The sequence below is a fragment of the Choloepus didactylus genome, chromosome 19 (genome assembly GCF_015220235.1).
Source record: "Choloepus didactylus isolate mChoDid1 chromosome 19, mChoDid1.pri, whole genome shotgun sequence".
NCBI classification, from domain to species: Eukaryota; Metazoa; Chordata; class Mammalia; order Pilosa; family Megalonychidae; genus Choloepus; species Choloepus didactylus.
In genome coordinates this window covers 34384452-34442947 of record NC_051325.1, presented here as the reverse complement: position 1 = coordinate 34442947, position 58496 = coordinate 34384452, and the positions used below count along the sequence as shown (strand labels likewise).

The following is a 58496-nucleotide window of genomic DNA, read 5'->3' as shown; positions in this document are numbered from 1 at the left end:
TCCATTAGGACACTGCTGTTGATGTACAATTCCTAATCGTTGCAGCCATTGCAGTGTTGATGAATAAATGAATGAATGAGTGCTAGAAGTAGTTTGAGGTGTATCCAGTGAAGGATGCCCTCCCCAGGATCCTTGACAGGTCATCTTCTAGCTCTGAGCTTGAATACCTCCAGAAGCGGGGAGCTCACTCTCCCTGGAGATGGCCCGTGAATCACTCCTTGCCATAATCATCAGTCAGACGATTCCTAGCACTGGAGCACCCACTCTGGACCAATAGCCGTGAGGGCTGGGAGGTATTAGAGACAGGGTTCCTTCTCCTGGGAGGTTTCCTAGAGCAGCAGCATGAGTTTCTCCTGGGTGATCCTGCTGGGCAGCCAAGTTGGAGAACTTTAGGATTTGGAGAAATCTGGTTTCTGCAAGTGACCTGACTTCTTACAGACTCAAAGCTCTTCTCTGGGCCTGTTCGACCCCAACACAGTGTAAAATAGGTGTAACTCTTACCTGTCTGTGGCGAGGTGGAAGAGGGCCTTATCAGAGGCCAAAATCCAAGCCACCACCACAGTTGGGAAAGACATGTAGCCCTCATCTCCTCCTCTTCCCCCTTACCTGGCTTTATAATTCTTCACAGCACTTGGTGCCACCTTACAGTTCATTATAGATCTGTTTGTGTGAGTTCCATGAGGCCAGGGACTATGTTTTGTTCACTACTGTATCTCCAGCTCCCAGAACAGTGCCTGACATAAACAGAGATGCTCAATAAATGTTTGTTGAATGACTGAATGAATGCAGTTGCTGTGCAGATCCTATATGCCTAGAGCGAAGCCAGGATACCTTATTAGGGATGGTTAATGTTTAATAAGCATGCCTGATTCTAAAGGCTTTATGTACTTTATCACATTTGACTGTGAGATAGCCTGACTCCAAGATGATCCTCGAAGATCCTTGCCACCCAGCATTTGTGCCCTTGTTTAATCCTCTCCCACCCTGAGTGGGGAGGACCCAGATAACTAATAGGACAGAGTATAACTTCTAAAGCTGGATCATAAAACAGATTACGGCTTCTGTCTTGCTCTCCTAAATCATCTGCCCTTCAAGTAGCACCCAAGCAGCCCTATGGAGAGGTCTATGTGGCAAGCCAACTTAGATGTTCTGGAATAGCCAGCACCAGCCAGGCACGTGAGTGAGTGTTCTCGAAAGTGGCGCCTCCAGACCAGTCAAGCCTTCAGATGACTGCAGTCCCAGCCTGCATCTTTACTGCAACTCCATGAGATACCCTCCACAACCACCTAGGAAGCCACTCCAAAATTCCTGACTGTAGAAACTGTGAGATATTTAATATTGTTTGTTGTTTTAAGCTCTAAGTTTGGGGGTAATTTGTTACACATTGATATGTGATACAGCTACTCACAGCATCACTGTGAAGGAGGGGCCAGCCTGGTCACCACTGTACAGAGGAGGAAACTGAGGCCCAGAGAGGAGGAGTCTCTTGTCTAGCATCATACAGATAGTGAACCATGGGAATGAGATTGGTAACCAGGTTCGAATGACTTCGGAGTCTCCCACTGGGGGAAGGGTGTCCAAATCAAATCCCAGCTCTGCCCTTGAAGGACCAAGACCAGAAAACCTGAAAGGATAGAATTGCCCCCAATACAAATTTGTGCAGGTGACCTCAGGGCTGAAGGGAACATGGCCATCATAAACCAGCAGGGTTAGCAGGAGAAAACAAGGCAAAAGGAGTGAAAACCAGCAGAAACCAACTCATGCAGCATTCAAATATTAGTATTATCAGACACGGGTTTTAAAAAACACAATATTTACTGTGCTTAAATAAATAGCAAGCTAGAAGCTATTGCCAAAGAATAGGAAACTATATCAAGTGATATAACAGATTTGAAACAGAGCCTAACAGAACTTCTAAAATTAAAAATACAATAGCCAAAATTAAAATGGGCTTTGGGGTTTCCTCTTTCTCCGCCGGCTCAACTATGGCAGCCGTGAAGACCCCAAATCCTATGACTGAGGTGGCCTGAGCCCAAGCAGCGCTGTGGATCAACATTAGCGTGGCGCGAGAGCTGCAGGATGTGCTGAGGAGCAACCTGGGGCCACAGGGCAGCATGAAGATGCTTGTTTCTGGTCCTGGAGACATCAAGCTTCCTAAAGATGGCCATGTGCTGCCTCCTGAAATGAAATTCAACACCCAACAGCCTCCTTACTAGCAAAAGTAGCAACATCCCGGGATGATGTAACTGGTGATGGTACTGCCTCCAAAGTCCTAATCACTGGAAAGCTGCTGAAACAAGCAGATCTCTATGTTCCCGAAGCTCTTCAATCCCAGAATAATAACAGAAGGATTGGAAGCTGCAAAGGAAAAGATGCTTCAGTTTTTGGAACAAATCAAAGTAAGCAAAGAGATGGACAGAGAAACCCTCATGGATGTGGCCAGAACATCTCTACGTACTAAAGTTCATGCTGAGCTTGCTGATGTCTTAACAGAGGCTGTAGTAGACCATTTGGGCCATTAAAAAACAAGATGAACCTATTGACCTTCTTGCGGTTGAGAACATGGAGAGGAAAGATAAATCTGCAACTGATACAAGCTTAATTAGAGGGCTTGTTTTGACTATGGGGCAAGGCATCCTGATATTAAAAAAAGAGTAGAAGATGCGTACATCCTCACGTGAAATGTGTCATTAGAATATGAAAAAAACAAATGAACTCTGTGGCTTTTTTTTTCACAAGAGTGCAGATGAGAGAGAGAAACTAGTAAAAGCCGATAGAAAATTAATTGATGATAGTTAAAAAAAATAATAGAACTGAAAAATAAAGTCTGTGGTGATTTGTTGTCATTAATCAAAAGGGAATTGACCCTTTTTCCTTAGATGTTCTTGCAAAAGAAGGCATAATAGCTCTGTGCAGAGCTAAAAGGAGAAATATGGAGAGGCTGACTCTTGCTTATGACAGGGCACCTCTAAATTCTTTGGATGACCTAAATCTTGACTGTTTGGGGCATGCAGGCCTTGTCTATGAGTACATATTGGGAGAAGAGAAGTTCACCTTTATTGAGAAATGTAACAATCTTCATTCTGTCACTTTATTGGTGAAAGGACCAAAGAAGCTCACACTAACTCAAATCGAAGATGCGATAAGAGATGGCCTGGGGGCTGTCAAAAAATGCTATTGATGATGGCTGTGTGGTTCCAGGTGCTGATGCAGTGCAATTGGCAATGGCAGAAGCTCTGGTTAAAGAAAAGCCCAGTGTAAAGGGCAGGGCCCAAGTTGGATCCAAGCATTTGCTGATGCCTTGCTCACTATTCCCAAGGTTCTTGCTCAGAACTCTGGTTTTGACCTTCAGGAAACACTAGTAAAAGCACAAGCAGGACATTCAGAATCAGGTCGACTTGTGGGCATAGAATAGTAGCAGCAGAAGTAGGCATATGGGATAACTACTGTGTATAGAAACAGCTTCTGCACTCCTGCACTTTGATTGCCACCAATATTCTCCTGTTTGATGAGATTACGTGAGCTGGAATGTCTTCTCTAAAAGGTTGAATTGAAGCTTCCCTTGTATCATCTGAGTTGACAGAGTGATCCTAAGAATATAGACATGGAACTTTTGCCCAAGCTTCAAATGACTTTCAAAGGAATTTTTCCTCATATTCAAACAGGAGGACATTGGCACCTTTTCAAATTATGAAGTTCTGAAATTATAATTACAGTTGTTTTTTTTTTTTTAATTATGCTGAAGTGTACACTCAAACCAGGTCTTTTTTAACCCAGTGAACAGGATGTTTTACTTTAACTGCAGTGGCATAAAGTTACATGTTAGATAAGTTTATGTTATCTACCTTGTTATTAAATATCCTTCACATGCACAAAAATGAAAGTGATGTGTTAAGCAGCAGATTAGACCTGTGTAAAGAGAGAATTAATAAGATAGAAATCATACGTCAACCACAGATTTGAGAGACCCAGTAAATCTCCACACATAGACACATCATAGTGAAAATGCAAAAAACAAAGGAAAACAATCTTAAAAGCAGAAGGAAAAAACACCCAGAGATATTACCTTTAAAATAATAATAGTACCACATGGATGAACCTCAAAAACATTATGCCAAGTGAAGGAAGCCAGTCACAAAGGACCACCTATTGTAATATCTAATTTATATAAAACATACAGAATAGGAAAATATGTAGACAGAAAATTGATAAGTGTTTGCCTAGGGCTGGGGGTTCAGGAGTGCAGGAAGAGGGTACAGGGTTTCTTTTGAAGGTGATAAAAATGTTCTAAAACTAGATTACGGTGATGGTTGCACAACTCTGTAATATATTAAAATCCACTCAATTGTACACTTTAAATGGGTGGATTTTATGGTATGTAAATTATATCTCAAAGTGTTTTCCTAAAAAAAGAAGTAGCAATTAAACTGACAGGTGATGTCTCAACAGCAACCATGGAAATTAGAAGACAATGAAATGCTATCTTCAAGGTGCTGAAGTGCCAGTTGGAATTTTATACCCAGTGAAATGTCTATCAAGAATGAGGTCTAGTTACCAAGGGCTGGGGGAAAGGGGGATGGGGAGTTATTGCTTAATGGATACAGAGTTTCTGTTTGGGTTGTTGAAAAAGGTTTGGTAACAGATGGTGGTGACAGTAGCACAATACTGGAAATATAATTAATATCACTGAATTGTATACATGAAAGTGGTTAAAAAGGGAAATTCTGTGTCATATGTATGTTACCATAATAAAATTTTTAAATGAAGTTTAAATGAAGTCCTTTTCAAACAAAAACTGAGAAAGTTTGTCACCAGAAGACTGTCCCTATGGGGAATTCTAAAACAACGGTTTTCAAACTTGGCTTCTCATTGGAAACACAAGAGCTTAAAAAAATCCTGAGGCCTGGGCCACATCCTTAGAGATTCTGAATCCATTGATTTGGATGTTGCCTGGGCATCAGGGTTTTTAAAAGTCCCCTGGGTTATTCAAATGTACAGCCAAAGTTGAGAATCATGTCAGGCAGAAGGAAAGTGATTCCAGATGGAAAGTCTGAAATCCATTCACTCATTCATCCATTTATTTGTTCATCTAACAAATAATCCTTGAACACCTATTATGTGTTAGGAACTTTTCTAGACACCAGGGGCAGAGCAGTGAACAAAACAGACAACAGGCCCTGACTTCACAAGAGCTAGCTTCTAGAAGATGAAGACAGATGAAAACAAACACAAACAAACAAACAAAAAAACAAGATAAATAAGTAAAATATGCTTTGTTAGTAATATACACTAAGGAGAAAAAAAAAATGAATTCTTGAAGGAGATGGTAATGCTGGATATATGTGGGTGTGTGAAATTTCAGAAAGGGTGGGCAGAGAAGACGTTTGAGTAAAGGCTAAAATGAAGGGAGTGACCCTACAGATACTTGGAGAATGGTGAGTGCAAAGGCCCTGCGGTAGGACTGTGCTGTCTGGGTCCAGGAAGTGAGCGGGGCTTGAGTGGAGTGAACGGAGGGCGGAGAGGTGGGGTAGGGGGTGGTTTGCAGGCTGTGGGGAGGAATTTGACTTTCATTTTGAGTGAGATGGGAGCTATGGGAGCATTTTGAGTGGGAAAGTGAAATGCTTTGATTTACAACGTAACAGGACCCTCTGGCAGCTGAGTGGAAAATGCACTGTAGGGGGACAAAAGAAGCAGCAAGGAGCTCAGTGAGGAGAAATAATGGAGGCCCAGAGCAGGATGGGTCACGGCGGATGTGAGAGGTGACAGATTCTGGATCTACTTTGCAGGTAGAGGCAGGAGAATCTGCTGATCTTTGGGATGAGGAGTGGAAGAAAAAAAGGGTGGGGGTCCTGGAGGATGCAAAGGGCTTCCAGCCTGTGCCAGGCGCACGCAAACTGCATGAGTGGCTCATAAAACACGCCTGTGTGAACGCCCAGAGGCCGTGTCCGGCCTGGCACAGGGGGTTCCCGAGTCCGTCAGGCCTGGATTCAAAGTCCGGCCTTGTGACCTTGGGCAGGTCACAGGCAAACAGAGCCTCCGTTTCCTCACCTGCACCCGGGGCTAAGCACTCGGCCTGGCCTCGCAGTGTTGGGGGCTCGGGTGAACCTGAGCCCGCGGAGCCCGCGCTCGGCGTCGCCCTCATCCGGTCACCCGGGGGCCGGCGCGGCCCCGCCTCCCGCGGCCAGACCGCCTCTGCCCGGCTGCTCCTCCCGCCCCTCGCTCCTTCCGCGGCGCTGCCGGCGCTGCCGGGCGGGTGAGTGGGGGTCCGGGAGTCGGGGAGCGGGAGTCAGCCTCGGGGGACGAGATGGGGGCGCCCGGGGCCGGGGGGTCGAGCGCGCGGGTCCGCCGGGACCCCGCGGCGGGGCAGGGGGCGTCCGGGACTGCCCGCGCCTCCGCCGCTGCCGGGGGGCCGGGTCGGGGGTCCCGGAGCAGGGAGCACTTCTCGCCCCCCCCCCCGCCGTCCCGCCTCACTTCCGGGGCCGCCGCTTTCACTTTCTCTTGCGCGGAAGCTGCTTCTCTCGCCTCCCCAAAACGGGGGCTGCCGGCGCGGGGAGGGAGTTGGTCTGAAATCCCGGGCGCCGGGGCGGTCCCCGCAGGGAGAAGGGGGGTCCTCCCGGGGCCTCGGAGCACCCCACTGCGCGGCACCCGGCGCCGGGCCCACCCCCGACCCGGGCCTGCCCTGTCTCCTCTGTCGCCCCGAGCGGGCTTGGCTCGGTGCCGCCGGCGCGTCCCCCCTTCCTCGCGGAGTCCCGGCCGCTCCCGGCCCGGGCCCCCGACCCCACTCCACTGCCTGCGGCCGGAGGCGCCGAGGCCGACAGAGCTGCTCCGAGTCGCTCGCTTTCCCCTCAGGGGACCTGGAGACAGCGTTTCCCCCGAGCCGGAGCCCCCGCCTGGGGGGAATGGGCGCAGCCACGCCAGATGGACGAGAAGACCAAGAAAGGTGGGCGCGGGCCGGAGGCGGCTGGGGGACGTCGGGTGGGAGATGGGCCCCGGCGGGCCCCGGCCTGGCCTGCCCGCAAGGGCCGGGGGGGAGGGGACTTTAACCTCTTGCCCTACCTCTGCCCACCTGTCCCTCCATCTCCTCCCTTGGGACTCAGCAGTCCAGAGACCAATGTCATTCATTTACTTGATGTCCCTGAGGCCTCCTTGGGCCAGCTCTGGGCTGGGATGAGGGGTGGGGGGTGGGGCTCCCCGAGGAATTAAAGGGTTGAACTGGGAGACCTCCCCGACTGCTGGGGGAGATCCGCCTCAGCTGACCCGAGTAGCAGGAGTGGGTCTCCTTGCCCTCCCCCCTTGGCCTCTCCAGCCAGCCGTGTATAGGTCATGTCACTGCCCTGCCTAAAACCCTCCCATGTTCTCTGTGCTCTCAGAACAAAACCCAGAGCTCTCTAGCAGCCTACAAGGTGCGGCTGGCTTTGCCAGCCTCAACGTCCTTGCCCCTTGGCTCCACTGGTTTCTTTCTGATCATATCCAACCACTTCTGGCCTTGGGGTCTTTGCCCTTGCTGTTTTCTGTACAGAACCATTCTTCCCCAACTGGTCTTGACATATCCAGCTCCTTCTCCTTCAGGTCTCAGCTTCTGCGTCACCTCCTCCCAGAGCCTTCCCTGACCTCCTTACGCTGTTTTATTTCCTTCTGAGCTTGGATCACTCTCTGAATTTTGTTCTTCTGTTAAACTGGTTAACTGTTTCCGCACTGGGCTGGGAGGACTGTGAGGAGAAACTCTGTTTAACTTATTCACTGCTGGATCCCAGTTCCTGGGACAGTGGTGGCACACAGTTTGAGCTCAATAAATGCTTGCCAGATAAATGAATGGAAGGATGGGGATTTTGGGAGGATGAAGGAAAAAAAAAATGAACCTCACTGAGCCTGGGATGGGGAGGAGTGGGGAAAATGTTAGAGAAGGTCTTCCAGAGGCAGGGATTTTTAAGCTGGGTGCTGAAGGACACGTAGGAGTTCATGAGGAAGATAGAGAGGAACAGCGTGTGTACACTATTGCCTTCTCCCCCATGCCTTCACTCTAAGTTTCTCAAAGGTAAAACTGTGGTGCTAACCTGCTCCCACTGTGCTGGCTTTCAGCAGAGGAGATGGCCCTGAGCCTTGCCCGGGCAGTGGTTGGCGGGGATGAGCAGGTGGCCATGGAGTGTGCCATCTGGCTGGCAGAGCGACGGGTGCCCCTGATTGTGCAGCTGAAGCCTGAGGTCTCCCCAACGCAGGACATCAGGTGAGGGGTGCATGGCTAGTGGGTGACTTAAGAAGGCTTTCTAGACACAGTGAGTTGTCTTATATTCTTGCTCTCAAGAATAAATACTCTTAATGACAGGGTCTGGTGTCAGAAGACCTGGGTTAAAATCCCAGCTCTGTCACTAACTAGCTGAGACATCTAGGGCAGGTCACTTCACCTCTCAGAGCCTATTTTCTCATTTGAAAAATGGGCCAGTAATAGTAGATGTCTTATAGGATTATTAGAAGGTATATCAGGATGAGTTTAGAGGTCATATAACAGAAAAAGCCTTAGTAATAGTGACGTAAAGTTTGATTGCAGGCAGCCCAGATGTGGAGGCTCTGCTTCTGTAGTCCTCAGAGGTTTATTCTTCTATTATTCTGCCATTCATGGCCTTCATTCTCAGGTTTACCTCATGGTCCAAAATGGCTGTTCCAGCTCCAGCCATCACATGGGCATTCTTGTCAGCAGGAAAGAGGAAGGGAAGAAGGGCACCCCTCTCTCTCTTCTTAAAGGCACACTCCAGAAGTTGGCACACACTACTTCTGCTTAATTCCTGCAGACTAGAACTTATTCTCACAGCTACACCCAGTTTGAAGGGAGCCTGGGATATATAGCCATGTACCTGGCTAGAATTCAGGGGTTCTCCTAGCAAAGGAAGCAGGGGTGAATGGATACTGTTAGTCTCCTTTAGGAGACTTAAACTGGATGCTGCAACAAACTGGGCACAGTGCCCAAAACATGTTAATCACCCAATTAATATTGGTGATTTTTGGTAGTAATGTTCTCTTTTGGCTTCTAAGACACCATACTCCCTTTTTCCAAACTCAGGGACCACTATTTCTCAGTAGCTCTCCCTGAGATTTCTCAAGTCCTTCCTCTTCTTGCCAGCTCTTCCTTCCCCCACCTAGGCCAGGCCACCATCGGGCCTTACCTGCCACACAGAAAGGGCCTCCTGATGGTTCTCCCTGCTTCCTCTCTTGTACCTTCCTGTCTTTCAAAAATCTTTTACAATAACTTTTTAAAAATGTAAATCTGAGCGGTCGGTCAGCATCCTGCTTGAGACCCCTGTGACTCCCCATGGCTGTTGGGGTACAGAGGAGGCTGCCTCTGAGGCCGACAAGGTCCAGTGAGGCGGGCACCTGCTGTAGCTCCACTCCCGGCCCCTCCTTCCCCTGCTCCCCACTTGCCGCTCTCAGGCTTGCTTGAGCTTCCTTAACAGGTGGGGGCTGTTTCCCCACAGGACAGAGCCAGTCCCTCGGCCTGGGGTCTTCCAGGTCCCAGGCGAATGTTCTGAGGCTTCCCTGACCTCAGAACCCAGATTAGGTTTATCTCAGTCTCTTGTGTCACAGCTGGTTCTTTTCCTTCCAGCACTTACGGGCAGTTTATATTTATGCACACGTATGTTAAACCTACTTGTGGTAAAGAGAAAACCAAACTATACAAAAGGATCTGAAGTAACATAAAAGGTCCTCCACTTTCACCTTCAAGTTCCACTCCCAGAAGTAACCCCTTTTTTTCTTTTAATTACAATTACTTTCCACAGCTGTAATTTATTTATAAGTTTCACAAACTAAAAATTCTAAAAGGGTTTATGAAGAAAGGCATTCCCCACCCTGTCCTCCAGCTGCCCAGTTCCTCACCCCACAGGCACTTCCTCCTGGAAGGAGTTTTCATGCATACAAAAATATACAAACACACACATACATACATACATGTGTACATGTAAATGTGCACATGTGTGTGAATACATATGGATGATGCATGCATAGATACATTTTCTTCTCCCTTTTTTACCCATAGCTCTGTTCTGTCCCCTGCTTTTGGAGATCTTTTTACATCTAAACATAAAGAGCTTCCTTATTCTTTGGTACTGCTGTGTAGTAAGGCAATAGTTTTACATTTTCTGATTTTTGATTCTCCTGATGGATCCCATTTGACATTTTTAAACACCTACCATGCAGTTCCCCTATTTAAAGTGTTTAATTCGATGGATTTTAGTATATTCATGGAGTTGTGCAGCCATCACCACAATCAACCTCAGAACATTTTCATCACACCAAAAGAAAGTCACGTTGGTGGTCACTCTCTACCATCTCCCTTACCTTCCCCTACCATGCCCCAGCTCTAGGCAGTCTAATTACTTTCTGTCTCTGAATTTGCCTACTCTAGATATTTCGTATAAGTGAATTATACAGTATTTGTCCTTTTATGTCTGGCTTATTTCACTTAGCATGTTCTCAAGGTTCATCCATGGTGTAGCATGTCTTTTTATTGCCGAATAATATTCCGTGATATCGATATGCCACATTTTATTTAGCCCTTAATCAGATGGTGGACATTTGGGTTGTTTTCACTTTTTGGCTGTTATGAATAATGCAGCTATGAACATTGGTGTACAAGTTTCTGCGTGGACATAGGTTTTCAGTTCTCTTGGGTATGTACCTAGGAGTGGAGTTTCTGGATCTTATGTTAACTCCTTTTAACCTTCTGAGGAACTGCCAAGCTGTTTCCAAAGTGGCTGCACCATTTTACATTCCCACCAGCAGTGTATTGAGGGTTCCAGTTTCTCCATATCTTCACCAACACTTATTATTATCTGTCTTTTCCATTATAGTCATTCTAATGTTATGAAGTGGTATCTCATTGTGGTTTTGATTTGCATTTCCCTGATGGCTAATGATGTTGAGCATATTTTTGTACGCTTATTGGCCATCTGTATATCTTCTTTGGAGAAATGTCTGTTCAGATCTTTTGTCACATGTTTTTCATTATTGATTTGTAATATTTCTTTGCATATTATAGATACAAATCCCTTATCAGATAAATGATTTGCAAAAATTTTCTCCCATTCTGTGAGCTGTCTGTTCACTTTCTTTTTGGTGTCCTTTGAAGCACAAAAGTTTTTTAATTTTGATGAAATCCAGTTTATCTATGTTTTCTTTTGTTGCTGGTGCATTTAGTGTCATATTTAAGAGACCACTGCTTAATCTGAGGTTAAAGAAGATTTATGCTTCTTTTCTTCTAAGAATTTCATAGTTTCAGTTTGATTCACTTTGAATTAATATTTGTGTCTGATGTGAAGCAGGCCCACTTTCATTCCTTTGCACGTGGACATCCAGTTGTTCCAGCCCCATTTGTTGAAAAGGCTTTTTTTCCCATCTTCACACATTTGTCTTGGTACAGTTGTTGAAAACCAATTGACTGTAAATGTGAGGGCTCATTCCTGGACTCTCATTTACATTTCATTGATCTATTTATTTATCAGTCCTGATGCCAGTACCGCATTGTCTTGACTACTGTAGCCTTGTAGTAAATCAGGAGGTATGAGTCCTCCAACTTTGTTCTTTTTCAAGATGGTTTTGGCAGTTCTGGGACTCTGAATTTCCACTTGAATTTTAGGATCAGCTTGTCAATTTCTGCAAAGAAATCATCTGGAATTTGGGGGATTTTGATAAGGAATGCATTGAATCTGTAGATCATTTGTCCATTTGATTTTAAATAAAAAACTTGTGTATCTGTTTCCCAGCATGTCAACTTGAGATAGTACCTGGGAACTCCTTGCTATAAAGATGAAGAATTTAACATTCTCATCTCCCACTTTTGCTTTTCGTGATTTTTGATAAAGTATTATAGTAGCAGCTCTCCCAGTTGATCTCCACTAGATCCTCCAAATTAACTGGCACTGTGATTTCCTCTGTAAAACATACTGATGCTCGTAGCTTGGTGGACAGTTTCTGCCAGCCACCTTGCTACTCTAAGTGTGGTCTGTGCACCAGCAGCATCCGCAGAATCTCGGGCCCCACCTCAGACCTGCTGGTCTGCACCTGCATTTTGATGTGCCCTCTCTTGCAGACCTGCTTTCCTCCACGCTTACGAGTGGAGCTGACGCTCACCAGCAGTCCATTGAGTTTGCTTCCTACGCAGTCTATACCAGCTGTACTTATTGCAATAGCATAATTTAACTAGCTATTATATTAGTCAACAAAATGTGAGTGCTAAAAGGGAATTGTTTCTATGAAAACTGCGTTGATGGTTTTATATATAGGCAAGTCACCAAAAAGAATTGTTGTCACTTTATAGTGAGATAATTGTAAAATAAATATAGTAAAAGTCCAGCTTTCAGATGCTTTCAGAGGGTCTGCCTTCTTGCTGCACATTAAAGAAGCTGAAACTAGAAATCAGGGACCACGTATTATGGATGTGGTTCAAACAAAAAAAAATCATTGGAAACTCTAGTTGGCAGATTCATTCTCAAAGAAAAGCTGTTGGCTGTACACTTAGAAACTGACCAGTGAATGCACGTTTATAGCTTGTAAGTTAAAATTAAGGGTGAAAGTTTTGTCCAAAATTGTTTTTGCAGTTCTTTGCTTTAACCAATTTTTTCATAAACTGTCCACCCACTTATCCTGATGACACTGGATAAGAGGGCTGACTCCAACTGTAGTTTTTTGTTTGGTTGGTTGGTTAGTGTTAAGGGTATAGGTTTTAGATTTTGTTTTCTGACTACAATTAGGGTTCTATACTTTGCCTCTAATTCTAAAAATGTAAACCTACTAAAATAGCATATATAGTATTTTGATTATGGAAATATTATTCACTGTAGAATGAGAGCAATTAAAACTACATACACTTATATGTTTCAAAACCCCCATTACTTGAAGAAAACCATTTTGAGGGTTACAATTCAGTCGTTCTTTTCATTTCTTTTTAGTTTCTTCTATTCTCCTGCATCAGACTCAACTGTTCTTGTTTCTTGTATTTCAGAAACTTTTCATGTGGAATAAAAAAATTACCAAAAACCTTTTCATGTGGAAAAAGTGGATGGTAAACTTTTGGAGTCTTTGCATATCTAAAAATTTCCATATTTTGCTCTCTCACTTCATTAATAGTTTGCTGGGTATTCAAAATCATTTTCCTGAAGAACTCTGAGGGTACTTCTGGAATATTTTAAAGCAGATTCTAGATATTATTTCACCCGTACTTTGACATGTATCTCTAAAAGATAAGGACTTAAAAAATAACCTTAATGTCTTTATCAAGCCTACAAAATTAACAGTAATTCCTTAAAATCCTCAAATACCCAGTTTGCATTCAGATTTCCCTGATTATCTTATTAATGCTTTTTGCAGTTGGTTTGTTCAAATCAGGAGCCAAACAAGATCCACACATAGCATTTGGTTAATTTGTCTCCTAAGTCTCTTCTAGTCTCCTCCTCCATTTTTTATGCCATTCATTTTTTTTAAGAAGCTTTGTCCTTTGGCCTCTGGAATTTTCCCACATTCTGAATTTAGTTGATTGCTTCCTTATGGTGTCATTTAATAGGTTCTTCTATGTCTCATATTTGCTCTGAACTGGTAGTTAGATTCAAAGGTTTGCTTAGTTGGCAATCACTTGTTTAATTGCCAGGAACTCTTCCTCATTTTCCGATTGCTCCTTCTTGCCTGTTCTTGCTTTAGGGATGCAGTTTTTTCCCCAGTCTCTCTGAAAGAACTAAGGTGGCTTTCCTCCTAGTATTATTCTGTTCCCCAAATTGTCTGTTTTCTTTGGGGTCAGTTCTCTTTTTTTCATCTTAGCCCTTCTGTTCTAGTTTGCTAATGCTGCCAGAAAGCAAAACACCAGAGATGGATCGGCTTTTATAAAAGGGGTTTTATTTTGGTTACACAGTTACAGTCTTAAGGCCATAAAGTGTCCAAGGTAACACATCAGCAATCAGGTACCTTCACTGGAGGATGGCCAATGGTGTCCGGAAAACCTCTGTTAGCTGGGAAGGCACATGGCTGGCGTCTGCTCCAAAGTTCTGGTTTCAAACTGGCTTTCTCCCAGGACATTCCTCTCTAGGCTGCAGTTCCTCAAAAATGTCCCTCTTAGTTGCACTTGGGGTATTTGTCCTCTCTTAGCTTCTCCAGAGGAAGAGTCTGCTTTCAATGGCCGTCTTCAAACTGTCTCTCATCTGCAGCTCCTGTGCTTTCTTCAAAGAGTCCCTCTTGGCTGTAGCTCCTCTTCAGAAGTTCATTTGCAGCTGCACTGCATTCCTTCTGTTATGTCAGCTCATTTATGTGGCTCCACTGATCAACTTAGACCCACCCCGAATGGGCGGAGCAACACCTCCATGGGAATTATCCAATCAGAGTCATCATCCACAGCTGGGTGGGGCACATTCCAAAGAAACACTCAAAGAATTACAATCTAATCAGCACTGATAACATCTGCCCACACAAGATTACATCAAAGATAATGGCATTTGGGGGACACAATATATTCAAACTGGCGCACCTTCCTTTTCAGGTTTTCAGTCTTCTGGTCTTTGGTTTGAGTATTCTTGACAAAGTTGGTACTTATGGTCACTTTCTCTGAAGTGAAGACTGTTTGGGTTTAAATCATGCCTTCCTCAGTTATTAACTCCTTACTTTAGCAGAGTCACTCAGACCTCTCTGTGCTTCATTTTTGTGTATCTGTAAAACAGGGATAACAAACCGTACCTGCCTCATGTATGTGTTGAGAGGATTAAATAAGGCTATCCATTCTAAGCCCTTCGAATAGTCTTGGCACATAGTAAATAATAACCATTGGCGGTTTGGCTGGGGAACAGGGGAGAGGACCATAGGAGAAGCAGTTGGGGGCGGGGTGGCCACGGTGAGGAGTTTGGATTTCCGTCTGAGAGCAACGTGCGGCCATTGGAGGAGCTTAGGCAGTGGGACCTAATAAAGGGGGGAGCACGGGGGGTTGGGAATCCAGGGGCAGCCTCTGTCCAGACTTGGGGTGGCGTGTGTTTGCATCCAGCTGTGTGCATGCACATGTGTGCAAACATGTACCTGTCCATAGCTGGTGGCCGAGGTTGGACCTGTAACCAGAGCCCTTGCCCCCACCTGCTCTTCTCCGCAGGCTGTGGGTGAGCGTGGAGGACGTGCATATGCACGTCGACACCATCTGGCTCACGGTGCGCCCTGACATGACGGTGGCGTCCCTCAAGGACATGGTGAGTGAGGGGCCGGAGGGAGACAGCAGGGGAGAGGCTTCTGTTTGTTCCCCCTTCTCTCTACTCTGGCCCCACTTCCCACTCTCCCTCTCTCGGTGCCCCCCCAAGGTGTTCCTGGACTACGGCTTCCCGCCAGCCCTGCAGCAGTGGGTGATTGGGCAGCGTCTGGCCCGAGACCAGGAGACCCTGCACTCCCATGGGGTGCGGCGGGATGGGGACAGCGCCTACCTCTACCTGCTGTCGGCCCGCAACACCTCACTCAACCCCCAGCAGCTGCAGCGGGAGCGGCAGCTGCGGATGCTGGAAGGTGAGGCCCTGCTCCCGAGCAACATGCGGCTCAGAGGGGGGCCCCGGCCTCAGCTGGGGTTGGAGGGTGAGAAGGGGCAGAACCCTCGGGTGTTGTTCAGGGAACCACTGGAGGACAGCCAGCACCGGGAGAGGGACTGAGCTCCGTCCTGTCGCTGCCGTTTACCAGCAGTGGGACCTCGAGCAAGTCCCTTCCCGACTCTGCACCTCAGTTTTCTAACCTGCAAATTGGGTATCATGATAACAGCTCGAGTTTATTCTAAAATTTTTACTTTTTAAATACTTCAGAGTTATGGAAAAGTTGCAGGAATATACAAAGAATTCCAACATACTATTACCCAGACTCCTGAATATTGCCATTTTACCACATTTGCTTTCTCCCTATATGTATATAAACTTAAACGTAAAAGAAAAAAATTTGAACCATGTTCCTCCCCCCTCAATGCTACAGTATTTCCTAAAACAAAGGGCATTTTCTTACATTACCACACACACTGTCAAATTCAGGATACCTAGTACCTAACCTACAGTCTAATTCACATTTTACCAATTGTTCCACTGATGTCTTTTATAACAAAAGACATAACATTAGCTCCAGACATTAGTCTCTAGACTTTCACTCTTTAATCTCCATCTTCCCTTGACTTTCTTGATACTGGCATCTTGAAGAGGCAGGGCCAGTTTTGTTTTTTTTCTGTAGAATGTCCCTCAACTTGGGTTTGCCCAACGCTCCTGATGACTGGATTCAGATTCAGTATTTTGGCAGGAAAACCTCAAAAGTGTGTGTCCTTCTAGACGCACCACTTCAGGGGGGCAGGGTTTGGCGGCGCAGGAGCATGTCTGGTGGAGTAAAGACACTGCCTGGGGGGACCCCGCTGCTGGAGACGCCTGGGCCGGGAGGGGGGGTGAGGGGGGCTGGGGCTGGGGACTTGCCCCGGCTGCGGGCACCATCGTGACGCATGGATCCGCCACCCTCGACCCTCCTTCGCAGATCTGGGCTTTAAGGACCTCACGCTGCAGCCACGGGGTCCCGTGGAGCCGGCCCCCCCGAAGCCTGGGGCCCCCCAGGAGCCAGGCAGGGGGCCGCCCGCCGCTGTTCCCGAGCCCCCGCGGGTAAGCCTCCTGCGGGCGCGCACCCCCTTTCTGGCCTGACACAGCCCGCTCACGGCCGCTCTGCTCCCAGGTGGGCTGGCAGTGCCCCGGGTGCACCTTCATCAACAAGCCCACGCGGCCCGGCTGCCAGATGTGCTGCCGGGCACGGCCTGAGGCCTACCAGGTGCCAGCCTCGTACCAGCCCGACGAGGAGGAGCGAGCGCGCATGGAGGGCGAGGAGGAGGCGCTGCGCCAGTACCAGCAGGTGGGCGCGGGAGCCCCAGACTAACACCTGGGGACTGACACCTGCAGCCCAGATGGGGGAGGCGTAGGCCAGGGAGGGGGACACCGCCACATCGCTGCCCCTCCATTTCTCCCTTGCCCCCTCATGACCATGCTCCTGACGGTGACCCTGAACTGGACTGCGGCCAGCCCTCCTCCGAGGCGGCCGGCTGAGACCCGGGCTCACGTGCCCCGCCCCCTCACCACTGGCCCCGCCCCTGGCTTTGACAGACACACCCAATGGACTGTGACCCTGACCACGCCCCAACTTGGACCTCACCCCATCCACCTGTGACCTAGCCCCTGCCCTGCCCGGCCATGACCTCATCCTGGTCCCAACCACCCCGTCCCTCAGCCACACCCTCTCTGGAGCAGCCCATCTTTGACCCCCTGTGAACCTGGCCCCAGCCCCCACCCTCTGTCCTGCTCCTTCCTTACCCAACACACCCATTACCCAGATACCTGACCCTAAGGGGTCCCCCATTCTGATCTTGTGCCCCCATCGCACACTTGCATTCCCCTGGGACTGAGCCCTGCCCTTACCCCACCCTGGCCATGACCCCATCTGGGACCTCCTGGTCCCATCTACAGCCTTGGCCATGACCTCATCTCATCGTCCTTGCTCCTCTCCTTAGCTTTGACACCCTTCCACCCCTGACCTTGACCTGGCTCTGTCCCCAACCCCTGATCCTAGCCCTGCCTTGCTCTTTTTTTTTTTTTTTTTCTGTCCCGCTTCTTGGCAGGGATGTGAGCCTTGCTGCCCAAGACCCTAGCCCCCGCCCTGCCCCCACACTATCCCTCCCTCGCCTGGCTCCAACCGCTGGCTGCAGCCCCAACCTGACCTTGCCTGGGCCGCCTCCTGCCCCTTGGCTTCACGCCTCCCTCCCTGGCCTGGCTCCCAGCCGCCCTTCCCAGCCTTGCTGAGCCCTCCTCCTCGTGCCCAAGGCCTGGCCCCCCACCCGGGACCCTGACTCTCCCAGTTTTGCCCACCTCCTGGTCTGACCCAGTCCCTGAGGCCCTGATCCCCACCCCCAACCCCATCCCACTGGTCTGACTGCGCCCCGAGACCCTGACTCGCCCTGCGGCCCCGCCCCATGTGCCCAGCGGAAGCAGCAGCAGCAGGAGGGGAACTACCTGCAGCACGTCCAGCTGGATCAGAGGAGCCTGGTACTGAACACCGAGCCCACCGAGTGCCCCGTGTGCTACTTGGCACTGGGGCCCGGAGAGGGCGTGGTGCTGCGTGAGTGTCTGCACACCTTCTGCAGGTGCGGCCCCGAGTCCTACCTCGAGACATGCAGGCTTGTGGGCTGACGGGGGGTGGGTTCCTGTGCTCTTACATCTCATTGGACACCACAGAAACCTGGGAGGTAGGCTCTGTTCTCCCCATTTTGCAGATGAGGATGGTGGGGGACAGAGAGGCCAAGCAACTTGCCCATAGCCGCATAGCTCCCAAGAGGAGAAGCCCACATAGCCACGGCCTTCTGGCTCCAGAGCCTGTGTCTTGACCACAACCCAGTCTGCCCAGGCCCTTGCAGGGGCATTGCCCCTGTCCTGGCTGCCTGTGCTAAGCCCCCGCCTGCCTTGCTGGGCGGCATCCGGCCCCTCTCTGAGCCCCCTCTCATCGTCCTTCCATCCCCCAGCCGTTGAGGACAGGCACTCGCTCAGCTCAGTGCCCCCAGGGCCGGGGACTCTGCTGGGCCCTGGGACCCTGTGCCTCCTGCAGCTTACAGTCCAGTGGGTGGCCAGTGTCAGACCAGTCATCACTGCTTGATAAAATGACAAATTATCAAATACTAATAACAGTGGGTTGCGATAAAAACAACAGAGGTCCTGCTCCAAAAGCATGATCGGGGAGGCTGTGGGAGGTAATGTGTGAGCAGATGCCCGAAGGAGCTGAGGGAACAGGGGAAGGGGTTGAGGTGGGTGTGTGCCTGGCCTTGAGGAGAGCAGAGAGGCCAGTGTGTGTGTGTGTGTGTCTGTGTGTGTGTGTGTGTCTGTGTGTGTGTGTGTGTAGCCAAGAAGTAGAGGGATGGAGGGACAGAGCAGGAGACGGACAGACAGGAGTTGTGGGGGCGCTGGGGGACCGTGTGAGCCGCAGTGAGGGATTCAGGTGGGTGGTCCTTGGGGAGGACCGTGCTGCTATGTTGAGAACAGGCTCGAGGGGGCGAGGCAGACGCGGGGAGCCCGGGGAGGGGGTGTCTGCCACACCCAGGTGAGGATGAAGGACGCCTGGACAGAGCGGTGGCAGGGGTGGGGGACAGAAGTGGAAACCTTGGCGATGGGCTGGCGGGTGGGAAAAGGAGGGGAGGTTGTGAGAAGCCCACCTCGTGGCTGAGAAAGGTCCCCGGGGTTAGGCATGGCCGGGTGAGGGGTTGCGTCCCCGGTGGGGGTTCAGATGACCCTAACCCCTTCTCCGACCCCTCCCCCAGGGAATGCCTGCAGGGCACCATCCGCAACTGCCAGGAGGCAGAGGTCTCCTGTCCCTTCATTGACAACACCTACTCGTGCTCCGGCAAGCTGCTGGAGAGGGAGATCCGGGCGGTAAGGCCTGGGGGGTGGGAGGGGCACCCCCTGTCCCAGGGGATTGGGCCCTTAGCTGGCAGGTGGGAGAGGGCTCAGGCAGCAGACCTCTGTCAGGCCCTCTCTGTGCCATGCTGGGGGCCCAGGCAGTGACCAGAGCAGGAGCTGGGGGAAGTGGCTGGGAAAGAAACCACCCTTAGCAGGAAGTACAGCAGAGTGGGGGAACTCTGGAGTCAGGTGGCCTCAGGGAGTGACCTCAAGTCAGACGCTCAGCCTCTGTGCCTGTGTACTCTCCTCGGTTAGGGTCAAGGTCACAGTCAGTTTCTCTTTCAAGGGCTGGGAAGATTGGACCAGAGAGTATGTGTAAAGAACCTGGAGAGTGCCTGACACATTGTAAGCCCTTGTATCGCTTAGCTTTTGCTGTGTAAGAAATCACTAACAACCATTTATTTAGTTGGTGGTTCTGTACATCGGCCGTTTGGATCAGGCTTTGCTGGATGGTTCCGGCCTGGGCTCACCCTGGCTGATCTCGTTGGGGCTTGGCTGGTGGACTGACTTATGGTGGTCTCCTGGGCAGCTGGGAAGACTGGGGCCCCCTCCGCTTTGGTCTCTCCTCCACCGGCAGGTTGCCCAGGGCCTGTTCACGTGGGGGTCTCAGGGTTCCAAGAGCAGCAAGAGGGGAAGCCCCCGTGCATAAGCCCTTGCCCAGCCTCTGCTTGTTCCATACTTGCTGCTGCTCTGCTGGCCGCAGCCAGCCACCGGCCAGGCCCAGCACCCATGTGAGACGGGACTGCCCGAGGGCGGCGATCGGGGAGGCAGGGGTGCATTGGGGCCGGGCCTGCAGCGTCTCCACACAGCTCTGCACGTGCGTTTGCTCTGCTTACCACTATTCATGTTCTGATCCCAGTTTGCTTCCTGACAGCTGGTGATCTCGAGCAAGTCCCTTCCCTTCTCCCGGTCTCCTTGCCACCTGCTAAGTGAATGTTAGCCTTGACTCGTGGTTTTTAAACTGCTGGGGAACGGCCTTCCTGGAATTGGGCATCTTGGGATTCCCAGGCCAAAACATGGAGGCAGGACTGGAGGGGCTGAGGTCCAGAGGGAAGAACCCCACCGACACATGCACGGGCCCCCATTTCTCCCCATCACTCCTGTCCCTCTGCTGTGACTCTCTTTCTCCTGGGACACCCCAACTTCATCAGGTTTCTTGGAGTCTCAAGAGGCTCTGCAGGACGGAGGCTGAAGGGGCAGGACTTAGGGAACCCCTAAGAGCAGCTTTGCTTTTAGCTGTCGTCTCTGGGGCTTCTGGGAAGGGCAGCTCCGGGTGGTTGCTTGGGCCTCCTCAATTATGTGTCCAACCAGCACAGATACAACAGCTTTTGCTATTTTGTTACAGCATCTTTCTAAAGATTATTTTAAATGTCTACAAGACATAGCCTGTTTATATCTCTTGTTAATACTGTTTTTTTCAGTTTTATAAGTAATATTTCAAGGAACATTTGGCTTGGCACCTCTTCCTTCTTAGATATTATTTTCTTAGGACAAATGTGTAGAAATGTGCTAAGTCCTGAAGGGTCAGAAAAGTTTGGGATGTTTGAAATATTATTGCCACATTGCTTTCTCAAATTGAGAGGTTTGAGGATACTAGTTTAACCACATCTTCCCCAGCAATACTTGTTATTATTTTTGTGTGTTTTAAAAAAAAAAAAAACTTTTTATTTTGAAATAATTTCAAACTTACAGGATAGTTGGAAAAATAATACGACTCCCCTAGAGAACTCCAATATACCCCACCCACACCTCCAGATACCCAGATCCACCAGTTTTAACATTTTGCTACTTTTGTCCTCCCTCCCTCCCTCCCTTCCTCCTTCCTTCCTTCCAACTTTCTATCTATTTACAGAACATTTGAGAGCTGGTTGCACACATCATGCTCCTTGAGCACACAATGCTTCCATGCACATGTCCTACAGACAGGGACGTTTACTTACGTAATCACCGTAAGTGTAGTGATCAAGTTCAAGAATTTTAACATTGATATAAATCTACATTCTATGTTCCCATTTTTTTCTTATGTCTCAATAATTTCCTTTTGAGCCTTTTCTTCTCCATTCTTAGATCCTATCCAGTATCATGCATTTAATTCTTATTATCTCCTTAATTTCTCTCTTTTTTTTTTAAATCATGGAAACACATAACAGATCTTCCCATCTCAACCCCTCCCGTGCAATGCTATTCAGTGGGATTAATCGCATTCACAGTGTCGCACCACCACCCATTACCAGAACTTTCCCTTCATCCCAGAAACCTTACACACATTTTGTTTTAACTCCCCACTGCCTCTGCCCTCACGCCTGGTAATCTGTACTCTACTTGCTACCTACTTGCATATTCTCTGATATTTGCTTTGTAGTTACCATGGGGCTTAAATTTGACATCCTATATCTATAACAATCTCATTTGCTTTGATACCAACTTAACTTCAGTAGCATTTATAAACTATCTTCCTGTACCACTCTGTCCACCCACCTTTATGTAATTCTTGTCACATATTACATATTTATACACATGAGTCCAAAACCACTGATTTATCATTACCTCATTTGCTTTTGCCTTTTAGATCTTGGAGGAAGTAAAAAGTGGAGTTACAAATCAAAAATGCAATATTTCTGGTATTTCTATTTACCCACATCATTATCTTTACCAGAAATCTTGATTTCTTCATGTGGCCTCAGTCAATTGTCTAGTGTCTTTTCCTTTCAGCCCACTGAACCCCCTCTCTAGCATTTCCTGTAGGGCCGGCCTAGTGGTGACAGAGTCCCTCAGCTTCTGTTTATCTGGAAATGTCTTAATCCTGCCTTTGAAATAGAGTTTGCCAGATGTGGAATTCTTGGTTGGTACATTTTTGCTTTCAGCACTTTAAATATGCCTTCCAACTGCCTTCTTGCTTCCACGGTTTCTGATGAGAAATTGGCACTTACTCTTGTCGAGGCGCCCTTGTGTGTGATGCGCTGTCTACCACGGCTCTCAGAATTCTCTCTCTTTGGCTTTTGATATTTGATTATAACATGGCATGTTATGAGTCTGTTTGGGTTTATCCTGTTTGGAGTTCATTGAACATTTTGGATATGTATATTCATGTCTTTCCTTACGTTTGGGAAGTTTTCAGCCATTGTTTCTTTGAAAATTTTCTTTCCCCCCTTTCTCCCTCCCTTCTTCTGGGATCCTGAGCTTGCCTGTGTTGGGGCGTTTGTTGGTGTCCCACTGGTTCCTCGGGCTCCCTTCACTTTTCTTCATTCTTTCTTCTTTCTGCTCCTCAGACTGGATGATTTTAGTTGTATCTTCTAATTCTCTTATTCCTTCTTCTGTCAGCTCCAGAGTTGCTGTTGAACGTGTCTAGGGAAATTTCTTCTTTTACTGTTGTCTTCAGCTCTGTTTGTTTCCTTTTCATAATTTCTATTCACCTCTCTATTGACAGTCTCTTTGCATTCATCTCTTTGTTTTCCTGATTTCCTTTAGTTCTTTGTGCATGTTTTCTTTTAGCTGTCTGAGCATATTTAGGACCATTTTTAAAAGCCTTTATCTGGAATAGCCCAGGTGGTTTCTGCTGCTTGAATTTCTCCTTTGCCTGGGCCCTTCTTCCCATTTCTCTGTATATTTTGTAATCTTTTGTTGAAACTGGGACATTTTGATATTTTCATGTGTTATCACTGGAATTTAGACTCTGAGGCATCTGTTCCTTAAGCTTGTATCCAGCGAGTGTTATGACAGAGCTTGCCTTGATTGCCAGGAGCTAACAAAAAAAGAAGAAGGAAAAAAAGTAAACACCTTATCCACCTTTTGCAGATTGACCCGTGTGAGTGGTCTCCTTCAGAAGTCTGAGTGTACAGTGGGTTTAGAGAATAGCTTTTTGTCTGTTTTTTTAATGGCATTTTGAGACTCTGTGAGAGTAACAGGAAGAAAAGATCCGGGGCTGGGTAGGTGTCCGTGGTCTGGGGCTTCCTGGAAGATCTGTCGGGGGCTCGGAGGGCTGCGTGTCCGGTGTTCTGAACCCTGAGCAACAAGGATGTGGTCTGTCGGCAGCTCCTGACCCCTGAAGATTACCAGCGATTCCTGGACCTGGGCATCTCCATCGCCGAGAACCGCAGTACCTTCAGCTACCACTGCAAGACCCCTGACTGTAAGGGATGGTGCTTCTTTGAGGATGACGTCAACGAGTTCACCTGTCCCGTGTGTTTTCACGTCAACTGCCTGCTTTGCAAGGTGGGGACAGGGACCTCCAGTGCCTAGTCTCCCTCGTCCTGCCAGGAGCTCACTGCACCTCAGCGCTTGCTCCCCTGGGAATGGAGCTCATGTCGCTGGCTGGTGGTTGCCTGTCAGTGGCAGCACCCGGCTTGGGCCCAAAACTGAACCTGCACCTGACCCACCACTGACCTTTACCCTTGGAGACCAAGTCCCAAACTTGGACTGAACCCTGGCCCCAGACCCCAGAGACTGAGTCCCAAAACTGGACTGAATCCTGGCCCCGGACAGGCCCCGCCACTGGCCTCTGACGAAACGCCAGTCTCAGCCCCAGACTGAGTCTCGACTCCTGCCCTGTTCTGATCTCTGACCCCGAGGCCAGATGGAGCCGTGCCTGATCCTTACCCTGGCCTGCTGCTGCCCATCATCTCAAAAATTGACCACTAGTGAGACTGACTGGCCAAGAGCAAGCAGACAAGCCAGGAGCCTGGTCTCAGACTCAGCTGAAGCAGCAGGGGCAGAACTTAGGTGGGGACAGAGCCATCGCTTGGAAGAGAGGTGGTTTAGGGATTTCGGTGCCTGCCAGCCCTTAAACAAATACGTGTATATAATCATCAGCCTGTGCAACAGCCCTGGCTTCCCCTCCTGGGCCTCAGTGTCCTCTTCTGTGAAATGGGGATGCGGTGCACATTAAGTGCTTGGATAGATGCCTGCTGTGCCCCTCACCTCCCCCTAGGGAAGCGTCTCACCCCGAGCCTCTCACCCTCCACAGGCCATCCACGAGCAGATGAACTGCAAGGAGTACCAGGACGACCTGGCTCTGCGGGCTCAGAACGACATGGCCGCTCGGCAGACAACGGATATGCTGAAGGTGAGGCTGGGACCCAGGCTGAGGGCCAGGGGTTTGAGTTCTGGGGGGTAGGGCCTTCTCAGAAAGGACAGTGGGCCACACATCCCTAGAAGCTCTGCCTTCCTCTCTGCCTCCCATCCAGGGCAGATGGGGCTTGGGACAAGCAGCCAGGTCGTGAGCAGCAAGAAGAGCTCTGCATGGAGGGAGGGACCAGAAGGAATAAGGGAGGGGAGGCTGGACTGGATTGGCCCGGGTGGAGAAGTGTCAGGAGAGCGATGCCACAGCTCCAGAGGGGTGGACGGTTCCTCTCTGTGGGGGGGAAGGGCACTGCGAGCTGGCCGGGCTGGGCGGCTGCCCGGGCCCCGTGGCAAGGTCAGCACTGCCCTGCTTGCTCCAGTTGATGCTGCAGCAGGGCGAGGCCATGCACTGCCCCCAGTGCCAGATTGTCGTGCAGAAGAAGGATGGCTGCGACTGGATCCGCTGCACCGTCTGCCACACTGAGATCTGCTGGGTCACCAAGGGCCCGCGCTGGGGGCCAGGGGTAAGTCCTTCCGGGAGCGGCGAGGGAGGGTGCCCTCGTGAGCCTGGCCCCAGAGTAGGGGGTGGGAAACTGCAGCCTGTTTTTGTATGGCCTGTGAGCTAAGGATGTTTTTTACACTAAAAAAAAAAAAAAAAAAAAAAAAATTGTTGAAAAGATCAAAGAAATAACATTTTGTGATGTGAAAATTATGTGAAATTCAAATTCCCATGTCCATAAGTGAGGTTTTGTTGGAGCATAGCTGTGCTCATTCCTTTACGTATTGTCTGTGTCTGCTCACTGGCCACAGAGGCAGGGGCCGTATGGCCTGCAAAGCCCTGAGATGACCAACTGGTCTGTTACAGCAATAATTTGCCGAGCCATGCCCTGGAGGACGGTGATTGATGGCTTTGGCACATCCTGGCCGCTTGGCGAGGCTGCCCCTCACCTCTGATCTTTGGCTTCTTCATCTATGAAATGGGGTTGCCAGTAGAGCCTGTCCTCAGTTGTCAGAATCAGATGAGAAAATGCAAGAGAAGTGCCTGTCATACGATGAGCGCTTCTTAAGTGGTAGCAGTCACTTTAGGTTTGTGTCCCTGGAATGGGGACTTACGGTCATGTTCAGGCAAACATTAAGCAGATGGAAGCAGAGGAAGCCTCTCTCTTGCACTGCCAGTGTGCAGACACACCCCGAAAATGCTAAGATCAATCCGGTCCTTTCTCTGCTCTGGGTTTAGGGGTGGGCAGACTGGGACCATGTAATTGGGGGTGCAGTGGGAGCCCAGAAGAGGCCTTGGTGATGCCTCCATCAGGCAGCTGAGGCTGAGAAGGCCATTCTTAGCAGAAGCACCTGCAGAAACAAAAGCCCAAAGTAGGAGAGTGTGTGCTGCTTTGGGGCATGATGGGGTAACACGGGGGGCTCTCCCAGCCTTCACTACCCTGACATTCTTTTCCCTTCCCCCACCTCCAGGGCCCAGGAGACACCAGTGGGGGCTGCCGCTGCCGGGTGTTTGGCGTTCCTTGCCACCCCAACTGTCAGAACTGCCACTAAGCTGGGGATGATGTGGTTCCCAAGTCGACTCAGCCCTACATCTGCAGGCTGCTGGGGCAGGGCTGGGCGTGGGGCTTTGGCTCTGACTTCAGGCCTGGGAAATGCCTTTGGGCTTGGCTGAGGCAGGGACCCTGCAGAGAGGCCAAGACCCCTGAGCTGCCTGGACTGCCTTGTTTGCTATGGGTGTTGCAGGGGCCAGCCTGGCCTTGCCTGTTGTCTGCAGCGGCTTCTGCCCAGTGCCTTTGCCCTTCCCCTGAGACCTGCAAGCCAGATGTCTCATCTCTTCTCTGCGGCTACCACCCTGCCTGACTGTAGCCTGAAACACAGCCAATGGCCAGAGTTGCTGGATGGAAGCTGCAAGAGCCTCCCGTGCTTCTCTGGACTCCTCCTAATACTTCGTCTGCCATACACCAAGCGCTAGCAGCCTCACCGCTTCCCCCTTCAGCTTTCTGGAGGTGGCTTTTCTTTGCCTTTGCTGTTGGGGGCCTGGGGCCTCCCAGAGCTGCTGCTAACCCTATTCACAGCCAGGAGGGAGACCTGGCAGTTTTTAAAGCAAAGTCTATCAGGTTCAGCCTCTACATCTCCCTCTTTGCTGCCTGTGTAAACTAATTAAAATGGTTTTCCAGAAACAGGTGCATATGGTGTCCTTGAGAAGGAGTGAAAGGGTCATGGGCTGGGACTCTGCCCACAGGCGGGATCCTGAGCTGAGAATTGTAGCAGGACACTGGGATTTGGCCCCTTTCAGTGGCAGAGCTGGGGTATGGCTGAGCACCAGGAGCCTTGCACCCGAGTTAGCATCCCCACATCCAGCTCTGGGGGAAGCCATGTTCTTGGACAGGCGCGGTTTGCAGTGTGCCAAAGGTCTGAAAGAGGGGTCTGCAGATCAGTGTGGCTTAGGGAGAGGCAGGGGTGAAGGCAGCAGCTGCAGGCTGGCAGGAACATCTTGCTGCCCTCCTTTGACCTCTCATTGGGTATCTAGGGTTGGGGAACAGACATATTTCAGGAACAAATGAAGCTGCTGCTGTTGAGGGTCTAGGTTATCCAACTTAATTTTAACATCTCAGGCAAAACTTCAAAGTGTTAGTCCAGCAATAATTATTAAGACTCACTCTGTGCTGCTCAGAGATTAATAAAACAGGGTCCTTGGATGCCCAGTCTATAAATTTTCACTCCATTATGTGACTCCCTTTTCCCCTGTTGAAATCTGATATTTGAAGGTCAAGACATCATCTGTACCTCAATGGGAATCAATGACAACAGGAGAGGGCATCTGTTCTATTCAGGGATCTGGAATATGGGGCATGAGTTTTGGAGGAAGAGCCTGTTCTAGTCCCTGGAAAGGAATTCCTACCCTTCCACCCTTGGATGCCAAGACTTGGGCGAGTTGACCACAGGCACCATGAGCAGAGACATCAGAGGATGTGTGAACGCACTGAGTGCCTACAGTTCATCCAGCGTTGGCTCACAGTGATGGATGGAGCCCCGGGAGGAGCGAGAGCAAGGAAGGGTCAGGCAGAGCCAGTGGCTGGGAGGAAGCAGGACAGGCTGATGAGAGCCGGGCTGCAGGAGAGCAAGGGGCCTGGGGCAGGGCAGAACGCTTTCAGCCATGTCCTCCTGCCTCTCCTGTCACAGCCTGTCTTGACATCTTTCAGGAGCCTGGGCACAAGAGACAACAGAGGCTACAAAAAGGCAAGCCATAGGCAGTAACCAGTCCACCAGGTATTTAGAAATGTGAATTGGTTGACATTACTTTCTTTGGTTCAATTTTATTGAGATATATTTACATACCATATAGTCATCCAAAGTGTACAATGAGTTGTTCACACAGTACCATCTAATACTTGTGTATTCATCACCACAAATTTTGAACATTTTCATTACTCCAAAAAAATAAAAAGAATAAAAATAAAAGTAAAAAAGAACACCCAAAATATCCCATCCACCCATCCCTTTCTATTATTCATTTACTCTTTGTCCCCATTTCGCTACTCATCCTGTCCATACACGGGAAAAAGGGAGTGTGAGCCACAAGGTTTTCACAATCCCACAGTCACACCGTGTAAGCTACATAGTTATACAATTGTCTTCAAGAATCAAGGCTTCTGGGTTGCAGTTCAACAGTTTCTGGTATTTCCTTCTAGCTATTCCAATACACTAAAAACTATGAAGGGATATCTATAAAATGGATAAGCATAACCTCCAGAAAGACCTCTCAACTCCACTTGAAATCTCTCAGCCATTGAAACTTTGTTTCATTTCTCTCCCCTCTTTTGGTCAAAAAGGATTTCTCAATCCCTCTATGCTGGGTCCAGTTCATCCCTGGGAGTCCTGTCCCATTTTGCCAGAGAGATTTATCCCCCTGGGAGTCATGTCTCACATAGAGGGGAGGGCAGTGAGTTCACCTGCAGAGTTGGTTGCCAGTATTTTTCCAGAGTCAAAGGGAGACTACCCCTCTTTTCAAGGACTCCCCAGCCTTCCACAGTGCCCATTACCCCCATCCCTCCCCATACTGAGGCCTTTTCAGTGCCCTGGCAACATTTTTTTCTCACAAATATTAAGAGGAAAATGAACGAGACCTGCAGAGAGGGCTGGGTTGCCTGCATCCACTATAACATAGGCTGTGAGTTTGTAGCTGCTGCAGCCAGACAGGAGGTCAGGACCAAGTTCAGGGCCATCCCCCAGTCTCTTAGCCTCCAGCTTGATGCTTAATGTACTTAACCTGCCAGAGCTAAGGTGGGCAGGCTCATAAGTGCGCTCCCCTGCAGGGTCAGGTGGAGGTGCCTCCACCTTCCAAGAGATCACCTGAATCAGCCTGCACTAGCTCTCCAGGGCAGACTTAACACCAAACCCCAGAGGCCTCAGACTCAAACCACCCAGCTGAGGAAACAACCAGAGGTCCCAGAGTGTACTTGTTACACAATCCTTTTTTCTCCCAAGGAGCGGCAGAAGGCAGGTGGCAGCCCATTCTGCAGATAAAGAGTGGCTGCCATTGGCATGGGCAGGGAGCAGAGGCTGGGCCCCACGGCCTGTGCCAGGGCTGGTTCATCTTCCTTGAGTGTCTAGGGCTGGCACAAAAGCCACTCACTTAAAAGCAGGAGGTTGGAGGTGAGCTTATAGCCTTGCCAGCTTCCAGAGGCTGCTGAGCAAATTCCAACCAAATGTACATCGGGAGAAAAGGCTACCAGCAAGTAGGGAGCCTCATAAGGTAGAAAAAAAGGCAGCAGAGGCCAGCCAGCAGAAAACTTGGAGGAACAGCAGGGCAGGTCGAGAACATAAAACCAGGCTAAGCCTCAGGCCCCAGAACTTGAACTTGGCAAAAGCCTTTGGAGTATTTTCAGTTACTGCTTAATCCCTCAAGTGCTGGGGCCCAAGTACAGGGCTGCCTAAAAGCATTCACTGATGAATAAATGTTTTCTGGAATAGAATTAAAACCCTTGCACGACACTTTTGTACATCAAAGGACTTTGTCAGAAAAGTCAAAAGGCAACCTACACAATGGGAGATGATATTTGGAAACCACATATCAGATAAGGGTTTAATATCCCGAATATATAAAGGAATCCTGCATCTCAATACCAGAAAGACAAACAATCCAATTAAAAAATGGGCAAAAGACATGAACAGACATTTTTCTGAAGAGGAAATACAAATGGCTCAAAAGCATATGAAAAAATGCTCAACTTCACTGGCTATTAAGGAAATGCAAATCAAAACCACAATGAGATATCATCTCACACCTACCAGAATGGCCATTATCCAAAAAACAGAAAATGACAAGTGCTGGAGAGGATGTGGAGAAAGAGGCACACTTATTCATTGTTGGTGGGAATGTAGATTGGTACAGCCACTCTGGAAGACAGTATGGAGGGTCCTCAGGAAGCTAAATATAGATTTGCCATATGACCCAGCTATTCCATTGCTGGGTATATACTCAGAGGAACTGAAACTTAAGACACAAACAGACATTTGTAAACCAATGTTTATTGCAGCATTATTCACAATTGCCAAGAGATGGAAACAGCCCAAATGCCCATCAAAGGACGAGTGGATAAACAAACTGTGGTATATACACATGATGGAATATTATGCAGCTGTAAGACAGAACAAAGACATGGATCATGTAATAAAGTGGATGAACCTTGAGGACATTATGTTGAGTGAAGTTAGCCAGAAACAAAAGGACAGATTCTGTATGGTCTCACTAATATGAACAGACATTAATGAACAAACTTTGGGAGTTAAAAGCTGACAACACAGGCGACCAAGAGATAGAAAGAGGCCAGAGATCAGCCATCTGATGCTGAAGGACTACAGAATGTTTAGGATTGATTGCATAGATCCAGAAATAGATAGCATAATACTGTGTGATGGTAGCACGGTATTGTAAGTACACTGAACAAAGATGTCTGTGAGTAAAGCTGAAAGAGGTGGGATAGGAGAATGTATGACACCAGAGGTAAAGATAGATGATAAAGACTGGGACTGTATAACGTGGCAAAAACTGCAGTGGCCAATGACTGTTACTAAATATACAAATATAAAAATGTTTTTGCATGTGGGAAAGCAAATGAATGTCAACCATGTAGAAATTTGAAAAAGGGATGGTATACAGGAAAAAACATAATCAAAGCAAACTGGAGTTTATGGTCAACAGTAACATTGTAATATACCTCCATTAAATGTAACAAAGGCAATACGCCAACGCTAAATGTATATGAGAAGCGGATATAGGGGAGTAATATGGGATTCTTGGTAGTGGTGTTATTTGCTGTCCTTAGTAGTATATTGTATTGTATGACATGTTATTTTTCTTTTTATCATTTTCTCTTATTGCTAAAAACAAAAAAAAAAAAATTTTTCTTGTAGTAATCAGTATGTTCAAATGCTGATCGTGGTGATAAATGTACAACTTTATGATGATACCATGAACATCTGATTGTACACTGTGGATAAATGTATGGTATGTGAATATAACTCTATAAAATTGTAGGAAAATATATATATAGGAGTAAAAGTGTTGGAGAAAACATGGTGAGAGGGATGATGCCTCACCAATATGAACTAACTACAATGTATAAACTCAGAATTGAATCTTAGAACATAGCCTAACGTGGACACAATAATTTTAATAGTCCCTAGATTGTAAGCTCTTACAGCAGTTAACTCTATCCCTGAAGTGTAAGGCCTATCTCTAAACTTTGAGATGCTGATCTCCTACCGTATGTTGTCACAAACATTGGGACTGGCGGTTTGATGTGCTGAGCCCTCAAGCATGGGACTTGCCCTTATGAAGCTCATTACCACAAAGGAGAGTCTAAAGTTGTATGTAATGGTGCCTAAGAGTCTCCCCCTGAGTACCTCTCTGTTGCTCAGATGTGGCCCTCTCTCTCTCTAACTGAGCCATCGCGACAGGTGAACTCGCTGCCCTCCCCCCTACGTGGGACCCGACTCCCAGGGGTGTAAATCTCCCTGGCAACGCAGAGTATGACTCCCGGGGATGAATGTGGACCCGGCATCGTGGGACTGAGAGTATCTTCTTGACCAAAATGGGGATGCAAAATGAGACGAAATGGTTTCAGTGGCTGAGAGATTCCAAATGGAGTCGAGAGGTCACTCTGGTGGACATTCTTATGCACTATATAGATAACATCTCTTAGGCTTTAATGTATTGGAATAGCTAGAAGTAAATACCTGAAACTACCAAACTCCAACCCAGCAGTCTGGACTCCTGAAGACAATTATATAATAATGTAGATTACAAGGGGTGACAGTGTGATTGTGAAGACCTTGTGGATCACACCCCCTTTATCTAGTGTATGGATGAGTGGAGGAATGGGGATAAAAACTAAAGGACAAATGGGGTGGGATGGGGGGATGATTTGGGTGTTCTTTTTTCACTTTTATTTTTTATTCTTGTTCTGGTTCTTTCTGATGTAAGGAAAATGTTCAGAGACAGATTGTGGTGATGAACGCATAACAATGTTATCATACTGTGGACAGTGGATTGTATACCATGGATGATTGTATGGTGTGTGAATGTATTTCAATAAAACTGAATTTAATAAAAAAACAAAAACAAACAAAAAAAAACCCTTGCACGACTTCATCATTTCATCAGACCCTCCATGTGTGATGGCCCCGACATTTTATCATATGGGAAACAAGTCTCAGAGGGAGTAATATGCCCAAGCTTACACAGCCAGGAACTGACTTTGTTCTGTCTCAGAACGGTCAGGCCAACAGTTCTCTTGCTGACCTTGGACTTGGTTACGCCCCATCCTCACCTCTCAAACCACCTACAGAGGAGTCTCACCTCCTTGACTCTATGCTCACACCCCTTCCTAGCCTGGCCCCAAAGACCCTTCCACTGATATCACTACTACCTCTTTCTACAGACCTCAAACTCCAGTCCCTGCACTTTGCTGTCCCCAAAGCCCCCACTTCTTATTGTCTTTACATTCGCTGTTTTTCCCTCAGTTCTCTAATTATTAAAATCTTCCTCATTCTTTATATTCTAATATGAGCACCTATGAAATTGTTCCTGAATCTTTGAATTTGGAGCAAAACAAATTGCTCCACAAATTCAACTCTCTGGTGCCAAGCTCCCAGGTTCAGGGTGAGGTGTCCTGGCCAGCCCAGTGTCCTCTACAACTGTCCAATTAAAAGGGCAGCATGGCAGCCAGCCATGGTGGTGGGGTATGGTCAAGGAGCCAAGTGACGCCAGCTCAGCCTTGGCCACTTTCCCATATATCCTCTGGCCAGAGAAACACGCATCAACATCCCAGACCTGTATTCTTGCCTCCTTGACAGAATCATCCCCAGGGCTGAATCAACCAGTCCCAAACCCCTTGTGCTGCTCACCTGACCCGAGCCCCCAGGCAGCAGCTGGAGTGTATGTCACACTTCCTGCAGGTGAAAGAGAAAGAACAGCACTGAGGGTGTTGTCCAAGGTTTCCTGGTAAGTCAAGGCCAACCACGAGTGCACAGACCACAGCAGAAACTGATGGGGCCTGGGCTGGAGCGTGTGGCAGCATCAAGGCCAGTGTCTACAACCAGTCGGAGTGCACTCTCAACAAGTGATGGACAAGGGAAGAATGACAGGAGAGGTGGCTGGTAACCACATACGGCTGTTTATTTCATACAGATCTCTGTACAAATATTTACACATATTCTTTACAGAATAAGTAAACCACCTGAAAGTAAAAAGATAACGCTTTCTTCTCAATGGCAGCAAAACTGTCTTCACGTTGTTAGGCCACAAGGGAAACAAACGCCACTTGCTTCATGGGATCTGAAAAGCTGTGGTCTTGGGAGCCTGATGACATGAACCTCCTTTCCCATCCCATGTGGGTTCTTTCAGTACTGAAACAGGCCCGAGTGCCTGTGGCAGGAGGGGCATATACTGCTGCCCGTTTGTAAAAATGACAAGGGGTATCTGCCACATCATCTCCTCCGGATCCCGGAACAACTTCCTTTGTCCTCATAACCCGCCACTTTCTAGGTTCACCTGTCTACATAACACTCACCAAGGTGGGGCTCCTGCTATCCACAGGGACCCTTCACTTTGCGCTTGTTCTGGTTTTAAAGTGCTTAGTGTAACTCGGTGTAGCCGCTTCTCTTGACAGCTCTGGCTCAGCTGCTGCCTGGCATGCTAAATGCCCTCAACACTGCATGGGGTGGACGTGGGTACAGGTGAGAGTACTGAGGGAAGGATGGTGAGGTGGAGTGCTTCTGGCACGCTGTTAAGAAAACACCTGCCAAGAGACAACAGTGCCCAGGAGAGACCAGGAAAATAAGTACATGGCCGCTTCATACCATACACCCCACTTCTTTAAAACAGCAAAAGGCACTTTTTTTTTTTTTTTAAAGCCAGAGTTGATCTCAAACAAACCTAGTTTTGCTTATAGGAAAAGCTGTCCCACAGGACAGAGTGATCCACTTCGCTCCCTAAGGCCTGGAGAGCTCCTGGGGGACCTTACGGGTGGGGCACCTAGCTGTTTCAGGTACCACCAAGCTCTTTCGGCTGTAGTTTGTCCCTTTCTGGGCAAGTTTCCAATGACATTTCTAACCAGGCAGGAGAGACCAGTGGTTGAGGGATAAATCAAACCCAAAAAACAATGCCAAGGTAGTGAGTGGGTGCCTATTTCAGAGTAAAAGGGTGATTTGAAGAAAAGAGAAAGGAAGGTCAATGGGTAAGTGGGAACTTTGGAAGTTTACAAATACCAAATCTGACTAAAGTGAAATGTTAAATAATTGAGAAGAAAGTAAACCTTAAGAGTCTTAGAAGCTCATCCTCCTAACGAGAACTATTTTTCCATGAAGGAACTATTATTTTGAAAGTGAGGGTACTTTACATGTTTTGTGTTAATATAATTCTAAAAATAGTAATAAAAATATCTTTATAAGAAGTAATATCACGTCGTTTGTGGAAATGAATAAGGAGGTTACAAAAAAACAAAAAGGGCAGGTAAAACCAGACTGGGCCTGAGCCCTAAAAATTGCCTTTCATTCCTGCTTGACTGAAAATGCTCAAGTAATTTCTAGACTAAAAGTAGGGTTTTACTAATAACCTAGTCACATCTGTCTCTGATTTGTGACCAGTAAATGGAGCTGCTCTGAGAGGAGCCAATCTTGTTCTTAGGCTAGATTCCTTTGTCTTCCTGCTTTTCTTCCAAGGTCTGACTTCCATTGCAGCAGCTCCTCCTTTTTTGTCCGTGTGAAGCAGAGAGAACACAGAAACTGCAAGGAGGGCATTCAGTGGTCCAGGTTACTTACTCCTGGGCAGCCAGGAGGCTCCCCGGTAACCAGGGTAGCCCAGGCCCAGCTTATTCCACAGGCAGCTGGGAACTATAGAAACCCACTTCCTCCAACGTAAGGGGAGGCAGCAAAGAGCCAATTCATCCACTGCGAGAGGGAAAAAGTTGTAGTTCCAGGCCTCCAAATGCTCTCAGTGTCAGGGGCTTGGCTATCGGCCTCTGAAGCAAAGGCAAACCATGGACAGGCAGGCAGGGAAGGGTGGCAGGAATAGAAAACCCACGACAGAAACCCTTTTAATAAAGGAAATTCCACCCCCTCCTAATCCTTCCATGGAAGGGTGAGATCTTAATGTAACATAATAGGGACTTCTCTGGTTTTTAAGGAAACAGCTGCAACTGAAACTTAGGGGCCCACTCCAGGGCACTTTTCACCACAGCCAAAGCGGCCGCTCCAAGTGCCACTGTCAGCCCCATCACAGCCAGTTTCACAAAGCGGTTGGTCCTTGGTTTGGTCAGGACATCTTTTGTTCGATCCTCAGGCCGCAGAAGTCCCCGAAACCGCTGCCGCAGCACCATATCAGGCCTCTGCTGGGCTGATGCCAGCTCAAAGTCTTTGAAGGTAGAAGCTGCTGTTCTGTAAGGGAGGGAAATAGAAAGACAGAAATGGTATAAAAGAAGGAGGAGAGAAAAACTGGACTAAACACGATAAGGGAAGAGCCACCTATCGCTCAGAAAGCCATTCTTGATAAAAACCCAAGAAGTCTAAATTGGGGATTCTGCTGGCATAAGCTTAGATCTCTGGAAACTGGCCCCCACATCGACCACTTCCAGGCCCAAATCTTCTATTACTTCTGCTCATTCACAAATGTTCCCGCTCAGTCAGTGCCTCAGCTTCACTCACCTCTCGGCTTGCTGCTGGGCAGCTGCCGCCCGAGCAAGTTCAGATGGGGGAAACTGAACAAAGAGGTCCCCTGCTCTACTGATCAGAGTCTCATAGGGCAGGTCCTGAGGGATCTGGGACAACAGATGGTGGACTGATGCCATGTCACAGTCACAGTCCAGGACTTCCTGCTCACGATACAACACAATCTGCGGAGAGTAAGGCCTTGTGTCAGAAGCCCAGAACATACAGGCCTTGGCTACACACATTTCATTCTTCTTAGAGGGGAATTTAAAGTGGTCACAGACAGGGCTTACCCCAAATTTTCAGCAAACTCTTGTATCTATCTAGGGAATAATAATGTACATATTCTGAGTACTTCTCCTACTGGGCCAGCCTTCCTTTAGAGGCAAACTTCCACCCTATAGTGGGAAAGGCTGACTGAATTAAAATCTATGTCATTCCAGGCACACTTCTCTGCTCAAATTTCCCTCAAAATTTTGAAAGAAGTGAAGTAGATTCTTTTAGAAGGAGGAAAAGGAGAGGGATTACTGAATGTCCTGGAGTTCTAACACAGAAGAAATGGTTCAAAACAATGGAAAGAATAATTCTTGCTCCCTTTAAAGATCTTCCTTCTGACCACTGGGCCACAAATTCACAGCAGCTGAAGGGGCCAAGTGTTCCCCTGAGGCCTCCCCAACCCTCTGCAATTCAGGCTCTTCTAATAAATGGAATCCCTACCCTCCACCACAAGCCATCTCAATTTTCTATCTGAATACCAGATTTCTTGTCTTAAGCCTGCAGTTGGTAGTTGGTACTACTGTTTTCCTAGTTATTTTCAACAGCACAACACAGTTCCAGGAAATTTCAAAAGGAACACTGATAATTCACAATGCACATTAGCATTTTAAAGGTACAGAAGAATCATGCAGTAAAGAAATCCATTTAGCTTTGTTTAACCAGCATTTCCCAAACTTATGTATACACAGAACTTTCCTTTTCATGACATCCCCATTAACATTTTACAAAATGGTATCCGGGGTCACCAGCCTGGGAAATGCTGCCCAGACCCTCGGATCCTGTACTTTCGTATCTTTCCATAATCTCCAAGTTTCCCTTCAAGGAAAATGACCTAAGCTAGAATGGGTGATGGTGAACTTAGCTGCTGGCTCATGGCCTGTACCTACCACAGCTGCAAAGTAAATGGGCATCAGCGGGTGGCAGGCCAGGAAGAAGTCATATAACCGCACGACATGCCGGAAGTCGGACAGGACATGCCCAAACCAGGTGATAAGCCAGCTGAGAGCAAAGATGGTCCCCACTTCAGCACTAGGAGCAAAGGAAATCCAGACATTAGGTCCCCTGCGGGGTCATCTCTTCCTTCTCTCTGGGCCTTCTTTGTCCTCAGTGCTGGAGAGGAGGAAGCATTTGGAAATATGCTTTCTAAAAATTTTGGCCACAAATTTCAGCATCTTTCCCCCAAAGTTGTAATGTCTTTAAAATGTACCCACCATTATGACTGATGCCACAATGGGGTCCTGGTTGCCTTTTCTCACTGTGTGTCCTCTGAACAGCCAACAAAGGTCAATTACAGGAAAAGGAAGTAGTTACCTTCAGAGAACTGCACCATGATTTTCCTTCTGAGAAGGTCATATCCTTTTTAGGGGCACAGGCACATTTTTGCAGGTATGAGAACACAACTGCAATACCTCTTTAGCTAACATGAGACCACTGAAACACTTTTAGACACAGCCATGATCTAAAAACAACAACAAAAAACAACCTGAAGCACTGGCCAGCAACACATCTCCAACTAAACAGAGGAGGTGAAAAAAAAATACGAGATTGCAAAAAAATAGTTTCTTCTTCTTGGTACTTGGGGAATACAACAACCCACAGATGTCCTTGTCTTTCAATTCTCTGGATTCCATAGGGATTTATATCTCTCTTGTGGAAATAACCTCCAAGTCTACCTTGGCATACTTACCTTATCCACCTCTCCCCATTAGATGTAAACTCCTCAAGGTCATGGCTGTGTTGTCTCTCGTATCCCCAAAAGATAGAGCACCCAAAAAGTACTCAAAGATTTTATACAGAGCTGAATTATTCAGAGAGCTGGTAAATGAAAAGGACAACTCAGAAGAACTTAACACTAATCAGCATAAGATGATGACAATATTGAGCTAGATTTGTGGAAGAAGGGAAGGAACAAGGGCTGGGAAAGAGCTTAAGGTGTCTGTGTGTGTGTATGGGCATGTGCGTGCGTGCATGGGCATGTGCATGCGTGCATGTGTACACATAAATGGAGATACATATATACCTCTGCATGAAGTCATGAAGTTCTGGATTCACCTGGTCAATGATGGGCATCAGATAGTTTAATATATGCTTGGTGTTGTCCATTGTTGGATCCATGAAATCCCTGGAGGGAAGCAATTTAAAGAGCTTGGTCAGACCAAAAACAAATTAGACCAGGGGTGAGGGGTGGAAAGGGATTCAGACCACTGAAAAAACTGACTAGGAAATGGGCTGAGGAGCTATCCCCAATCTCTTATGTTCCTCTGCAATGGTACCTGAGGTGGTGGGTAGACAATTTTTCTACCAGGGACGCTGCCAGCTTCTCTCCTACCACCAGGAGAAATGTGACCACGATGTCATGGTAGCCTTGGTAGTAATGCAGCTGAGGGTTGCGTTCCAAGATGAGGAGGATGATGTCAATCAGCTCTTCCTGGAGCCCTTCTCTTTGTTCAGCCGGCATGCCTGGGGGGGAGAAGAAACAACACACTTGAACATGGCAAGCAGCCTAATATCTAGGTTAGGAAGAAACCCCGCAATGGATTTTCAGAGAAAGTATCCAATAAAAGATAATGAACAAAGCTCATTTCTTGCCTACATTTACCCCAATCTCTTTCAGAAAGGCATAATGAAAAAGATAAAAGATAAAAAAGAAAATGGAATAAACCAAGTACTATGGATAGGAAAAGTAATGAAAATAATAAAGTAGCGAGAAAAATGTAGTAAAGTAGTGAGAGAAAATTAAAACCCTGTTTGAAAAATAGATAGGGGTAATGAATGCACAACTATATGATGGTACTGTGAACAAACGGTTGTACACTTTGGATGACTGTATGGTATGTGAATATATCTCAATAAAATCAAATTAAAAAAAGCCACACACAATAAAAACCTTGTTTGAATTTTCAGTAGAAGAGTGGTCAAATAAGTCCAGGAGAACATGAATAAAAAAGCAATATGAAACGACATGGAAAGTTCAGCCTACAAAAAGAATATCACAGAATGACATTACAAAAATGGAATAGGAATAAAGGGTTCAGAGGGAGAGCAGGTTAACTATGGAGAAAAATGGAAGGCATCTGTGTCCAGTGTTGTCTCACCAAAACAGCAGGATAGAAAAAGGGACTAAACACAGGCATATGCTTTTATCAAAACCAAGCTGGGGGTGAACTTCTGGGGAAGATGGTGGAGTAGGGAGCTCTAGGACTCATGCCACCTCCGAAACAGCTAGAGGGCAGGGAGGAACTGTCTGAAACAACCTTTCTGAAACTCCAGAGGCAAGGGGAGCACTGTGCAGCATCCAGGGAACAGCAGGAGGAAGAAGCTGAGAAACTGTATAGCTCACTCTGTGGCGGCTGCCGGTGCCCGTCCCCCACTCTCGAGGTGGGCCACCCCAGGGTCTAGTCCCTGGCTGGCTGCTGCAGACAGACAGAGACGTGGAAGTCTTCCTCCCCAAGAATGAGTGTGTGTGTGTGTGTGTGTGTGTGTGTGTGTGTGTGTGTGTGTGTGTGTGTGTGTGTGTGTGTGTGTGTGTGTGTGTGTGTGTGTGGTATGTGCATGGCTGAGCACTGATCACGGCTTTTGATTGGTGAATTCAGATTGCTGGGTCCTGGTTCTGAGCTGCTGTTTCGGCCCACCCCAAACAGGGATGGCTGCAGCCATTGTTTCAATCCCAGCTCCAAAAGGGGTGGAGGCCCTGGAGGTTTAAAGACACAGTGCCTCCTTAGGGCTATGAGGACAGCTTGCTGAAGGGTGCTAGGCAGACCCAGAAAGCGCAGCTCTGGGGAATCATGAAAAAAGGCTTTTGGCATCTTTCCTGACCCTCTCCCCAGGACTCTTTGCAGCTGGTCTGTGCTCCCTTGTGGGTCCTTGGCCCTGCTTTGGCTGGGAAATACTGACTTGGGAAAGTCCTCTCCGGGGTGACTGTCCTCCCAGAATTTGCCCTCCAGGCAAAAGCAGCTAGAAGCAATGAAAGGAGTGTAAAAACAGCTATAGAGGCAAAAAACAAAAAAACAAACAAACAACAGATCAAGATCCCAGAGAGAGAGGAAAGGAAGTTTTCTCCTGGGGGTGAAATAATTGCAAAAATAGTGCAATCTTAAAAACTGTACTGTATTTCCTGGGCAAGAGTCAGATGAAGAAGAGTGAAAAAATCTGATTGGTTAAACACGGGCAATTCTAAAGGTCTTGAATAAGTTGAATCAAGTGTCACAGAAGAGCCTTAACACAAAGCCAATCAACAATAAAATGACAGGCAAGAGAGAGAAACTGACCTTCAGAGTAAACTCATCAAGATAATCAGATGCCTAGGCATCAACAAAAAATTACAAGTCATATTAAGAAACAGAAAGATATGGCCCAGTCAAAGGAACAAATTAAAACTTTGGAGGAGACACAGGATTTGGAACAACTAATCAAGAAGACGTTCAAACAAATCTCCTAAATCAACTCACGGAGATGAAGGAAAATATGGCTAGAGTAAACAAGGATATTAAGAAGAATCTGAAAGTATGAAAAGAAACATAACAGAAATTATGGGTAGGAAAGGCAGAATAGAAGAGACAGAATAGAAGAGACAGAAGAAAGAAATCAGCAAACTAGAAGACAGGATGATTGAAATCTCACAGACAAAAGGACAGAGAAAAGAGTGAAAAAATTGAGCAGGGTCTCAGAGATTTCCATGACAGCTTGAAGCATGCAAACATATGTGTCATGGGTATCCCAGAAGAAGGGAAAAGGGGCAGAGGGAATATGAGGAAATAAAGGCCCCAAATTTCCCAACTCTTATGAAAGACATACATATACATGTCTTAAGAAGCGCAAAGTAATTCAAGCATAATAAATCCTAATAGACCTGCTCCGAGACATACTAATCAGAATGTCAAATGCTGACGATAAAGACAGAATCCTGAAAGCAGCAAGAGAGGATCGATTCATCACATACAAAGGAACCACAGTAAGACTAAGTGCTGATTTCTCATGAGAAACCATGGGGGCATGAAGGCAGTGGTATGATATATTTAAGGTACTGAAAGAGAAAAACTGCTAGCCAAGAATTCTTTTTCCAGCAAAACTGTCCTTCAAAAATGAGGAGAGTTTAAAATATTCACAGATAAATAGAAACTGAGAGAGCTCGTCAACAAGAGATCTGCCTGACAAGAAATACTAAAGGGTATTCTCTAGGCTGAAAGGAAAAGACAGGATAGAGAGGCTTATCAGTAAGGGTAACAAGTGAGACAATAAGAAAGATATGACTATGCTGGTTTGAAATGGTTATGTACCCCATAAAATGCCATGTTCTTTTAATCCATTCTTGAGGGTGCAGACCTGTTGTGGGTGGGATCTTCTGATTAGGTTGTTTCCATGGAGATGTGACCCACCCAATTCAAGGTGGATCTGAATCCTTTACTGGAGTCCTTTAAGACAGCTCATGGAGACAGAGAGTTTAGAAAGAGAATGCCCAGGGAAAAGCAAGAAGGACACAGAGAAACTGAGACAGCCATTTTGAAAACGGGGCCCAGGAGAGAAGGACCAGCAGATGTCGCCATGTGCCTTCCCATGTGACAAAGGAACCCCAGATGCCAGCAGCCTTTCCTCACAAAAGGTATCTTCTTCTTGATGCCTTGATTTGGACACTTTCATGGCCTTAGAACTGTAAATTTGTAAACCAGTAAATCCCCATTGAAAAAGCCAACCCATTATTGAATTCCAGCAGCTTTAGCAAACTGAAACAATGACATATAAAAACCAAAGAATAAAATGGTTGAAGTAAGTACTGCCTTTACTTTGTAAAAGTAAAATACATTCAAGTAGTAACATCGAATGATAATGGATTAAACTTCCCAGTCAAAAGATACAGATCCCCAGAATGGATAAAAAAGTTATGATCCAACTATATGCTGTCCACAAGAGACTCACCTTAGACCCAACGACTCAAATAGGTTGAAAGTGAATGGCTAGAAAAAGATATTCCATGCAAACAGTAACCAAAAAAGAGCTGGGGTAGCTATACCAATAGTGGACAAAATAGACTTTAAATGCAAAACTGTTATAAGAGACAAAGAAGGATACTATATATTAATAAAAGGGGAAATCCACCAAGAAGAAATAACAATCATAAATATTTATGTACCTGACCATGGTACCCCAAAATGTATGAGGCAAACACTGGCAAAACTGAAAGAAAAAACCTACATCAAAGCTACCAGAACTAATAAACAAGTTTGGCAAAGTGTCAGGACACAAGATCAATATGCAAAAATCACTAATGTTTCTATATACTAGTAATGGGCAATCTGAGGAGGAAATCAAGAAAAAAAAATTCCATTTACAATAGCAACTAAAAGAATCAAATATCTAGGAATAAGTTTAACCAAGGATGTAAAGGACTTGGACACAGAAAACTAGAAAACACTGCTAAAAGAAATCAAAGACCTACATAAATGGAAGGATATTCCCATGTTCATTGATTGGAAGACTAAATATTGTTAAGATGTCAATTCTACCAAAACTGATTTATCAATTCAATGCAATACCAATCAAAATTCCAATAACCTCATTGCTGGTGTGAAGACAGTTTGGTGGTTCCTCAGAAAGCTAAGGATGTAGTTGTACTACGATCTGGTAATCCCCTACTCAGTATATATCCAGAACTGAAAACAGGAATGCAAACTGACATTTGCCCACCAATGTGCATAGAGGCATTATTCATAATTACCAAGAGATGGAAAAAATCCAACTGTCCATCAACTGATGAATGGATGTGGTACATACATACAATGGAATATTATTCAGCAGTGAGAAGGGATGAAGTTCTGAAGCAAGCAACAACACGGATGAACCCTGAGGACATCACGTTGCATAAAATAAGTCAGACACAAAAGGACAAATTCTGATCTCACTAATACAAACTAAGTATATTATGTAAACTCATGGACATAGAATCCAGAGCATAGGTTACCAGGAGATAGAATGAGGCCACAGAATGGGGAGCAGTTGCTTAATCTGTGCGCAATTTTTAACTAGGCTGAATTTAAATGAATGGAAATGGATAGAGATGATGGTAGCACATTATTGTGAGTATAATTAACAGTGTTGAACTGTGTGTGAGTATGGTTGATAGGGGAAATTTAGAGTCATATAAGTCAACAGAAGGAAAGCCAGAGATTAAAACATGGGTATGTATAACTCAGTTAATCTTGTGGTGGAAGATGACTGTGATTAACAGTAAGAATATAAAAAATCTCCTCCATTAACTAGAACATAGAAAACTATAACAACAAGTTAATAGTAGAGTGGTATATGGGAAAAAATACACTTACTGCAAACTATGGACTATAGTTGGCAGCTAGGGATCAATGCTGGGGATCAATGCCAGGGATCAATGATGGGGGGATAAGGGGTACAGGATGTTTTCAGTGTTTTCTTTTTATTCTTTTCTTTAGCTTCCTAGAGAAATCAAAATGTTCTAAAATTGATTGTGGTGATGAATGCACAATTATGTGATGATACTATGAGCCACTGATTATATACTGTGGATGGACTGTATGGTATGTGAATATATCTCAATAAAACTGCATTAAAGAAAAAAAATTCCAATAGCCTACTTTGCTGAAATGGAAAAGCCAATTATCAAATTTATTTGGAAGAGTAAGAGGCCCCAAATATCTTGAAAAAGAATGAAGTTCTTCCTGAACTAACTTTAAAGCATATTACAAAGCCACAGTAGTCAAAACAGCATGGTACTGGCATAAAGATATATTCACCACCGGAATCGAGTTGAGAGTTCAGAAACAGACCCTCATTATCTATGGCCAATTGTTATTTGACAAGGATGTCAAGTCCCCTCAACTGGGACAAAGTCTCCTCAACAAATGGTGCTGGGAGAACTGAACATCCATATGCAAAAGAATGAATGAGGACCCCGATCTCACAACTTATACAAAAATTAACTCAAAGTGGATAGTGGATCAAAGACCTAAATATAAAAGCCAGTACCATAAAACTCCTAGAAGAAACTGTAGGGAAACCTCTTTAAGATCTTGTGGTAGGCAATGGTATCTTAGAATTTACACCCAAAGCACAATCAATGAAAGAAAAAATAGACAAACGGGACCTTCTCTAAATTAAAAACTTCTGCAGTTCAAAGCACTTTGTCAAAAGAGTGAAAAGGCAACCTACTCAGTGGGATAAAATATTTGGAAACCACATATCCAGTAAGGGTTTAATTTACAGAATATATAAAGAAATCCTACAACCCAATTAAAAAATGGGCAAAAGACTTGAATAGACATTTTTCCAAAGAAGAAATAAAAATGGCTAAAAAGCACACGAAAAGATGCTCAACATCACTAGGTATTGGGGGAATGCAAATCATAACCATAACGAGGTACCATTTCACACCTACTAGGATGGCCACTATTAAACAAACAGAAAACTACAAGCAGTGGACAGGATTGGAGAAACAAGAACACTCATTCACTGCTGGTGAGAATGTAAACTGGTACAGCCACTATGGAAGACAGTGTGGTTCCTCAAGAAGTATAGAATTGCCATATGATCTGGCAATCCTGCTATTAGGTATATACCCAGAAGAACTGTAAGCAGGAATTTGAACAGAAATTTTCACACTGCTGTTCACAGTGGCATTATACACAATTGCCAAAAGATGGAAGCAACCCAAATGTCCATTAACTGATGAATGGATAAACAAAATGTGGTATATATGTACAAAGGAATAGTATTCAGCTGTACGATGGAAATCCTGATGCATGTGACAACATGGATGAAACTTGAGGATATTATGCTAAGTGAACTAAGCCAGGCACAAAAGGATACTGTATGATCTCGCTAATAGGAACTAATAATAATAAGCAAATTCATAGAGTTAGAATCTAGAATATAGGTTATTGGGGATAGAGTGGGGGAAGAGAATGGGGAGCTGAAGCTTAATTTGTGCAGAATTTCTATTTAGGTTGATTGTAAATGTTTGGAAATGGATGGTGGTGATGGCAGCACATTACTGAGAGTGTAATTAACAGCACTGAATTAGGTTTTGTGAATGTGGATGAAAGGGGGAGTTTTGGATTGTGTATGTTACTAGAATGAAAGTTAGAAGATAAAACCTGGGACTGCATAACACAATGAACGCTGCTGTGGATGATGAACTGGGGTTAATAGTACAAGTATAAGAATGCTCTTTCACAAATTATAATAAATGTATGACACCATTATAATGGGTTAATAACAGGATGGTATATGGGAAAAAATACATCCAATGTAAACTATGGACTATAGTTAACTAATAATTTAATATTCTTGCAATCAATTGTAACAAAGGTACAACACTAAGGAAAAATGTCAACAATAGCGGGGTATACGGGAACGTTGTGTTTTTTACATGATTTTTCTGTAAACCAACAACTTCTCTAATTAAAAAAAAAAAAACAGTAATTTTTAAAAAATCAACATTGGAGAGGAGGATCTAAGATGGCGGCATAGAGAGGAGTAGAAGCTAAGTAGTCTCCCTGGAACAACTAAAAAAAACCAGAAACAACTAGTAAATAATCCGGAATAACTGCAGGGGGACAAATGTGACCGTCCACTCATCATACACCAACCTGAACTGGGAGGAATGCCTGAGATCACAGCATAAAATCTGTAAGTAAAAACTGTGGATCCAAATCGGGAGACCCTTCCCCCACAGCCTGAGCTACAAAGCCTCATGGTGCCAGAGAGAAGCTTTCCCCCAGCAAGTGAATATAGCTCAGCTGAGCCCCAACTGGGGTTTTAATTAGCGAGTGTGAACTGCTCACTATGAGGTATGAATCCCCAACAAGTAGACAGAGGCTTTGGGTGACGACTGACCTTGGAGAGCCAGAGGGTTGCCTTGGACTAGCTCTGTTCCTTTTTCGACTCAGTGGAGAAAGCCTCAGCCATTTTCAGTTCCCAGTTCTGTGACCCAGACAGGGGTGTGGCACAGGCAGAGAGAGACCACTGAAATGCTAATGACCCCCCCAAGGGCATCTATCTTCTGTAAGAGGAAAGGGGTGGGGCCCAGCTCTACTACCTGCCTTTCATTCAGAACTTAACACCAGTCAAGAATTATAGGCTGACAGGCGCCACCTGCTGGGCAGAAAAGCACAGTGACCGGAGGCATCAGAGGGTGTACCAATTTTCTAAGACACACCCTCAGGGAAACCAGATACTGAATATTTCTTCTTTCTGGGACCTTAGCCTATTCTGGTCTGGGGAGGCCTGATTGGGGTAACCAAGGAAACCATGCCTAGACAACAGAAAACTACAACCTACACCAAGAAAAATGAGGTTATGGCCTGGTCAGGGGAACAAGCTTGCACTTCAACTGTGATGCAGGAATTGAAACAACTAATAATAACTGAATTCAAAAAGTTTAGGGAAAATACGGCAAAAGAGATGAACCATATAATGAAAACACAGGACGTACATAAGGTAGAAATTGAAAGTTCAAAAAACCAACTGGCAGAATCTATGGAAATGAAAGGCACAACACAAGAGATGAAAGACACACTGGAAACATAAAACAGCAGATCTCAGGAGGCAGAAGAAAACACTCAGGAATTGGAGAACAAGGCACCTGAAAGCCTACACACAAAAGAACAGATAGAGAAAAGAATGGAAAAATACGAGCAACGTCTCTGGGAACTTAAAGACAAAATGAAAAGCAAGAATTTATGTGTCATTGGTGTCCCAGAAGGAGAAGACAAGGGAGAAGGGGCAGAAGCAATAAGAGAGGAAATAATCAATGAAAATTTCCCATCTCTTATGAAAGACATAAAATTACGGATCCAAGAAGTGCAGTGTACCCCAAACAGAATAGACCTAAATAGGCCTACGCCAAGACACTTAATAATCAGATTATCAAACGTCAAAGATAAAGAGAGAATCCTGAAAGCAGCAAGTGAGAAACGATCTATCACATACAAAGGAAGCTTGATAAGACTGTGCGGATTTCTCAATAGAAACCATGGAGGTAAGAAGGAAGTGGGGTGATATATTTAAGATACTGAAAGAGAAAAACCACCAACCAAGAATCCTATTTCTGGCAAAACTATCCTTCAGATATGAGGGAAAGCTTAAAATATTCTCTGACAAACAGACAATGACCGAGTTCGTGAACAAGAAACCTGCTCTACAGGAAACACTAAAGGAAGCACTGTAGACAGAAAGGAAAAGACAGGAGTGAGAGGTTTGGAAAACAATTTTGGAAGATGTAGCACAGCAACGTAAGTACACTGAATAAAGATGACTGTGAATATGGTTGAAAGAGGAAGGCTGGGATCATGTGGGACACCAGAACAAAAGACGAACGATAAAGACTGGGACTGTGTAACTCAGGGAAACCTAGGATACTCAATGATTGTAATAAAAGATACAAATATGTTTTTACATGAGGTAGAACAAATGAATGTCAACATTGTAAGGTGTTAAAAATAGGGTGGGATTGGGGGGAAAATACAATGAATGCAAACTAAAGGCTAGAATTAACAGAAACACTGTATTATACTTCCTTTAATGTAACAAAAGTAATATACCAAAGCTAAATGCATATGGGGGGGGGGACATAGGGGAAGGGTACGCGACTCCAGGCATTGGTGATGTTACTCTTTATTCTACTTTAGGTTAATGCTATCTTTCCTTTTGTCACCTTCTAGCTATCAAGTTTGTCTGTTTGTTTGTTTTTCTCTCTTTCTCTTGCCTTTTTCTTTTGCCTCTCTGCCTTCTTTGACTCTTCCTCTGTCTTTTTGGAAGAAATGTCCTTATATAGAGAGTGGCAATGGTGCTCAATACATAAATATGTGACTACATGGGGAACCAACGATTGTATACTTAGGATGGAATGTAGAGTGTTTGAACAAAACAATCTTAAAAGAAATGGGTTGATGAAGAAATCTTGAGGGCACTATATTGAGTGAAATAAGACAGACACATAATTATAATATGTAAACTCATAGACATGACATATAAGTTACTAGGATATAGAATGAGGCTAAAGAATGGAGAGCAGTTGCTTATTATGAGCAGAATGTTCAACTAGGGTGAACTTAAATATTTGGAAATGGACAGGAGTGATGGTAGCATGTAATGAGAATAACTAACAGGGCTAAAAGGTGTGTGAAGGTGGTGGAAAGGGTAGGCTCAGATTCACACATGTCACCAGAAGGAAAGCTGGAGGTTAAAAGATAGGAATGTATAAAACAGTGAATCTTGTGGTGGACAATGTCCGTGATTAACTACACAAATATTAGAAATCTCTCTCACAAACTAGAACAAATGTATGTCACTATAACTAGAGGTTAATAATAGAGAGGCACATAGGGAAAAAATATATACCTACTGCAAACTATATACTACAGTTAGCAGTATTTTAACATTCTTTCATCAACAGTAATAACTGTACTATACCAAAACTATGAATCAATAATGGAGGGGGGGGCGTGGTTATGGTATGCGAGGATGTGAGTTTCCTTTTTTTTGTCTTTGTTTCTTTTCTGGAGTAGTGAAAATGTTCTAAAAATTGAAAAAAAAATAATTGTGTTGATGGATGCACAGCTGTATGGTGGTGCCATGGGCAACTGATTGTACACTTTGGAACTTTGCATAGTTGTATAGTATCTGAACAATCTCAATAAAAAAATAAATTAACTTAAAAAACAACAACAACAACAACAACATTATGCAACTACTATATATTGTATGATTACATTTATATAAAATGTAAATACAAATAAACGTATAGCGACAGAATTAGATTAGTGGTTATGTAGGGCTTGGAAAGGACAGAGAGATTGAGAGGTGACTGCTAAGGGGTATGGAGTTTTTCTTTTTGGAGTAATGAAAATGTACTAAAATTTGTTGTGGTGATGAATACACAACTCTGTGATTATTCAAAAAGCTACTGCTTATACACTTCGGATGGAGTGTTTGGTATATGAAGATATCTCAATAAAATTGCTTAAAACAACAACAAGAACAACAACAAAAACAAAGCTGGCTGGCTACTGGCCACATAGGAATCCCAAGAACATCTCAAGGGAGCAGGAAAGCCCTTTAACAGCAGGAAAGCCCTTTAACAAACAAAATCCAAGCCACAGCATGGTTTCAGAAGTGTGACGCAGTGAGTTTAGAGGCTCTCATTCCCTTTAGCAAGTCTCCCCTCTTCTTCATGGTCTTAAAGGTGGAGTTGCCAGAGGAAGAGAAATAGGTCACAAAAAACTGGTTTGTTGCCTAATTTCCTTCATTGTGAAAATGAAGACAATGGTCATTCTTCTCGTTCTTCCTGAGAATAGAGAGGCAAATTCAGGAACAGGCTTGATAAACATGCAGAGAATGGCTTCACTTTCAGTCCAGTGGACCCAATATATGCACATGCATATATCCTGCATAGATTTATAAACCTAGTGAATTGAAGGCATTAGTAGTTTTTGTTAGTGCTCACTTCTAAACCAATCTGCTGATGACTCTAGCAATCCTCACAAAGTCCCTTCCATGGCTCTGAAGAAAAAAAATAACTTTTCCCTTATTAACAACTTCAGACTAAGAGAAATTATTTTTGGCTCAGGCTTTCACAGTGGGGATCTGAAAGTGAGTGAATCAAAAAAAATTATGACCCTGAAGAGGCAGGGTCCTGCATGTCAGGTCATACCTGACAGGACAGCCACTGGAGACTCCCAGGGTTGGCAAGCACCAGCACAAGCAAGTGAGTGCAACAGGGACGAAACCCCCATTCTCAAAGTGGCAAGACAGGGAGAGCGTCTCACCGGGAGGAAAGCGCCGTAAAGACCGCCTGACATCCAGCAACACTTGTTGGTAGTCCTTGCTCATTTGCCGTAGGTTCTGCCCTATTGGAGGAAAAGGAATATGTTACTGCAGCAACGTCTGGAAAGCTAGACCAGGAGCAAAGCATTCTGGAACGACACCAACAGCTTGGAGGACACACCTCAGCTTTTTCCTTAAGTAGGACATGACTCATGAGACAACATCTGGAGGGGAATCCCTAGTTTATTTCCAAACACATGCTGTTTCAAGCAAGTCATGATGACTGTAAGAGCAGCGTGCATCAGCTGTCCAAGAGGCAATACAGTGAGGCAGAAAGAGCAACAGAGAAGTCAGGAGATCAGGGCCTGGTGCAGGCTACCACTGTGCAACACTGGGAACTGCTCTGAATTTCAATGTCCACATTTGTAAAATGGAGACATTCTAGTCTATATGTGCCTGTCAGGTTAATGTAAAGATTGAATAAGATCATGGATGTGAAAACCACAGACCATGGACAACAGTTGACATCTGTAAAGTCTATGGAGTATTGACTGGTTCAGAAATGAGTATTAAGATCAACTCATATAAAGAACCTTTCTCTCTGGACCCTAAAATTCTAAAACTGAGACACTGCAAAGAGAAGCTATACTTGTATTCAGTTGATAAACCCAATACAGTGTGAAAATAAAGAGGTAGTCTCTAGCTATTATATACAGGTGCACATTTCCCTTATAACCCAAATCAAAAGCTACCCGAGGAGTCCTGTGCAGTAACCCCCCAAACCTGCCTCAGAATTCATCTTATAAAAGACATGGGAAATTTGGAATCTGATAGAAGAACATCACTTCAGGCTTTAGAGTGGGAATATGGCGATGCCTTTTCCTTACAACAAAAAACTGACAGCTCTGAGGTAGGCGGTTCCAAAGATAATAACAAGTAGCAACTTAACAACACTTACTCAGCTTCACACCACGTATGCTGCACAGGCCCTGTTTTAATCATCTCCACACACCTTGCATACAACAGGAACTCAGTTAATATTTGCCAGATGAATGAAAGGATCCCCGGCACCTGACATTTTGCCATACATAGCAGGAATGCAATGTTTGTTGAATGAACAAACAACAAAGTGGATTATAATAATTATTACCTTGCACTATATTCCAAAGAACTTCTTTCAACTACATGGGCCTTGTAAACTAGTTAAGTAACAGCTCTTCAGAGAATTACAGACTTTTAGGATTGGAAAGGATCTTGGTATTCCCCAATAAAAACATTTTGTTTTTGTTTTTATTTTAAAGAGCCTTAGAGATACTATCTATCCCCCTAGCCAGTGTTCCTCAAAATATAGCTAATCTGCATCAGAATCATCTGAGTGCTTGTTAAAATACAGATTCCTATAACCCACCTCCGATCAAGTGACTCTAGACTAGAATATGCATTTTTAATAAACTGCCCTACTCTGCCAATAATTTAGTCCCTTATAAAAGCCCATTACATTTTTGAATAAACTCTACTTATCAGTTTGGCCTTATTTTTAGAGCAAGCCCAAGCATATCCTAAAATGCTTTAGATTTACTCATCTACTCTTGGTTTGAAATAAGCATCAAAATCAAGACGCTGGAATTCTTGTTTCCCTATCTCCTGCACAAGCTCCCCTCACCAGACCCTCCTCCCTGTCACCTGATATAGGAGGTGAGTCACTGGTGTTGATGTTGAGGAGCTTGGGCCACACTTTTCGCCTGATTTCATCAGTCAGCAGCCCTCCTTCACTGATAGCCATGCGTCTAAGGGCAGCCACGTCAGCTGGATCACTGTTCAGAGCTTGGTATATCTCTGCCACTTTCTTTTTCCTTTTGGTGTTATACTCTACAAAACAAAAGGAAAAAAGGCATTAGGCACATATCTAACATGTACATTCTCTGCTTAGGGCTCCATCTATTTGGTAAGTATAGACAGACAGCTCTGAGATCGCCTGCTTGCATCAAGTCCCAGAGCCAGATGCACTATTAATTTCAGAGTCAGTCTGCTAAACCTCACAAGACGGTAAATGCCAAGAGCTCAATGAGTCTGCTGAGGGTCAAGCTAGTCTGAGAAGGCATTACCCAAGGGTGCAGCTAAAAAGGAAGGGGAGCACTAGAGAGGCTGGGAGGCGGGGCAGAGCTTGGGAACAGGAAACATATGGCCCTTTCATTTGACAGGAAACACTCATTTAAAAAAATTATGTAGATATATTAAGTGCAAGGCACCTAGTTAGAGTTAAAGTAAAGTGGAAGATAACAATGGAAGGTAGGTTAAGCTTTAGAAGGGCCACTGAGCAGCTGTCCTCAGCAATGTTACTTCTATTCTGATATAACAGTCTACAAATTGTTTCCATGATGAAGCTGAACATTAACACAAATAAAACTTAGCATCAGCAGCCCCAGTTAGCTATGAAATATAAACCATATAAACAGAGGTTAGGAGTCACATACAACTTGGAGGTACAGACATGAAAATAACTTACACTGGTGACTTTTCACTTAGGTAAACCTGTCTTACTGGCTAGACTTGTGTTTGCCCTGATAACCTAGTAGGGTGAACATCTGTTCTGGTTTGTCCAAGAGAATCCTGGTATACACATATAGTCCCAGCATAACTGTTCATAGCAAACCCCTCCTACCCCACACACTCTCAAAGAGTGTCCCAGTTTTGATGCTAAATTAAATGGTTACTCCACCTAGAAATCATAAGAAGTAAGTTCCAACTCCCTCTGTCACCATAGCACCTAACTAGTCAAATGTTTATGAGGTGCTTCAAGTTCTTGGCTCAAGTGTATCCTTCCATCCATCCATCCACCTGTCCATCAGTCCATCCTTCCATTCGTAAGTCCATCATTTAGTGAGCATCTAAAGATGAATATGACTCACTCTCAGCCCTTTACTAGCTCACAGTAGGGAGAGATACAATTATATAAGATATAACAGAATCATGAAAGATTACGAAAGTCCAGGGGAAAGAATGACTACTGCTGAGACAAACAGGAAAGACTTCACTGAGAATATTTTCTAGCACCTTTTTTTTTTTTTATAATCAGGTTCCAGGTTATTAGCATCTGCCATGATTCCGTTCGAACCAATTCTAACATATATTACAATCACAGGATTCACTATCATGTCTTCTTTTCTTGAGGAAATACATGTTTTTTTTTTTTTAAATTCCATTTTATTGAGATATATTCACATACATACAATCATCCACGGTATACAATCAATTATTCACAGTACCATTATATAGTTATGCATTCATTACCACAATCAATTTTTCAACATTTTCATTACCACACACAAAAAAGAATAAGAATAAAAGCTAAAGTAAAAAAGAACACCCAAAATATCCCATAACCCCCAGCCCTCCCTATTATTCATTTACTTTTTGTACTCATTTTTCTATTCATCTGTCCATACACTGTATAAAGGGAGTGGAAGCCACAAAGTTTTCACAATCAGAGGGTCACATGGTCTAGCACCTTCTTAAAGACAACTTTGCCACATGGGAAAAACATGTTGGGGGGAGAGTATTTCAAGCCATGGAAATAGTATGTGGAAAGACCTGGTCACATTAAAGAAATGCCATGTTCAGGAAACACTGAGAAATTCTGCCAGGGTAGAACATCAGGTAAAGAGAGAGAGCTGAGGCCGTAAGGACAGCAGGAAATGAGGTTAGTAGGAGCTTTTTCCTGTACTCTGGGGGGAGCCACACAGGGATTTTACTTTGGGCCTCATGCTCATCCTTAGGAAGAATAGGTTGTCCTCTTTCAAGGAGGAGTCACAGATACTAAGAAGACAGAGAAAACTTTTTATTTTACAACATAGGCTGAGACAAAATAAGAGCAAGAATTGAACTAATTTCTAACAACAACAACAAAAATCTACCGGATATTTTTATTCATTTTTTTAAACTTAAAGAGTACCTTGCATTTTCTATACATCATAAATTAACTTAAATAATAATAGTATATAATATTACTTGATATAAGCTGATATTTAAAAATTTTGTTAATCTATTTCTTAAGGGTATGGAAAATTTTCCTCAATTTGTTTAGACATAATAATCACTTCCCCCACTTTGTAAATAAGCTACTCAGCAATGTCTTAATGAATCTGGGGGAAAGAAAACCTGTTGCTTATGTCTTGGGGAAAAAGAGCACTGTTTGCAATCAGCTGGATTTCCATTTGGCAATAATCTGCTAGAATGTTAACTAATTCTGAATCAAAACCCCAGCTCCAATACTGATTTCTCTTAAGACTTTGTTCTGTTTTTATTTTTAATCCAGCATTTCAAGATTTACTACTATCTTCTTATTTTTGGCACTCTGTGGAACTCAGTAAATATGTGCTGAATAGAATAAACGACTTAGCAGAGCTATTTGTTCTTTTGGATAAATGACATTATTTCCCCCACACTACTGCTAAGAATATGCTCACTGGAGAACTCTAAATATGTTTGAAGACTCTCTGGTCTCTTTCTAAAGCTACCAGTGCTTCCCAGAAAGTAAGATGCTGCTCAGATGTGGATTTTAGCTGCTGTCCATTCAAGCCCAAATGCCACCTTCCTCAACCCCACAGTCCAGTGACTAATGTTAGTGGCAGTACAACACAGTGAACTCTACTGTAAATGATGGACTATAGTTAATAAGAAAATTATAAAAATGTTCTTTTATGAATTCCATGAATTGTAACAAATGTACAATACTAATGCAAGGTGTTAGCAATACGGTGGTATATGGTAACTCTGTATTTTATGCATGATTTTTCTGTAAACCTACAATTTCTCTAACAAAAAAGTAAGAAAGAAAAAAAAAGGTTAATGGCAGATGAGAAGACACTCCAACAAGTCACTAACCCACCGATTCTACCCTGAAAATATTTCATTGCATCTATTGTGCAGGTTCTCATCATAACATAAAAAGGGAAGAGAAAACAGAAAACTCAGGTGAGCTAGAGAGGTATAAATTACAGAGTGATAAGTTTAACTGCTAGACTATACAATGAGGGAGAAAAGATTAGCAGTGTCAAATAAACAACTAATTTACATATTCTCTCATCTCAGAAAGAGAAAAATCACAGAGTGATTCTTGGGATGCTCAAGAAAAGGTTAAAATCAATGCTTATCATCTATTTTATTTTAAAATAAGTCTTCTATCTGGATTTTGGGTTGAGATGTATTTCTGGACTGAGACTGCTCTATCTGGGCTTGGGATAAAAGCTCACATTTCATCTGGAGGTGGTATATATGTAATTTCATCTGAAGGTGGTATATATGTAATTTCATCTGGAGGTGGTATATATGAATTCTTTCTTCTCCAATTTCTTTATTGCCCCACTTATCAGACAGGTATATTGTGCATTTCAAAGCTGATGTCTTCCAAATTTCTTTATAGTAGAGATCTTGGATATTATAACAATGACTGAATGAAATGACTGTCCCATAGCTGACTGCAAAATATAAGAATCTTCTATAAATAAAATTTCCTGAAGCCTGGAAAGTAATTCATTCAATAAAGAAAAAAGAAATGATACAGGCACTATCTTGGCCTGCTCTCTATTAAAATGATCATTTTAATAAGGAACAATGAAGCAGTAGTTCTTAACAGTTAAGATAAAGATGGCCAAAGCCCAGTTATTGCCTCAAACCTCTCCTGACTCTGGCTACAGAACTCAGTTTAAGACTTCTGCCTCCTCAGAGCAATAGGTATCTCCAAGAGCAACTGGCTTGGGAACTTAATAGTTCCCTGCACAAGGAAAGGACAGTGACTAAAGAGACCACTAAACACCAAAATAAGTATTAGTAAATAAACATCACCAAAATAAATATTAGTGTCTTAGATCAGGTAAGTGGTCTGTACACAATAATGGACTCTTATGTGAGAGTACAAAACTCCATACTGATTATTCGGTTTAAACTTGAACATCAAAAAAACCTGACAGAAGTTTAACTCAAAACTAAGCAATGCCAGCCTTACTCAAAACAACAGAAGAGCCAGACAAAGAGAGCAAGAGATCCTCCCAGACAGACATCCCACCCCACTCTAAAATTCCTGCTGCTGACACTGAAAATTAACTTAAAAATTTATGCTTGAACTTCATATTTGTACCAAAGAAAGACAGTGGGAAAAGAAAATCTTACCCTCACCCTGGGTAAGGTATCCACTAAAAACAAAATACAACATAGTCGTCTCTGTTTTGGGTGGTCCTAATTAGTTTCAACAAAACAAATTAGCATAGATTCATTAACTATTTGATACATAAAGATAAGCACGTATCAAGAAAAACTGCTTTACCACAACAATGGACAAAAATATTCTAGACAGTAAACCAATCTGATCATAAATTCTACAAAGTAGGGCTTCTAGTATCAGTAACTTTGCTGACACTTCTCTAATATGATTCAAAACAAAAAACAACTAATCTCTAAACTCCTCCCACTCATCCAGAAAAGCAAATCATGGGAACTCGGGTGCCTAGTCTTGCAACCTAGGCACAGCTGTGCTGCAACAGGTCACAAGACCCATACTGCTTGAGCACTGACTATTATGCCATGAGGACAGATGTCACAAAACATCAGCAAAAGGTTATAATGCCAAAGGGCCCAGAGAAGAATATGGGGAGTCAGCTGCACTTCCATCAAGTAACATAATGGGAGAAATAAGGAACAACAGAAAATGAGCTCAGAGCAAGATGTGGGATACCAAGTGTTTCATCAAACATGTAGGTTGAATAGTAGTTGATTCTATTATGGACACGACCCATGTGAGGACAGGAAAGTGGAAGGCCACCTTATTGCTTCCCAGGGGACAAAAGATTATTTTCATTGATACAGGGTGAACATTTAAACTTTTGTCACATACTTATTGTATGTAAAACATATTCCGAAACATAGTGCACAACAAAACCACGATTTCATAGAAATCACTGCTTATAATTAAACTAAGTTAAAAGAGAAGGAGGAACCCCTTTTTACACACTTAAGTAAACATTAACACAGGCAGCGCACAATAGAAGCAGAAAGTAGATTAGTGGTGGCCAGGGCCTGCGGACTGGAGGATGGGAGTGACTGCCAATGGGTTCAGGCTTTCTTTTTGGGGTGATGAAAATGTCCTGGAATTAGATAGTGGCAATGACTGTGATTGTATTCAGAACCACTGAATTTTATACTTTAAGAGGGTGAATTTTCTAACAATTTTTTTTCAAGTGGCAAACGGACATCGTGTAAATCAAGAAGCCGATACATGAAACCTGCCTTTTAGCGACCGTGGAGGCGCCAGGAGTCTGCAGACGTGGCCAGTTTCAGGCCGGGGGTGAGGCCTGGCCTCAGATCTCAGGGAGACCCGATTCTGCCCCTCCCCCAAAGTCATGAAGCCAGGGAGAAGAGCCCCCGCCCCATCCTTCCCAGTGGACATGCGATTCTGCCACCACCCCTCCTCTAGCCGCCTCAGCCTCCGCCTGATCCCTCAATTTTAGACCCTCTTCCGCTTCAGCCCTGACCCGGGCCCTTCAGCTTTTTCCTCCCCAGCCATCCCGATCTCCGCCCGCAGCCCTGGGCGCGTCTCCGTTCGGTTGCCTCGGACCCTCCAGCCAGTGCCCCCCTTCCATGCCACTCCCATCCCGGGCCTGCTCCTTGGACAGCTGTCCCCGGCCCCTCAGGCCGGCCCCGCTCCTCAGGCCGTCCTCGCAGGTTGCTCCTGGGCGCCCCGGCCCCGCCGGCTTCCGTACCTGCCTTCTCCGCGTCCCCGGCCCAGCGGCTGGAGGCGGGGCCGTCGCCCTGCGCACTCCGGAGGGCCATGCCCCGGGGGCCCGGGCTCGGGCCCGAGCCCCGGATGGTAGCGCAGCCGTGAGGAGACGCGGCAGCGACCGCGGAACGCAGCACCCCCTTGGCCCGGGCAGGGTCGACTCCGTCAGCCCGCGATGCGCAGGCGCATAGGCGTTCCCGCGCGGGTCCCGCCCCCGCGCAGGCATGTGACTCTCCCCTAAGCTGGGGCTGCGGCTCTCGCCCGGGCACTCGCGCAGGCTCTGTAAGCTGAGGGGTTGAGACGCGGGGTTCGCGGCAGGGAGAGTTGGTTCCAACTCAATAGTATGGCGTGGTGCACTTGTATTCGGGACCATATTTTGTCGTTTCTTTTGCTTTTCTTATCTGTATGATTGTGCTGCTGATAATAATAGTACCGAACTTACAGGTTTATTGGGAAAGTGCTACCAAATGTAGTAAGCGGTCCACAATTATGAACTGTTTTTTGCTTACTAAGGATTGTACGATTTGCCTCACTTCTCCACAACTACTCCTTCATCATACTTGAAGATTTCAAGATTTAGCACGAACGTCGCATACAGCTGCAGGTCTTGACCTGCACAACGCGAGGGGGCGCCATTCAAATTTACGGTTTTATGAACAGTGTTGTTCCCCTACTCCACCCCACCCCCGCCGCCCCCCGAGTTGTGCAAAGCAGTGGCCACCCATCCAAAATAGTACTGTGGCTTACCAGGTCCTTGACCTTCTCCATATCTCAAATGACTCCCCTTTCTTTCCGGTTGACTGCCCATTCCTGTGGTCAAGTCCTTGCTACTGTTCTCACCAGAACCTGTCTCACCTCCTAAATCTCTAATGCTAAGCCCCGACTCGGACGTTTCTGTGATTCCGGTTGCTCAGAGACCCCTACCACATTAGTTCTTC

At 45.4% G+C, this 58496-nt stretch overlaps 2 protein-coding genes and 1 pseudogene across 9 annotated transcripts; 2 read left to right on the top strand and 1 right to left on the bottom strand.

Annotated features, from left to right (window-relative positions):
* Positions 1-1985: 1985 nt before the first annotated feature.
* Positions 1986-3549, top strand: LOC119515630 (annotated as a pseudogene).
* Positions 3550-5746: 2197 nt separating this feature from the next.
* Positions 5747-26689, top strand: RBCK1 (RANBP2-type and C3HC4-type zinc finger containing 1). Of its 7 annotated transcripts, none has more exons than XM_037811710.1 (13): positions 5747-5786; positions 6850-6940; positions 8080-8224; positions 15110-15203; positions 15312-15510; positions 16501-16622; positions 16693-16866; positions 17988-18148; positions 19313-19424; positions 23484-23663; positions 24415-24513; positions 24890-25033; positions 25980-26689. In XM_037811710.1, exons 2-13 carry the CDS (start codon positions 6919-6921, stop codon positions 26058-26060), a joined length of 1533 nt encoding a protein of 510 aa, XP_037667638.1. In that variant the 5' UTR covers positions 5747-5786; positions 6850-6918; the 3' UTR covers positions 26061-26689. The 7 variants fall into 7 exon arrangements, with proteins under 7 accessions (XP_037667638.1, XP_037667640.1, XP_037667637.1 ...); XM_037811712.1 differs by lacking the exon at positions 5747-5786 and adding an exon at positions 6014-6253 and having other exon boundaries at positions 8083-8224; XM_037811709.1 differs by lacking the exon at positions 5747-5786 and adding an exon at positions 6015-6253.
* A 6482-nt stretch (positions 26690-33171) lies between these two features.
* Positions 33172-57733, bottom strand: TBC1D20 (TBC1 domain family member 20). Of its 2 annotated transcripts, XM_037811982.1 has the most exons (8): positions 57542-57733; positions 51471-51656; positions 49790-49870; positions 38270-38456; positions 38017-38118; positions 36884-37025; positions 35718-35905; positions 33172-35450 (listed from the first exon to the last, which is right to left on the bottom strand). In XM_037811982.1, exons 1-8 carry the CDS (start codon positions 57609-57611, stop codon positions 35195-35197), a joined length of 1212 nt encoding a protein of 403 aa, XP_037667910.1. In that variant the 5' UTR covers positions 57612-57733; the 3' UTR covers positions 33172-35194. The 2 variants fall into 2 exon arrangements, with proteins under 2 accessions (XP_037667910.1, XP_037667911.1); XM_037811983.1 differs by lacking the exon at positions 49790-49870.
* Positions 57734-58496: the final 763 nt, after the last annotated feature.

Bases quoted from the DNA above. Each gene is read 5' to 3' on its own strand.
- RBCK1 (XM_037811710.1), top strand. From the start codon at position 6,919: ATGGACGAGAAGACCAAGAAAG. The intron at 16,623-16,692 runs GTAAGCCTCCTG...CTCTGCTCCCAG, and splicing joins CTGTTCCCGAGCCCCCGCGG to GTGGGCTGGCAGTGCCCCGG. The intron at 23,664-24,414 runs GTGGGGACAGGG...CACCCTCCACAG, and splicing joins TCAACTGCCTGCTTTGCAAG to GCCATCCACGAGCAGATGAA.
- TBC1D20 (XM_037811982.1), bottom strand. From the start codon at position 57,611: ATGGCCCTCCGGAGTGCGCAGGGCGACGGCCCCGCCTCCAGCCGCTGG. The intron at 38,457-49,789 runs GTGAGACGCTCT...TCTCCCCCCCAG, and splicing joins TTTACGGCGCTTTCCTCCCG to GCATGCCGGCTGAACAAAGA. The intron at 35,451-35,717 runs GTGAGTGAAGCT...CCTCCCTTACAG, and splicing joins GCCCAGCAGCAAGCCGAGAG to AACAGCAGCTTCTACCTTCA.